This window comes from Miscanthus floridulus, chromosome 10 (assembly GCF_019320115.1).
Source record: "Miscanthus floridulus cultivar M001 chromosome 10, ASM1932011v1, whole genome shotgun sequence".
Lineage (NCBI taxonomy): Eukaryota > Viridiplantae > Streptophyta > Magnoliopsida > Poales > Poaceae > Miscanthus > Miscanthus floridulus.
In genome coordinates this window covers 16080301-16145648 of record NC_089589.1, presented here as the reverse complement: position 1 = coordinate 16145648, position 65348 = coordinate 16080301, and the positions used below count along the sequence as shown (strand labels likewise).

The following is a 65348-nucleotide window of genomic DNA, read 5'->3' as shown; positions in this document are numbered from 1 at the left end:
CCATGGTTAAATCAGGGTTGTCTTCGACTAACTTCATAATGTTCCTTAAATCTTTATTGTGTATTTCTTCGTCTCTTATTGTAGCGTATTTATTTTGTGTTTGCCTTTCGAATTCGGACTTCAACAAAAACAGATGCAGTGAGGCACATAGATTGAAGAAACTAACACAATCTTCCTTCAAGATATGTGCTGTAAATTTGTCTTTCATCAAGGTGGTAACGCTGTCACTGAACGACCTTTTTCTTTTATGTTGGTTCACTTTGGGAGCATTAGCGACCGAATCCAAGGACCTTTTCTGCAACTGCGAGGATGTCCTAGATCTTGTTTTGGACTGAGGTGGAGGAGGAGGATGATGACGAGACTTCTGTTTTCCCGGCACTGATGAAGATGAAGGAGGAGGAGGAGGAGTCTCTTTTCTTGGGGCTGATGAAGATAGAGTTGGACGAGGAGGAATAGAAGGAGATCTCTGTCTTCTTGGGGATGATGGCTCCGGATGAGGAGGAGAGTGATCTCTGTTGGGAGATGGTGAGTGATCATCGCTGGTGGGTGAAGACTCACAGTCGTCCTCATCATAAGAGGACAATTGATAGTCAAGCTTAATGAAGCGCTTGAACCAGGCGACTTGAGAGCCCTTGTTTTGACCAAGTTTCGACCTGTCTTCCGCTACGGGGTACTCAATGGGTATCTTGTTATACTTCTTATCAAGTATTCTGTCAATGGTGATGCGAGCGTACCCCTGTGGAATTGGGCAGCCATTAATTGTCCCATCTCCCGTAGGCCAGGCCTAGCCGACCGCCACCTTGTCCTTTGTCCATTCCTGATAGATGTACAACCTGACAATGACGGGTTTAGTGATGTCGTCCACTAGATGAGGCACATTCGCCTCTTCTTCATCTAGCGGGGTCGATCCGCAGCTGCTACGACCCCTAAACTGTGGGCTAAAGGCACTAGGAGTAGGGTTTTGTGGTACTACTGACCTCTTAGATAGTAAAATTTGCTTGACTCGCACTTCAACGGTCGCCTCAATCCGTGCTTCCATTCTATCTTCTATCTCTTTTAGTCTCCTCAAATACTCTGCCTCATGTTCTGCTCTACCCCTCGAGCGGCTCCGATAAGTGTTAGATTCTTGGGGGAATGCTAGTTTCCAAGGAACAACACTGGTTCCTCTAGTGCGACCAGGGTGCTCCTTGGTTCTGAGTGCTTGGGTGAGCATGTCTTTCTCCCTATTAGAAGTGCGAGTCCCTTGCCTCACTTCCTCAGTTACCTAGGAGATCCTCTGGATGAGTTCGCTCATGGGTTGATTTGAGGAGCTAAAGCTCCTATCCTCGGCGTGCCGTACATTTCTCCCCATACAGTATAATACTGATCTAGGCTCCTAATTGGTGGTCTCAACCTGAACGCCTTCCTTAGCAAGGCGATCCATCTTTTGAAGTTCTGCTTCAAATTCTGGCATCTTTTTGGCATAGCCACGAGAGCCGAGATGATGAGGATTCGTCGCTTTCTGTGAATTCTCCTTATTCTTCCTGCTTAGTTCTAAGTACTCCTTGGATAACCTGTATTCCTTGAAATTCTGCTAGAAGTCCTTCTTCTTGCTAAACTATCTACCATTGAAATCTAGCTCTTTATTTTGGAGGACAAAATTCTTGTACAATGTTCCCTTGAAATTCTTGAAGCATGTCCCCATGATTTCTTTTGCTTTTTTCTTGACTAACTCCCTATCATACTTGGTTGGGAAAGTGAAATACTCTGGGATCTTGACATCCCATATGTAATCCTTCTCGCTTTCGGGAACCCTCCACCGGTCATCATCTTTCCCAATCCACTTCCTATACTTAATTGGGATGAAGTCCCTAACAAGTAACCCGAGGATAGTCTTGTATTTGGTCAAAGCTATAGACGGTGAGAGTGGATCCCCAAATTCATCGAACTCAGTAATGTGCCAGTGTACATTTCTACCAACAGGAATCTTTGACACGCCTCGCTTGGATCTGACCTACCTGCTACCCGAACCCTCTGGCTCCTCGGCTAGCGGAGGCTCCTGCTAGAGACACTAAGTAAGCTATGACCCTCTCAATTGATTAGCATGTGTGACTACATAGTGACATGATACCAAAGTTTCCTGGCCATCTTGGTCATTTTGACCCAGATCGAGCAGGCCGAACGGGGTCCATGGCTGCTCGTTCTCACCGACCTGATTGACACCGTCACCGATTGTTGGATCATGTGGCTCTCCCGTCCTAGCGATATCAGCCGCATCTTATTGCCGATCAGTTCTTCGGCAACGGGGTAACAGGCGACGATGAGTCATGGCTGTGACACGATCATGGTTAGTTTTGGCCGCGGACAACTACTAATAGCATATGTTCATATATATAATATGTTTAATGCAAAGTCTAATAATAAGTCCACATACAACAAAGTCAAATAATAGCATATGTTCACCTAGAACAAATTCATTGTTTGATTGACCACATACAGCAAAGTCCACCTACTATTCTACAAAACTAAGCCTACATCAACTTCTAAATAAGAAAAGCGATGACCATAGCCATAAATAAAAGCATGACATCTTTCCAAGACCAAGGAGCAATTCTCATAATCTTCACATCTCCGGTGGGTGGCTTCTCTTCGATCTCTAGTGCCAGCGGATGGCCATGGTTTGCATTCATTGGACCGTAGTAGGCCGGTTGCCCATGGTTTGCAAGGTAGGCCGGATGACTATAGTAGGCCCTCAAATCTTCAGCTTCTGTGTTGTATTTTTGTGTAAATTACCAGGGTAGCGATTGATTTGAGCATAGCAATCTTTCTAGGTTTGATAAATCCTAGGGATGTGACCAACATGCACTACATACCATGCTATGGTTGCCTATACATTTAAGTAAATTAGGCATGTGGTAAGTGGTAATGGTAACTCACTGAACAAGAGTTATTATTCAAGTTATATGGCCAAACTAAATCTATTTAATATTCTTTATCCTTGACATTCCAAACTAAATCTATTTAAGCAAGAGCAGAAATTTTTATCTAACTCTTACACAAACAGAACACTCCCTATTGTCACAAATAAGACGTCCACAGTCATTAACGTGTACCTTTGACTGCTAGTTTCCATTGCTTGCAATAATTACAAAGTACAGAGATATCATAACATTATGCAACTACAATTCGAGACAGATATGCTCATATCATTGTCACATATTCAATCTAACTATGTCAAGAGGTGTTGATGATCAATGTTTAAATACTTAGACTGCACATAGTGCAAAAGGTCACTTAGCTGTGACTTGAGGGAATAACTTGTTGCGACAACATGCAAATAACACCAATGGTTCTTAAACAGTTTAGGGCCATGATTACTAGGTCCTCAACAAATCAGTAGGTAGCATAATCTCTTTAACCGGTTTATGTAACAGCATGTACATATAAGGATAGCTAAACCAAGGAGTAACAACATGTAACTCAATCGAATAGGAATCGGCTGCTATTGGGAAGACAACAACCGTGGGGCATTTCATCTAACACTTAGCGGGCAGTGAGCCACGCACTCACCGTGGGGGTGGGAAAGCAGCTATCCACGCATGCTCCTGAAGGCCTCGGCGGTGCTCCGACGTTGGGCGGTGGACGGCGTGCGGAGTGCTCCGGCATGGGGTGGTGCACGGGCGTCGGCGTCGAAGAAGAGGAGCGTGGGGCTGGGAACGGCGGCGCGGGGGGTGGTGGACGGTTGCTCCAGCGTGGGGCGATGCATGGGCCTCGACGTCGAAGAAGAGGAGCGTGGAGCTGGGAATGGTGGTGCGGGGGGCGGTGGACGGGTGCTCCGGCGTGAGGCGGTGCACGGGCGTTGGCATCGAAGAAGAGAAGCGCGGGGAACGATTGGCGTGGGGTTGAAATTTGGATAATTTCAACCCGCGGCGGCCTTTTATATCAGACCTCATCACTGTTGGTTCTAATTAGAAACCGACAGTGATGGTGGTACATCACTACCGGTTGTATGTAGGAACTGACAATGATGGTGGTACATCACTGTCGGGCCATTTTTTAAATCGACAGTGATTTTCGTGTAGGGGTTACATAATAAGTAACTTACCTTTTCCACTTCTTTCGAATACCTCCTACTGGCTCAACGGTTAAGACCCTGCAACTTAGCCCCCGATACCCATGTTCAAATCCCGAGCGGCCTATTTTTTTGGGTTTAATTTTATAATTTATTAAGCGGTCTAAAGGTCAAAAAGATAAAATAAATAAACCTTGGCACACATCCTATACTAGCGCAGCGGTTAAGTGTCTGAACTCTGTAGCCCGAGACCCGAGCTCAAACTCGAGGGCTGGCACAATTATTTTTTAATTTTTTATGTATCACTGCCGGTTTTCAAAATAAACCGACAGTGATAACAAGCATCACTATTGGTTTTTTCTCATCACTGTCGTTTTTTTAAACCGACAGTAATGTTTATATATATTAAAAAAAATTTATATACTGAATAAATAGAAGCATATGTATTCCTATGTCGAAATGGCTTGAAATTTTTTTTTGGCAAGCTTGTACACCCAAATTAAGATCCCACACATGATCTTAGGTTTTCTAATCATTTTTTTATTAATTATATTTTTCTATGTGCTGAATGAGATAAAAGAGGGTGAATTTCTTCTTGGACCCAATAGATTTTTTCATCCACCTCTACAAAATTCTTATCCCTAGGGCACATTAGATTATGTGTAAAAGTTCGGCACCATTCTAGATCTTTTCGTGAGTAGACTCAGTCCAACCTATAATTAAACGGTCTCGTCGCGCGGAAATTCAATTAAACCTCAGAAAGTAGCAAACCATCTTCGGAAAATCAAAAACTTAATGCTTCCTTCACACGTGGCACGTGCAAGTCTAAGAAAAAGTTTGAGACTAATACAACACCGGAATACATATGAACCACAGAAACCTTGATAACCTATGTGTATAGTCATGGTTCGATGAAATGGTGCATGTACCTCTGTGAAGCATGTATACTCTGCCTATGTCGAAATGGCTTGAAATTTATTTGGTAAGCTTGTACACCCAAATTAAGATCCCACACAGGATCTTGGGTTTTCTAATCATTTTTTTATTAATTATATTTTTCTGTGTGCTGAATGAGACAAAAAAGAGTGAATTTCATCTTGGACCCAATAGATTTTTTCATCCACCTCCATAAAATTCTTATCCCTAGGGCACATTATATCCTATGTAAAAGTTTGGCACTATTTTGGATCTTTCATGGGTAGACTCAGTTCAACCTATAATTAAACGGTCTCGTCGCGCGGAAATTCAATTAAACCTCAGAAAGTAGCAAAACATTTCTGAAAAATCTAAAACTTGGTGTTTCCTTCACACGTGGCACGTGCAAGCCTAAGAAAAAGTTTGAGACCAACACAACATCGAAAATGCATATGAACCACGGAAACCTTGATAACCTATGTGTATAGTCATGGTTCGATGAAGGGGCACATGTTCCTCTGTGAAGCATGTATACTACACCTATGTCGAAATGACTTGAATTTTTTTTGGCAAGCTTGTACACCCAAATTAAGATCCCACACGGGATCTTAGGTTTTTCTAATCATTTTTTTATTAATTATATTTTTCTGTGTGCTGAATGAGATAAAAGAGGGTGAATTTCATCTTGGACCCGATAGATTTTTTCATCCACCTCTACAAAATTCTTATCCCTAGGACACATTAGATCCTGTGTAAAAGTTTGGCACCATTCTGGATCTTTTCGTAGGTAGACTCAGTTCAACCTATAATTAAACGGTCTCGTCGCGCGGATATTGAATTAAACCTCAGAAAGTAGCAAACCATCTCCAAAAAAATCCAGAACTTAGTGTTTCCTTCACACGTGGCACGTGCAAGCATAAGAAAAAGTTTGAAACCAATACAACACCGGAATGCATATGAACCACAGAAACCTTGATAACCTATGTGTATAGTCATGGTTCGATGAAAGGGCATATGTACCTCTGTGAAGCATGTATACTCCGCCTATGTTGAAATGGCTTGAAATTTTTTTAGCAAGCTTGTACACCTAAATTAAGATCCCACACAGGATCTTAGGTTTTTCTAATCATTTTTTTATTAATTATATTTTTCTCTGTGCTGAATGAGACAAAAGAGGGTGAATTTTATCTTGGACCCAACAGATTTTTTCATCCACCTCTACAAAATTCTTATCTCTAGGGCACATTAGATCCTGTGTAAAAGTTCGGCACCATTCTAGATCTTTTCGTGAGTAGACTCAGTTCAACCTATAATTAAACGGTCTCATCGCGCGGAAATTCAATTAAACATTAGAAAGTAACAAAACATCTCCAAAAAATCTAAAACTTGGTGTTTCCTTCACACGTGGCACGTGCAAGCCTAAGAAAAGTTTGAGACCAACACAACATCAAAAATGCATATGAACCACGGAAACCTTGATAACCTGTGTATAGTCATGGTTCGATGAAGGGGCACATGTACCTCTGTGAAGCATGTATACTTCGCCTATGTCGAAATAACTTAAAATTTTTTTGGCAAGCTTGTACACCCAAATTAAGATCCCATACGGGATCTTAGGTTTTTCTAATCACTTTTTTATTAATTATATTTTTCTGTGTGCTAAATGAGACAAAAGAGGGTGAATTTCATCTTGGACCCGATAGATTTTTTCATCCACCTCTACAAAATTTTGATTCCTAGGACACATTAGATGCTGTGTAAAAGTTTGACACCATTCCGGATCTTTTCGTGGGTAGACTCAGTTCAACCGATAATTAAACGGTCTCATTGCGCGGATATTGAATTAAACCTAAGAAAGTAGCAAACCATCTCCGAAAAATCCAGAACTTGGTGTTTCCTTCACACGTGGCACGTGCAAGCCTAAGAAAAAGTTTGAAACCAATACAATACCGGAATGCATATGAACCACAGAAACCTTGATAACCTATGTGTATAGTCATGGTTCGATGAAAGGGCACATGTACCTCTGTGAAGCATGTATACTCCGCCTATGTCGAAATGGTTTGAAATTTTTTTGGCAAGCTTGTACACCTAAATTAAGATCCCACAGGATCTTAGGTTTTTCTAATCATTTTTTTATTAATTATATTTTTCTGTGTGCTGAATGAGACAAAAGAGGTAGAATTTCAACTTGGACCCAATAGATTTTTTCATCCACCTCCATAAAATTCTTATCCCTAGGGCACATTAGATCCTGTGTAAAAGTTTGGCACCATTCTGGATTTTTTCATGGATAGACTGAGTTCAACCTATAATTAAACGGTCTCGTCGCGTGAAAATTCAATTAAACCTCATAAAGTAGCAAACCATTTTCGGAAAATCCAAAACTTGATGTTTCCTTCACACGTGGTACGTGCAAGCCTAAGAAAAAGTTTGAGACCAATACAACACCGGAATGCATATGAACCACAGAAACCTTGATAACCTATGTGTATAGTCATGGTTCGATGAAATGGCACATGTACCTCTGTGAAGCATGTATACTCCGTCTATGTCGAAATGGCTTGAAATTTTTTTGGCAAGCTTGTACACCCAAATTAAGATCCCACATAGGATCTTGGGTTTTCTAATCATTTTTTATTAATTATATTTTTCTGTGTGTTGAATGAGACAAAAGAGAGTGAATTTCATCTTGGACCTAATAGATTTTTTCATCCACCTCCATAAAATTCTTATCCCTAGGGCACATTAGAGCCTGTGTAAAAGTTTTGCACCATTCCGGATCTTTTCGTGGGTAGACTCAGTTCAACCTATAATTAAACGGTCTCGTCGCGCCGAAATTCAATTAAACCTCAGAAAGTAGCAAACCATCTCCGAAAAATCCTAAACTTGGTGTTTCCTTCACACATGCCACGTGCAAGCCTGAGAATAATTTTGAGACTAATACGACACCAGAATGTATATTTCTAATTACCCAACAAATATTACACGAATTACATGCATGACAATAATTAAACACACAAAGCCGTATATATTAAAATTAGAACCTAATTAATATACGACCTTGAAAACCTAGCTAAGTAAATATTAATTACTATCGGAATTACTGCCGGGATCAATCGGGCCACGCACACTAACATGCCTCTGTAGCCACATATGGTAATTGATGTCACAGATTATGTATCCGCTTGTATCAATGAAATCCAATACCCGTATGATTGCACTCTCTCGTGCCTCACAATACCGAAAGAATGGTCAGCCATAGATGTAACATACTGAACGACCACTGTCCCTGTTAGTAATCCTTATGCAGTACTAGCATCCTTCTATAGTGAGCTGGTCGAGGTTTCAATACAGAAGTCCTAATCAGACCCGAGTTGCTCCGTAGCTTGGTCTAGAATGGCCCACAAGCCACATGCAGCATAGGTAAGGTCCTGTAGCGCAATCTGCATGCAGAGAAAAAAAATTAGAGAATGTTATTACAATAATAAATAACAAATAACCACGACTCAGGTATAAGTGACCATTTTACCACATCCGCATGGTTGTAGCTTGCAAACCATTCGCTTGCTTGCGGGATGGGGATATCACCAACATTCAAAGCAAGTGCCTTGAAGTGCGAGAAATCAGGTACATCATAGCAAATACGTCGAAGTGCCTATAAACAGATGCGCACGACACTTAATTGGGCGCTTATCACGTCCAGACTCTGTATTCCCATCCCATGGATATGGTTCTGATGATTTGAACCCCTCACAGGGATGAAAAAACTGAGTTCACACGTCCATATATTTATTTAGATACTACAGTGGGAAAGTTTTAACAAGAATGATATATTTATTTAGATAGTAATGAAATACATCAAAAAATTACAAAAAATAGAAATAAGTTACATATATGATAACAAAGACCTTACATGTGTGCACCATTTTTGTAGACTGCGATGCATAAAGATATCTGTGGTTTTTTGTGAGTGGAAAACATTGTATCATGGTTGATAAGGTCAGGCTAAAACCAACATACATGGAGAGGCTAGCTCCTGGCCGAGGGCCATTTTATAGGAGCTAGCAGTCATGGTACATTTTTATTTCTGAACTAAAGTTGTCGGGATAGGTGGGAGCAGTGTTCCAATTGTTGTGGTCATGTGAGAACTGTTGGCATATGAGAAGCATCTACACATCACTGTCGGTTTTGGTTTAAAAACCGACAATGATAGAAGCTATCACTATCAGTTTTTAAACCAAAATCGGCAGTGAAGGACCCTGCCGCCATCTTTTAGTAAAAAATATAAAAAACACTGTCGGTTTGGAGCCTGCCATTGTAGCCTTTTTGTAAAAAATATAAAAAGTTTGGCCCACCTGAGATTTGAGTGCGGGTCACGGGGTCGAGAGTGCACAGCCTTAACCGCTGAGTTAGGATAGGGTGTTCGGTTAGAATGGTTTTATTTTTTTCTTTTATCCCATCGTAATGCACTACTAAATAATAAATGCAAAATCAAAAAAGTTTGGTCCGCCTAGGATTCGAGCGAGGATCTCAGAGTACAGAGTGCGCGGCCTTAAACCACTGAGCTAGGATAGGGAGTTCGGTTAGTTTGCTTTTCTTTATTTATTTATTAATAGAAATAGTGCAGTTAGTTTATATTCTAAAATAACACAAAAATTTGTGTCTTGATTATTTAATTCTATGATAATTAATTAATGGTCTATAATTATCAAATAATAGTGTTTGTGAACATTATCTTAATATTTGATTACATAGTCAATAATTAAATTGTAGAGATGCGCACAAAATATAAATTAAATATTCAGTGTGAATTACTGATACAACGTCTGCATAATGATTACATAGTTAACAATAATCTAACTATCTTTAGGTGCATCAATAATGAGGGCCTCATTGTGATCAATTCGCACGTAAGCATGTTCGTCACCATCTTGAAGGATAGGTAGGGGTACGTTCGCCCCAAATGGATGCATTTCCTGATAGCCCCTGTAGTCTTCTTCGTCCGTCACTCCATCGACACCGACAATCTTACTTTTCCCTTCTAGGACTACTTTTAGCCTTCCTTTTGTCTTGTTGTCCCTTGCATAGAAGACTTGCACAACATCTCTTGCAAGGATGAAGGGGTCGTCTCTGTATGCGGTCTTAGTGAGATCAACGGTAGTGAACCCTTCGCTGTCAGTGTTGATTTCCTCGAGCCGGACCCATTGGCAGTGAAAAAGAGCTGCCTTCAACGGACCGTAGGCTAGCTCCCATATCTCCTCTATGAAACCATAGTATGTCACCTGCACGTTGCCGTTCCCATCGTGAGCATCAAAACAAACACCACATTTTTTGGTATGTGCTCTTTCCATCTTGCTTTTTTGTATAAAATGTGAATCCATTGATCTTATACCCTTGGTACTTAAGATATGTACTCAAAGGCCCCTTGGCTAAGGCATCCAGTTGATTACCCAACTTTTTTCCAAGCAAGCGACGTCGCAACCAGCTAATAAATTCCTCCTTGTGTTTTTTATCCAACCAAGCCTATGACCTGCTCGGATACAGAGTTTGTAGCGATTGCCTATGCTCGTCAATGTATGGCATCACACCCTCGGCTTGCTGGAGAACAGAGAACTATGCCTGTCTGAAAGAAACAGGGTCATCTACTATAACAAATTTCTCCCCGATCGTTCATTTGCCACGTAGTCTTCCCTCATGACGAGATTCTGGAACTCCGACCCTTTTGATGTCTAGATAATATGTGCAGAACTCAATGGCCTCCTCTGTTGACCATCCTTCAACCATGCTCCCTTCTGGCCTGAATCTGTTCCTAACATACCTCTTGAAAACTTTCATCAATCTTTCGAAAGGAAACATCTGATGCAGGTACATTAGGCCATGGGCTCTAATTTGGTGAACAAGATGAATGAGCAGATGCAATGAGATATCAAAGTAAGTCAGCGGGAAATGCATCTCAAGCCTAATGAGAGTTTCAGCTATGTCCTGCTGTAGCTGCTCTAGCATGGACACATCAATGACCTTTTTTGAGATTGCGTTGAAGAACGAGCAAAGCTTTATGATTGGAGCGCGGACCTTTGGGGGGAGGATACCACACAGGGCAACAGGGAGCAGCTGAGTCATAATGACATGACAGTCATGGGCCTTCATAGGGCCATAGTTGAACTTGAGTTCTCTCATGTTCACTAGCCTCTTTGGGTTCACACAATAGCCCATTGGGACTTTGAGTTCATTGAAGAAAGAAATAAGCACACACTTTTCTTTCTTCTTCATTGTCCATGATGCAACTGGAAGTTCAAACTGGCCATTCTCTAACTCCATGGGATGCAGCTCCTTCCTGATTCCCAAGTGTTGCATGTCCAGGCGTGTGGCTAGTGAATCCTTCGATGTCCCCCCGGTGTCCATCATGGTGTTAAGAGTGTTAGCGCACACATTTTAGTGATGTGCATGGGACCAAGACAGTGGCATACACTCAGAAATGGCCAGTAAGGTAGTTTCCAAAAAACCGATTTTTTCTTCCAAATGCTCCCATCAGGCGCGGCTACTGCATTGTCCCCCTTCCTAAGGACAACCTCCAGTTTGTTGAGTTCTCAAAGTATCGTAGGCCCATCTCGATATTTTGGAGCTAAGCATTTCTCAATAGCACCGTTGAAATCTTTTCTGTTCCTACGGTAAGGGTGATCCTTAGGTAGAAACCTACGGTGTCCCATATAAACTATCTTTGAGTTATTTGGTAGATTTACCGCATCGGTGTCATCCAAGCACTCGACACATCTAGTATAGCCTTTTGTCTTCTCTTCGGACAACGAACCTCAACTTGGTAGGTCGATGATTGTAGCGATAAGTACTCCCTTGATCGTGACATGTTCCTTTTTGCACTCATCCCAAACATCCGGCACACCCTTTTCAAATATCTCCACTAGTTCATCGATCACTGGTTTCATAAACACATCGATGTCATTCCCAGGCTGTCTTGGCCCTTGGATCAGTAGTGGCATCTGGTTATACGACCATTTCATATAGACCCAAGGTGGAAGGTTGTATATACAGAGCGTCACTAGCTAGGTGCTATGATTGCTTCTAACCTAGTCGAAAGGATTCATCCCATCTGTGCTCAAAGCAAACCAAAGGTGCCTTACCTTTCCACCGATGTCCTTATAGAACATAGTATTAACAGTCCTCCAGTCATGCCCATCGGTGGGGTGCCTCATCATTGTATCTTTCTTGCGCTCTTCGCCGTGCCAGCGTAACAACTTGGCTGACTTTGCACATGCAAATAGCCTATGCACCTAGGGAGCTATAGGCAAATACCAAATGACCTTTACGGGACCTCCTCTGGTCTTGGTACCCTCATCTGATGGCCCTTCCTTGTACCGTGGAGCTTCACACTAGGACACTTGTCCAAGTCTTTGTATTTTTCTTCATGGTACAATATGCAATCATTGGAACATGCATGGATTTTTTCAACCTTGAGGCCGATGGGGCAGATCATTTGCTTGGCCAAGTATGTCTTTTCTAGCAACTCGTTTTTTCTAGGAGCATTTTCCTTATTATACCTAACAACTGATCGAAGCCTTTATTGCTCAATCCGTTTATCGATTTGAACTCTAATAGCATAATGCTGGCTTCCAGTTTGCTCATTGGACAATTCCTATACAATGGTGTTTTGCCATCTTGTCTCATTTTCTCTAGCTTTCTTAGCTGTCTTTCACTAAGACATCCGGTCTCTACATTATGTAGCAGCTGAGAAATGCCATCGTTATCCTCGGTGTCATCAGCTAGCATGTTCCTAAACACATTATTAACTATGGCCATAGGTTCCGTGTTGACACCGAGTTCCTCGTTAGCATCATGGATGGCTACGTCAGGCATGTCCACATCATCATTGTTTTCTTGCAGAACATTCACACCAACCTCGCCATGCATGGTCCATATCGTATAGTTTGGCATGAACCCCCTGGTAATCAAGTGCGATCATATAGACTCAATTTGACGAAAGTTCCTATGATTCTTACAATCTTTGCATGGGCAGAAGACAGGGTTCCCATTCCCAGCATGGACTTTGGCATCGGTGATAAACTGGCTGATGCCATGCATGTACCGTTTGTCCATTTGGGATAGATGCATCCACTCTCGATCCATCTCTGCACAAAAAATACTGAGATAGTAATTACAAAGAATTAATAAGAAATTGAGCTTCATGAACAACAATTGTAGCTCGAAAGTGTCATTTTTGGAAAACATTATTGTACACTAATTATTAAAAAATTGAAATTGGTAGCCCTGGCCCTGTAAATTGAAAATCATAGTAAAAAACAATTATTGCACAATATTGAAGAACTATTCTACTCTACTTCTAAGAACTAATTATAGCATCACATACTAACAATGATGATCTTGACCACCATAGAATAATTAGCTAGGAATTTAAATGTGTTCATAGACACCAACATTTTGGATGATGGATTCACCACAATTTAAGCCTTGCACAAATGTCTAATTGGAAAAGTGCTCTATAGAATGGAGAAAGAACTAGAATGAGAATCAAGTTATGTAGCCATCAAAATGAAGCTAATTAAGCAACAAAATCAAAGGAGTGGATGTTTGTTACTAACCTTAAAGCAAAAAGATCAAGCCATTCTTCAAAATCCAAACACTAGCTTCATGGTGAAGAGCAGCCGTAGCAATGGAGGGAAGGGTCCAAACACGCGCCTCTGTTCTCGGGATGGAAGAGAGGAGGAAGGAACGGATAGCTATAGCCTTTTTGTATTGTAGGCTTATCACCGTCGGTTCTTAGCTAGAACCGACAGTAATAGAGCACAATCACTGTCGGCTCTTGGCTTAAACCGATAGTGATGAGTGGCCGTCAAAACACTGCCGGTTCAAGCCACAAACCGGCAGTGATGCGGTCCTTCACTGCCAGTTTTAGCCCAGCCCCAATCATTTTTTCATTTTCAAGCTCATAACCGACAGTGAAGGTACATCACTACCGGTTCTCACAAATCCAGCAGTGATGATGCCGGCAGTGATGTGCAAATCTGCGTAGTGCAATCTGGTGTAGTGTTAGTGCTAAGTTCTTTGCACCTTTTGTGGTGTTGTACAAAGAATATTTTGGCCCTTATAATGCCTTCGGGCTTTGAAGTTAACACGAACTTTCCCTGTGCAGGTTGCCTTCCGAGGGCATGTGCAGGACGTGATCCCTTTAACCATGATGCGGGACGGTGTTTATGTGGATGGCGATCTGTGGGATTATTGGCGTTCTAGCTTCGCTCGGCCTTCGATTTCTAATATGTGGGATTTTGTTTTGTATAGTATAGATGATGAGCGTGATGAGTTTGTTAGGTCACTTTCCTGGCGAGGACCACATTCCCCCCTAGTACTTAGTCTTATTATTTTGTTAGAGGACTTCGCCTAGCTTCTTGTATGTTGTACTATATCTCGCTCTGTTTATGAGCTTGTTTTTTAATAAACGAAGGCTTATTTATTATTAATTTGTGTATTGGTACATTGTTGTTTAGAATGAAGATAGCTCTGGATTGCTAACGCTAAGTCCCTGCTGCCATCCTCTATTTTTTCATTGTGGACTTCTTGTCAGACACATGCTATCACGTCGGCGTGGAGTACCTAAGGTGCTAGTCTTCGATCTTCCTCTAACTCTAGATGCTCTGGTTCTATTTGTGTGCTTGTTGTAGGCTGTCGAATTCATGCTTGCACGTTGCCTCTGCGCTTCCTTGTGTATAGGCAGCGCATCCTCCGATCTACCAAGTCCAACTATTTTGTACTTTGTGTTTTGCGTTGGTGGACCGAAGGCTCCTCCGCGCCTACTGAGTGGATTAGCTGCTAGGTACTACTAGCTGGTGCCTTCGGCTATGGGGCGATGTTACGAGTCTTCATGTGGTATCCACCCACGGCCTTCAGTTTTTGTTGGTGTCTGGTAGATGGAGGCTATACACCACCCTGTGGTACAGGTGTTCGCACTCTTGTTAGCCTTTGGTTGTTGCCTTGAGCTACAGCTTTTACGAGTCTTCGCATGGTAACACTAGAGATAGTTTTTTAGATTTGTAGGGACACTCCTGCTTCCATGACGTCAGTGTCCTCTTTTGATCTCTATCTCTACTTTTGCATGGCCAAATGCTGAAATGGAATGAGGCGGCTGGGGTTGGTTTCCCTTTTATAGGTTGTAGCGTGCTGGCTACATGAATTTTGGCTGTTGAAGTGGGTAAGCGCCTTAAATGTGTGTGTGATTTGCGATTATGGATGCGGATAACTTTGTACTTTTTGGTATCTTTGGTATTTATGATTTTGTACTTAGTCGTCTGCTGTTTTGTACCTTTTGTTTTCCTAATGCCTGAATGGGACAGGTCTTCGTTAGGTATTGCTCTGATGCCTGTGGCGAAGACAGGGCTTTGTCGGGCGTGTGGCTTTTTAGCCTAAATTCTGCACCTTGATTCCTGAATGATGATAGGTCTTTATCAAGGGTGAAATGCTTTAGAGCTGCAGAGGTCGTTCCATGCCTATTGGCCTTTGGCTATGACGATGGAGGGTCTTCCTTGTCGAGTTTCGATTATCGAATATCGTAGCTCCGTTGCTAGCCGCTTTCGACCTTCGCTTTCACAACCTTTATGAGGGGATTTCCTCTTTTCAGAGGAATTTTACATGGGTCCTGCCTCATTAAAAACCTCACCTCTGCAAGGAGTCCCCCCTATAAGAAAAAGAGTACAAGCCCTTCATTTGTGAGAAAATGAAAGAAGAAAAAATAAGACGGATAACTAGGTGACCTTCGCTTATATTTTCACGAAGGCCGCCTTTACATTTAGATATAGAACCTGCGGAGGTTGTCAATGTTCCAGGTATGAGTGATTGTCCTTCCTTCAATGTCGGTCAGGTGGAATGATCCTGGCCTACCCGCAGCTATTGCTATGTATTGTGCTTCCCATTTTGGTTGAAGCTTGCCAACATTTGCTGCGTTTGGTCTCCTTCTTAGGACTAGGTCTCCTTGTTTGCGTGTATGCCTTTGGGCCCTACTATGCAACCGAGCATCTTTCCTCTGCTTTCTCCAAAAACACATTTCTCTGGGTTTAGTTTGAGCCCTGCCATTCCAAGGTTTGCGAAGGTTTCCTTGAGGTCCTGAATGTGATCTTCCTCTTTTTTGCTCATGACCACGATTTCATCGACATAAGCTATGATGTTCTTCTGTAGCTAAGGCCCAAGAACTACTTTGGTCATTCTTGCAAAAGTTGAGCCTACGTTCTTGAGGCCTTCGGGCATTCTGACAAAACAATATGTGTCGAAGGGGGTTGTGAAACTTCTCTTATCCTCATCTTCCTTGTCTAGCCATATCTGGTGGTATCCTGAGAAACAATCTAACAGGGAGAAACGCCTACAGCCAGCAGCTTTATCGACTGAGGCGTCAATTCTTGGCAATGGAAACATGTCTTTCTTGCAGGCTTTGTTCAGATCTGTAAAGTTTATCCACATCCTCATCTTTCCATTCTTTTTTGGGACTAGTACCACATTCGCTAGCTAATCTGAATACTTGACTTCTCATATTACCTTTGCGTCTAGCAATCTCTGCACTTCAGCTTTTGCTGCCAAGATTCTGTCTTCTGACATCTTCCTTTGCCTTTGCTTTCTTGGTTTCATGTTTGGGTTAATTTCTAAAGAATATTGTATGATGTCTCTACTGACTCCTTGTAGGTCGGAGGCTGACCAAGCGAAGATGTCCTTATTTTTTCCAAGGAGTTCTTGTTCTTGTTTGCTAGAAAGGTTGGTTGTGATGTGACCCTCCTGTCTGGGATTGTGCCTTCGAGGGGGATTGATTTTGTTTCTTCTTGTTCCTTGAGATTGGTTTTCCCTCTTGGCATGTCCGGAGGCTCTGGAGTGGTGCTCGTTGCTTAAACAAAATTGATGTTTGTCTGAGAGTTCTGTATTGCTCTTTCTATGTTTCTTGTTTCTTTCTGGCTGCCATAGACAGTGATGACGCCATGGAGGGCTAGCATTTTCATATAGAGGTACCCTGTATGTATGGCAATGTTGAACTTGTTTGCAAAACCTCTACCGAAGATTGCATTGTATGGGTAGTGGAGGTCGACGACATCGAAGGTTACATATTCTGTTCTCTCATTCTGCAAGTCTCCAAAAGACACAGGTAGGGAGATCTTTCCTAAAGCTTCAATTCTCTTGCCTCCGAAACCAACCAATGGGGAGTCCGAAGGCTGCAATTGGTTTCTATTTAGCTTCATCTGATCGAAGGCATTGACGAAGATGATGTCCGCTGAGCTTCCTGAATCTATTAGTATTCTGCTAATTTCCCACGCAGCGATATTGGCCTTGATCACCATCGCATCGGCATGAGTGTAGCTTTCTAGGTTTAGGTCTTGCTCGGATAATGTCAGCGGTGTCTTCAACTAGTCCGTATGGTGGACCGGGCCTTGAACTGCCATGTTGTTGACTAGTCAGTAGTGATTCTTTTTCTGCTTCTTTGTTTGGAATTCAAGTGATGAGCCTCCGGCAATTTGTAATATCATGCCGATGGTTGGTAGGGCAGTATGTGGGTTGAGTTGGTTTTCTGGGAGGGGTTCACTCTTTGCGGTAGCCATTTGAGTTGTTGGAGGAGGTGGGGATAAGGCTTCCATCTGCCTAGGTGGTGCTTGGACAGGTTGGTTTGTCTCCATATAGGTAATGTGCGGAGGCCTGGGGTTTATATATGCTAAGTTGGCCTCAGCTCAATAGTTACTAGACTGCCCCTGTTGTGGTTATTGCTGAGCATTGGGTCACTAGGCTGGCAGAAAGTTTGGTAGTATGCTGTTGCTAGGGCGGATGGGTGTATTTGGGTAGAGTATAGGCTTGGGTATATGGGGCAATATTGTTGTTGCTGCCAAGGTATGGTGGAGGTGTGGTTGATCTCTCTTGTGGGCTGCTACGGTGGAGGTTGTGGGTTCTGCTTGCTCTTTATCCTCTCTTGTGTTTCCTTGGCATCCAGGCAGTCTCTGGTGATATGTCCTTTATTTTTGCCATGGAAGAAATAGTACTGCCTCCACGGCTTTAGATTCTGGTTTCTGTTCCAGTTTCTGCCTTGGTTATCTCTTTTGTTGTCTTGCTGGTTCTATGACCTGCTGCTTTGGCTGGCCTACGAAGGTTGTTGGTGTTGCTAATTGTTGCCTTGATTGCTTATGTTGAAGATATGCTGGTTTGGCCCTCGCTGTGACTGGTTTTGGCCCTTGTTATCTCTTGGTGCGGATCTGTTGCTGTTTTGAAATCTTCTACGAAGGTCGTTGTCGGATCTGCAGTATTTCTTGAACTCATTGTATAGCTGCTCAATAGTCGAGGGCTTTTCTCTGGCCAGGTGACCTGTGAATGCTCCAACGGAGGCCCTTAATTGCTACTTCGATGGCTACGTCATCTAGGATGTTCGGTGCTCTTGCTTTGAGCTATACAAATTTTTGATAGTACTCTCTCAGGGTTTCTCCTTGTTACTGTCTACATTAGAAGAGGTCTAAGGATGTGAGGGACTTGCTTGAAAATCCTTTGAAGTTTGCCATGATCTTGTCACGAAGGTCCTCCCAAGAATATACTGACTTGGGTCTTAGCATGGAGTACCAAGCGAGGGCATCGCCTTCGGCTGCAATGATGAAGGACTTTGCTAAGACCGTGTCGTTGCCACCGGCAGAGGCTATGGCTACTTCAAAGCTCATGATGAACTGTCTTGGGTCTGTCTTGCCATTGAATTTTGGCAAGGTGATAGGTTTGTAGGAAGGTGGCCAGGGTGAGATTTGGAGTCCTTCGGACAATGGGGATTTGGGATCTATGGATCTTTGAAGTGGTGGGAGGTTGTAGGGGGTGTCAAAGGTCGGCTGAATTACAGGGTTTGACCAAGGGTAGGTTGGCTTTGAGGTGCTGGTTGGGTTTGATTGGAGTTATTGGAAAGGGATTGGTTGGTTTGCAGACTTTGTATTTCAGCCTACAAGATTGCTAGCTATTGACGGACCTCTAACGCTTGCTAGGACATTTGCATCGCTCTCTGGTTTGCATCGAAGGTTGCAGCAAGCATGTTTCTTTCTTGCTGTGCGCGCTGCAGATTGGCTTGTAGCTGATGAAGTAGTTCTTCTAGCGTTGGATTAGGGTTTACTTGGCAACCTTCGCCTATGGGTTGATCAGTTGCCACGGCTTCCTCTTCTTCGCTGCCTTGAGGCTCGGGGTCATTAGCGCTTGCGCCCTGGGTGCTGCGTCTAGGTCTTCCACGTGCCGATGGCTCACCCTGGGCGTCTCTGTCATCGTCTTGAGGCTCTGGTGCGGTCGCATATGCGCTGCGGGCGTTGCGTCTGGGTCTCCCCCGCGCAGGTGTTTCACCTTCGGCTCGAGTAGAGGCCTTCCTTTTTGGTGGCATTTTGGATTTGTGCTTGGCCTAGCACGGTGGGCGCCAATGTTGGGAAACAATTCCTAACAAGTGGAAAGGGCGAACAATGAGCAAGATGGGGTCTGCGCTGATCTGTTCATTCAATGGGGTTCAAGCACCCTTACATGAGGTGCACTCACCCCCTTTTACAGGTTACTGTACATGAAAGAGTTCTTTTATGACTGTACCCTTTGACAGTACATGTATATTCACAAGCTTCCAGGGGTATCCTGGGTCTTCTCCATGTGTCTTGAACGGATGGGCCGCATCTTATGTCTACTGGATGCCCATCCAATCTTCGAGGTATACGCACAATGGTAGTGTCCCTTTGGATGGAGAAGGTCCGCCAACGCCGTCCCGTGGCATGCCTTCGCCCTTCCGTCCGGGCTCCTCGCGGTGTCCTCCGCTGCATGCTTGGAGCCTTCGCCTAGGTCTTCGTTGCCTTCGCCTATTTCACCTCTGCTGCCGAAGGCCCCTACACGATTCCTGCAGTGATTCACGTACACAGACTTTTAATGTTAGCGTTCGCCCGGTGAGGGGGAAGCCCTGCTTTCACGGCTCATATATGTGTCCTCGAGCCTTCGCCCATTGTGAGAGCCCCGGGCGGAGGCGCCTGCCAGCCTGCATATCTCATGAAGTGATTCGTATTATCAAGGTTATCGTTAGTTCATCTTCGATGAGGAGATGATATTGGACCTTCGCATATTCACATATCTGCGTCCCAACAACAGGAACAGTTTTTCTCTCTCCTCTCTCCTCCTCTCACCTGCTCCCACTGGCTCTGTGAAAGGAGGAGAGATAAAAACGGCTCATGTAAATAGTGTATAAACAGTGAATATGTCAGAGAAGCTGGAGCCGATAGGAGCTGTATCAAAGGGGGCTTAATAGTTAATATCGCTCTAGCTTCAACAGCCCTAGCCCTTGGCCTATAAAACAAGGCCTCTATTTCACGGGAGAGGCTAATCACGCCTGGCCAATCGGATCACGAAGAAAGGCAGCCGCCACAAAGGCGCCATCCATCCAGAAGCTCGGAGCGGATCGACGGACGGCCGCACGCCCGCACCTGCACGCCGAGGAGAAGATTAATGCACGTACACAGCCTGGCGGCGCCAGGACCGAGGAGGAGATCCAGAGAAGAGGGCCGCCAGCTCTCAACGGCAGCAGCATCGCTGCGCTGCAGCAGCCTGCCATAAGGTGCTGTGCATCTACGAGAGAGGGAGGCTAATGGACCCCCCGCTAATCAACCGAAGGCAGCCGTAGCAGGTGCCACGCGAAGGTTGCCGGAGACGGGAGGCGCGCATCCTTCTTCTCGATCACCTGCATCACGCGCCGCAGGCCGCCGAGCCGCTAATCCGTTAGCGACAGCGCCCATACAAAGGAAGAGAGGAGGGATCTAGACAGCCAAAGACGGGAGCAGAAGGCGCCGAGGAGCACAGGCACGAGAGAGATGATGATCACGCCCGACTGATCACATCGCGTCGCCGGCCAGAGGGCTGCACCGGGAGGAGATGGCTACACACCTGTTGCATGTACGCCTGTGCCAAGCAACGCAGCGCATCGAGGAGCACTGCATCGATGCAGCCCCTGCTCATCTAGCTACTCCATCCACGAGCAACGCGCTGTACACGGAAGAAGGTGCCCGGGTCACTTATAGCTTGGCCCCACCGGATAGAGAGAGAAAGAAGGGAGTGTACAGGGACACAAGGTTACGAGAGAAGGGTATTTTGGACATCGTCATCCGTTGGGTCCACATGTCAGGGCTGTCAAACGGTAGAAACCTAACAGTAGGTGGACGGAATAGGGTGGACGACAAAAAAGTTCCGGCTAATGGCATCTGTGAGTGCTTGAACTTTTTAGTGGTCTGTAGACAATGACTATCTTTTATAATGGCATACAGATGAAATGGATATAGATAAAAGACTCAAAAAGAAAGAAGCAACATCTGTGATCGAAGCTGCTCTTGGCCAGGATCTGCACTCGGCGACGGGAAGGCAGCTGTGGACCTCGTCTCAAGCTCAAGCACCATCCGGCCCTGCAGCTGCTCGACGGAGCGCACCGCCGCCAGCCTCTCTCTAAATCGTCCTGTGTAAGTGACTAAGCATCATCGCTGTCGCCGGCGTAGACTGCGTGCGGACGGCCCTGAGGCGAACGCGGCGGGCGGAGGCAACATGGACCAACCATGGAGAGGACGGAGTTCGTCATGGAGCCTGCGGACCACGCCATTGCCGATGCTGAGCTCGACGGCGGCGACGGTGGTACTACTGTGCGTCAGCAAGCGATTGGGACGGAGTCGCAGAGGAGAAGGTGGATATATTTTCCTATCACGGGTTGAAACCGTGAACCGTGGGTTCCAAACCGCAAACGTAACATTTCTTACGGATTGGGTTGGGTTTTATCCAGAAACCGGTTTAACCAGACCATGTACAGGCCTAATTCGAGGTATGCAGCTTGTGCTTGCTCTTTATCTAAAAAAACTAGATGCCCCATTATATATGTTTTGTAAAATTTTTTGCCATTTGTAACTTATGGAGATCAACTTCTTAGTGGTGGTCAAGTCATGGGACTAGCTACCACCCCCCAATTATGTGAATTGATTGAAATGACCGTGATGGCTAAGATGGACTGAATTAGACAACTTAAAACTCTATTTCTAACTATGGTCTCTAATTCCAAACCTAAGCAAAACCTATACAATAAATAAACTAACTAAACGTGTAGCTATGGTTTTGCTAGGTGTGTTGCTATTTCTACCGTAAAAGAGTTATACAACCTAAGTTTCAATCCTATCAACTAAGCTAGGAAAGATAAAGCTCACACCCAAGATTGCAATGTAAATGCGGAAGCTAAAGAGCAAGGTAGAGATGCAAACTCTCGTCGACGACTCCGGTATTTTTATCGAGGTATTGAGAAGCGCTCAAGCTTTCCCCTAGTCCTCGTTGGAGCCCCTCGCAAGGAATCCCACGCAAGGGCCAAGCTTTCGGTCGGGTAACTCCGTGGATAGCCTCGAGCCTTCCCCACGCGCAAGTGGGTCTCCGATGTGCCTTCCGGCAAGCCTCTCCCGGACCATTCCCCGCCATCTTCACTATCAAGCTTCCAGCCAAAACATCATGGGCCTTGTTCCCTTTGGTACACGGTGGCGGTCACACCACAAACGCGTTGTTGGTATGGTCTCGCAAGACTACAAGCCCCTCTGAGTACAACAATGGTGCGCGTAAGCACCGAGTGGCAAGAGGTATGCAAACCTCACTAAACACTAGTCCTAAACCTAGAGCAAGTGCATATGAGCGTGGGCTAACTAACCTAAGCACTTCGCAAAACATCTACGCTAATCACCAAGTGTATCACTAAGCACTATGCATGTGGAGAGCACTAGAATGAAGTATCACCTCTCTTGGTATGTTTCTTAGCTTCTCCACACCTTTTTTTGGGCTGGTTTGAGCACCTATATATAGCCCCAATGGAAGATATGGCCATTGGAAGTCATATGTATAGGTTATATATGACATTGGAAGTCATATGTATAGGTTATATATGACTGGATGCGTCCGGTGGCATATATGACTTCAGCGTCCGGTGTCTCACAACGGCTATATGTGACAGAACTAGCCGTTGCCAACCATTGCAGGTTATATAGGTACCGGACGCGTCCAGTCACATATGACTGCGTCCGGTGCAAGTCACCGGACTCATCCTATGCGCTTTGCGTCTCTCTGTAACCTTTCTGGAGTGCACCGGACTCTCATGAACAGTACTACCGTCGCGTCCGGTCGTCATATATGACAGCGTCTGGTTGTTGCTGTGCAGGTTATATATGCATGTCATATATGCATCGGTCGCGTCCAGTCATATATGACAACGTCCGGTCATTGCTGTGCCGGTCATATATGCATCGAATATGTCCGGTCATTGCTGTGCAGGTCATATATGACTTGTTTCTTCATAATCATTGCGTCCGGCTTGGTTGCAACTTCCGTGGCTTGAACTTTGCTTGATCATGTAGGTTTTTAATATAATATGTCTTGTGAGGTGTTGATCTAAATCGCCTTTGTTCAATCCACGTTGCAGCCTATTGGACTACAAAACAAACATTTGCAAACTCATTAGTCCAATTTAGTCTTGTTGATCATCAAACGCCAAAATCCAAACTAAATGGGTCCATGGTCCATTTTCCTTATACTGATATTGAAAATATAATCATTTTAATGGGATTAACGTATTCCAAAATATACAGTAGAAAACTATTGACACATATATATGTTGCGTTCATGGCCCTATATTAGTCCAAAGCTCGATGCAAAATAAGAGAACGGTATAAAACTATTAATATGATAATTTATTTGCTCTAATGGTTAGCATTTGCATCATGCAAAAATTCTCTGGTTCATTCATTATTTAGGCCACGGAAAATATAAGTAATAATATACTTCCATAAAATATTTATACAACTCTAATGAATAAAACAGTTATACGAAGATTGTAGTGTTCGACAGCTTTGTAGTGATTTTCATTTGAAATCATATGTATTTCTAAATAATCATTTGAAGTTTCAGTTCATAGAGGTTAAAAGGAAAAAAAAGAATGTCCAGTTGGTTTTTTTTTTTTTTGAAAATTGAGTTGGTTTGGATTCTGATTGGACAAATCGTTAGGAACCAACGATAGACGTGGTTTATGTAGTGGTATAACCTCTCGAGTCGATTAATCGAGGTAAGTGCTTACTACTACACATACCCCATCACCGCCGGTCCTTAACCCCCCTTCACAGCCGGTTTTGCTAGTCGGTGGTGAAGGGTCGGCGGTGATGGGTACCCCACCACTGTCGGTTTTGGGCCGGCGGTGATACACCCTTCACCGCCGGCCCGTGGTTAGGACCGACGGTGAAAGGGGTATCATCGCCGGTTCTAATCCCCATCCAGCAATTTTCAAAATTCGAGAAAAAAATATCAAATAGCCGAATTATTTTCCCGGGGAAGCAACATTTGTAGGGGTAGTTTTAAATTAAGGCACCCCTAAAAAAAGAGGCGTTGCTACAAATGCTTTTTGTAGTAGTGCTAGTCTCTAAACTCGCAAATCGTGCGTTTAGGTCCTCAAACTTGTTCGTCCATGTCATCCCGGCCCCTAAACTCACAAATCACTCATCATTAAAATTGTTCAATTGTGTCATCCCGATCCCTAAACTCGTAAATCACCTCCTTAGATCGTCAATCTATATTCAGGTCCTCGAGCCAGTGAGACGCGAATAGAGATTGAGTGTTTAAAAAATAGGTGATTAGCGAGTTTAGAGACTTGGATGACATAGACAAACAATGTTGAAAATCTAAACGGGTGATTTGTATGTTTAAGGACCGGGATGACACAACAAACAAATTTGTGGATATAAACTGTCGATTTTAAGGACCGGGACAACGTAGCCGAAAAGTCTTCGGACCACCGGTGAACTTTCAGCCTGTTCGCTTGCTCGTATCTGGCTTATAAGCCATGGCTTATCAGCCAACGAACAGTATTTTTCTCTCACACTAAAGCAGTCAACAGTACTTTTAGCCATGGCTTATAAGTCAAACCCAAACGAACAGGGCGTTTACTCGCATGCTGCAGAATTATTGGCAGTGCCAACACGGCGCACCATTGGTGCCGAGGACACCACAACACTCACCACTCCACCATTGGCAACAGCTACTACCACTGGGCCAACAGGCAATAGCCACTCTTTTGCGTCCGGCGCACGTGACTCCAGCATCGATACTGTTCGAGACTGGACATCTGACCGACCCACCTACAGTTGCTGAATAAGCGTCACAAGACTAGCAGCAGAAGGCAGAGAGGCTCAGTTAAGCTCAGTTGCGCCTTCCTTGCGCAGATCCGGTTCGGATTTGCTTGCACGCACACCTCGCTGAGGGGAGAAGGAGCACGGCATTTGGAGATGTCAGAGGCAAAAGCAGCAGCATATCTCGTCTGAGATCCAGGTATTTTTACACTATCATATTCTACTTGTAACCAATTAAGATTGATTTATGACATCCAGTTTGTTTTATGACATCCAGTTTGCACTCCAGCGCCTTCCACTCTTTCTGCTTACACCTAATTTCAGACTCTTCGCAGGTAGTACTGAAGACAGCCTACAAAGACGCCGTTGATTCTTCTGTACTTGGCGCTCTGGTTGGTATTTATGTTCATCTTTACCCGTGTTAACTTAACTCGTTCACCTCTCCTTTCCCTACTTGATTGATGCAAGGCGGGGCTAGTTTATGTTTCTTCATTCATTGCCTAGAAGAAAACCCCATCTGATCTCAGGCTCTCTCGTTTTGGAGCACTCGCTGGGCTCCTTGTGATGGCAGGGACAACAAGGCTTTAAAGGACTGCCTGCAAATTAAGAAGCCCCACTTCAGAAGCATTCATCTATCAAGAGGTTAAAGTGCTGGCTACACTTGTTTGCGCAGGTCAGATATGGGAAAAGGATAATTGCACAAGAAAGTGCTAGCATTATATGACTCTTTTGCTTCACACAATGCCTGCTTATTTCTTTTTAATAAGATCTATAGGAAATCTGGGCGAAAGAAGGCGCTTACTGAAACATGGTTGGTATGGAAGCTGCTGCAGTCTCTGCAGCAGTGTGAGACCCCACTAATGGGCCTTGGGCCGGTTTGATGATGGGCTGGGCCGGTGGATACTGTAGACGTGAATGGTTGTCGGTACTGTAGCCGCAGAAACTACTGTAGCAGCCGGTCTTAGTACCCCCTCGAAACCAGAGGGTGGGTCGAGCCAACTTAAAAACCCAGCTCCGGGAAAGCTAACGAACTTCGGTTCAAACCTTTTGCGCGAAGCGAGGAACGTGTAGAGCGGATCATAGCCGTTTTCCCGGGCTGGGGCGTTACAAGCAGTATCTGCAATGTTGAAGCTTGTGGGCAACAAGTTAGCTCCACTGGTCTTCAAAGAGTACAGCTCTATAGTGGGTGTGAAAGAGGACCTCCGGGAACTACAAGATCTAGCTCAGGAGATCAACAGCCGATTGGAAGCAGCAGGAGACAGAGCTATAGGGGATGCTCCATTTCTCAAAAAGTTGAAAGAAGCTGTTTATGAGGTTGATGATGTTGTGGATGAGTTCCAACTGAAGGCTGAAAAATATGAAGCTGATGGTGATGGTGGTTTTGTGTCCAGATGCCTGCACACAAAACCAAAATCATTTATATTTCAATGCCAGGCTGCCAAAAAGATCAAGAAAATTAAGAAGATGTTTGATGTCTTTGTGAAGCAAAGAAGTATTTTGAATTCAGTGGTTGGCAATGATCCTGTTAGCCATATAGAAGACACAGCTATGAATCTGCAAACACTGCCCTTCGTGGATGAGGCAGCAGTAATCGGAAGAGACCAAGAGATGAATGATATTGTATCTGAGCTGCTACAGGATGTTGACCAACAGAGAATCAAGATAGTTTCAATAGTTGGACTTGGTGGCTCTGGGAAAACTACCCTGGCCCAGCTGGTTTTCAGCGAAGTAAAAAAATAAAAACCATAATCATTTCCCAGTTAAACTATGGGTTCATGTGTCAGAGGAGAAATTTCAACTTGAAAAAATTCTCAAGAAGCTATTTGATGCTATTTCAAACGAGAGGTCCAATGGCCTTTCCTTGAGGTATATGGCCAATAAAATCTCAGACGAGTTGACCAACAAAAGGTTCCTGCTTGTATTGGATGATGTTTGGACTCAAGACCGTATTAAATGGGCAGAGTTCATGGTACATCTAAAGAATGGCTCACCAGGAAGCAGGATTCTACTCACTACTCGTAGTAGAAATGTTGCTGAAGCAGTGGAATGTACAACTTTAATCGACTTGCCACTGTTATCTAAGGATTACAGCTGGCAAGTGTTTCAGCAAAGCTTCGGAAATGCTGTGAAAGATTTGGGCTCTGAATTTCAAGAAGTTGGGAAAGATATTGTGAACAAGTGCGGTGGGGTGCCACTAGCAATTAAAGTTCTTGCAGGCATCCTCCGTGACAAGAAACGTGTAGAACAATGGCATGCCATAAAAGACAACAATTTATTAGATGTCGATGATAAAGAATGTCAGGTATCTGCTTGCTTTTGGTTGAGCTATTTTAACTTGCCATCTCATCTAAAGCAGTGTTTCACGCTATGTTCAATGTTTCCTAAAGGTCACTTGATTGATAAAGACCAATGGATTGCTCATGACATGGTCGCCAAAGATGGTGTTAACTACTTGGAATATGTTGGCGATGACTACTTTAGTCATCTTGTGCAAATGTACTTCAAACAAGATGTGGAGGAAGCAGGGGGTGGAATAGTAAAGTGCAAGATGCATGATTTGGTGCATGATCTTGCCCGATCCATTTTGGGTGATGAGATTTCACTTGTCATGCCCAAGAAGACAACCAATTTCACAAAGATCTGCAGGTATTTTTCTATAATGGAAAATACAAGACATATTCTGCCCAAAAATACATTTCAAAAGACACGTGCTATGTACATTGTTGAAGGTGATGATTTCATATCTGGCAAGGCATCGAAGAATGCAAAACACTTGCGCAGTATCACTGTGGAATATGTGCATACATCAGCACTCACAGCCATACTACACACCAAAAATTGAAGGTACCTTAACATTTCAAGACTGAAATATGAAACACTTCCTGAGCTTATTTCAGAAACTGGGAGTCTGCAAGCTCTTCATGTAACGTCAAGTGATATTGTCAAGTTACCTGAATCCATTGGAAATCTGAAGAAGTTGAGAGTGGTCAACTTGTCATGGTGTAGGAGTCTAACAAGTTTGCCAGAATCTATTGGCAATTGTGTCATGATTTCTACAATAAACCTTTTTTGTTGTTTTAAGGTTGCAACTTTACCAAACTCTGTCAGCAAGCATAAAAGGCTAAGGGTATTGAGGCTAGGTTATACCATAATTGAAAGCCTACCATCAAGTATCACGACACTGGAGAACCTGGAGTGCTTGGACCTTTATAGCTGTTCTGAGTTGGTAGAGTTGCCTGAAGGCATAGGGAACTTGAAGAAGCTTGTTGTTTTGGACCTGAGAGAATGTGAAATGTTACGAGCCATTCCAAAATGGATTGCACAGCTTACTCGACTTGAAACGCTGGGACTATTTGTTATCGGAGAGGATAATGAAAATGATGCACAAACCTCTGAGCTTGAAAACATTAATAAGATTAGAGGGGAACTAACTATCCATGGTATTGGACATTGTATAGACCCAGATGTTGCACACAAGGAATGGTTGAAGCAGAAGACAAACTTGCAGAGCCTGACACTAACTTGTGCAAGTGATGTGGGGGCGAAGTCTAAAAATCAACTGGAAGGGTTGGAACCACCGCCTGGAATTGAAAACCTCAAAATTGTCGGGTATTCAGGTCAGGAATCCATGCAGTGGATGTTGAAGCACAGAGGTGCAGAAGTAGCAGGGCTTCCTCGCTTCCGACTGTTGAGCGAGATGGAACTATCAGATTTCCCAAAATTGGAGCGTCTGGAGGGGCTAACAGAGTTGCCTTGTCTGGAGAAGCTTGTGCTGATGACTGCTCTTAGAAGCATAGGCGGAGGTCCATTTCCTTCATTGTTGGAGTTATATATGAATGGAATGCCAAGTTTGGGCGTGGTTTGGATGGTAACAGAAGAAAGCTTGGCTGATGTAGAAGGGGGGCAACTGCAGATTGAGATTGGTAATCGTCTATCATTTCTAACTATATCGGAGTGTCCCAAACTGATGGTGATGCCATACTTTCCTTCATCGCTGAAGGACTTGCATTTGGTTCAGAGCAACGTGCAGCTGTTGGGACTGCCAGGCGTAGACCAAAGGTCCTCATTGCCTTCAAGTAGTGCAGGATTGCCTTCTTTTAGTTTTAGCCGCCTAAAGGAGCTTGTACTGGAAGGCATGGCACCACCAGCAGGAGCAGCATCGTATGGATCTGGATGTCGATGGGAGCTGCTGCAACACTTGATAGCACTGGAGTCCTTGAGAATTGATAGTTGTAATGGCCTAACCGAGCTGCCGGAGAGCATGCGGAGCCTCGCATCCCTCCGAACCCTGCGGATTATAAGATGCCGACCTCTGTGTATGGCTGTATGCTTCCCGAGTGGCTTGGGGAGCTCTGTTATCAGGAAAAGATGTACGTTTCGGGGTGCAGTAGTTTGAACCTTTGCTCCATCAATGCAGCCGCTCAGGGCCCTCAAAGCACTGCATATTTTCAAGAGTGGGTGGGTGGGGGACCTCTGCTCTCCGTCTATGCAGACTCCACGGATTCATGGTCAACCGATCCCCAAATCAGCGACCTATACCCGGATTTGAGTTCAGCACAGTAAAAAGGCCAGCTACCCAAAACATTCCTTCTCCAACAGCCCGCCTCCGTCCCCGCCTCGCCGTCGTCGTCGGGCCTGCATCGCCGGCGAGCTCCCTCCCCTGCACGGCCTCCCTCCCGCCCTGCGCGCAGATCCGGCGAGCGCCGTCCGCCTCCCTCCCCGCCAAGCTCCGCCCACTTCCCTCCCCGGCGAGCTCTGCCCGCCTCCCTCCCCGCCTCGCCGTCGTCGTTGGGCCCACCTCGCCGGCGAGCTCCCTCCCTGCGTGCAGATCCGGTGAGCGCCGCCCCCCGCGCGTCGCAGCAGCGGCCACGCCTCCGCCGCCGCGTCGCGGTACTTGGCCCGGTGGACGGCCACCGCGTCGGCGGACCGAGCCCCAGCCCCAAGCCCGGAGAGGAGCGCGCGTCGTCGGTGCCTGCTGGCGCTCACCTCGCTGCCGCGGAAGACTTTGCATCTTCGAGAAAGAGGACGCAAATAAGCGTCCCGGATAGCGTCGTACCCAAAATGCATGCTCCGTCTGCGTCTTCTATTGGAGCCGACTAAAACACTGTGCATCACCGTTTTTGGGTATGCGTCGCCCTTACGACAGCGTTAGTAGCCTCCCTCAATCATTCAGCCAGCTCACCTCACTCACGAATCTCGTAATAAGCCATTGTGAGTTTCACCAGCTGCCAATGCTGCACATCCAGGCATTATGTAGGCTGAGCAGCCTTCCACAATCATTGGGGTACCTCACCTCCCTCCAGGAGCTCAAAATAGGAGTCTGCGATGCACTTGGCCAACTTCCCGAATGTGTTGGGGAACTTCGATGTCTACACGTATCCAAGATTAAGGAGTTGCCGAGCCTAACGTGCCTTCCCCAATCATTGGTGCGCCTCACCTCCCTCCAGGAGCTCGAAATAGGAATGTGCCAAGCACTTGGCCAACTGCCCGAATCGCTGGGGGAACTCCGCTCTCTAAGTAAATTCTACATATGGTGCTTGCCGGACCGGATTTCTGCTCCTGAATCGATGTGCTGCCTCACCTCCCTCGAAGAGCTTATTATCGCGGACTGCAAGGGTATTAGATCCTTGTCAGAGTGGATTAGAGGCCTTACTGCTCTGCAGACACTGGAGATCTCTGGCTGCAGGGGCGGATCTGCCAGGGGGGACTGCCGGGGCTCAAGCCCCCCCTACCCTGGCAGCTCCATTAGAGCCCCCCTTAGCCCCCTATGAATTTTTCAGCCATTAATAACAGGGAAGAAAGGTGCTGAGAAGAAGGTACTGGAGTGCTCCCGACGGAAATTGAAGATGAGTTTCGAGTTGAAGATGAGTTCCTAGCCCCCCCCTAAATGTATTTTCTAGATCCGCCACTGTCTGGCTGCCCTGGTATGGAGAAGCGCTGCGAGAGAAGGATGGGGAAGCTGGCACCTCATCTCCCACATCCCTCATCTGAGGATTGGGGAAGCAGAAACCCCATTATTACCATTATTTCTTCGGGTGGTGAGTTCATTAGACTCTGATGTATTATATATTTCTCAACGCCATTGCTGTTAGTACTCGAGATACCAACACCGTCAACTGATTGCAGCAAGCAAAAGCACATTTCAAAAAGGTAATTCTCCCTTTGTGCCTTCCTTTTTCTAACACACAAAAGGGTCCAAGCACAACCTGACAAACATGAAACTCACAGCAGAAGCACGTGCGAGGTTAATTTGAACTCTGATTTCAGGTACACCAGGCGTATTTGTATTGATTCATTTGACTGTGGATGTGTGCAGTACGATAGTTCAAGCTCATTGTGCTTTTGCAAAGTACATGCCTTGGTCACATCATGTTGTGCGGTGTCTTCAAGATAGAGTGTCTGGCCTTTTCTAATGATGCAAGGTACATGAATGGAGATAAATTCGAACTCCTAAAGTGCTGTGGAAATGTTTTGTTGGGAAATTTCTGCTGCTATTAATATGCTTCAGTTCATCAGATGTGTACTACTAGTTGTTAGAGTCATTGTTATTTTGTACAAAGCTAAGCACCCAAAATTGACATAGAAAAGCACTACACCACAACACCAAGATTAGCGATGGACGGTCTGACGCTAAAAGCGGCTACAGCGACAGACAATCTGACGCTAAAAAGTTATAGCGTCAGACTTCTGCAGACGCTGTAAGTCCTGTCGCTAAAAATCTTTAGCGTCAGACAGTACTTTTAGCGTCAGACAGTCCGTTGGCCTGAATTTTTTTAGCGACAGACAGTCCATTGCTACCTTTTGGCGACAGATGCTCTGTTACAAGACATATACCGACAGATCATCCAACAGTCCTTGAATTTATAGCGACAGATTGTCCTACAGGACAATATAAATATATAAAAAAAATAAATACAATGAGAAAATATGTAGCACATATCATACCCAGATTCAAGCTTAAGGTCCATCACAAAAAGATATAAAACACATACATCACATGGAGATCAATACATATATAACATACAATCTTGCACAGTACATCATCCAGATCGAAGATGTTCTAAACCCTGAACAGTTATGATCAAAAGGACACGTGTCATAAGAGCACAAGAATGTGTAACAGACAAACTTGCTTCCAATTATAACTTAGAATGCAAGTGACTGGAAGCCTAGAAAAGGTGAAGAACTAACTGTAAGAGGCCACCCTTTCAAGGTCAAATTGTTCCCCGCCTGATTAGAGCCTGCCAAGCATGAAAACAAAGATGGAAAAGTATGTTACAAACATAACAGTGCAGCCCTTGCGTTGTTCGAGAAAAAAAAACAGTGCAGCCCTTAAAATCTCCATTAGACATGTAGACTGAAGAATATCCCAAAGTTATATTTTTATTTTGAATTCTACACTCAGAAGGGCTTTAGTTGTGAAAAAAACAAGTGACTGTACTAAACAGAAGCATCAAATAACAGGAGAGTTCGATGTCAGACACCTGATGCTCCAAATAGTGATCCATCTGCACCTGCAGCTCTCAGGTTCAAAGCTACATTTGTTTCTGCCTTCATATCCTTATAGAAACTTCCCCATCAATTACGGCCTGCCAAAAGCAACACTAGAGCCAAAAGCAACACTAGAGCCAAAAGCAACACTAAAGCTACATTTGTTTCTGCCTTTATACAATCATTTCTAGGAACTCAAAAACCAAAAGCAATGGCTTGCCAACACTGAGCCTCCACCAGGTTATCTGCAGAACCATTTTCCAGAAACTCAAGCCAAAGACTGCCCAACACTTCCTGAAAAATATAACAAACATGTAATTAGGTTGCATTGAGCATGGTCTATGGCAGTAAGAAATGAGAAATGAAATCCAGTACTTGAGCATTTATTTTATAAGTGTCACTATTTTTTACTGATACTGTTATTGTGCCAGACCTGAATTACAGACATCAAAATGCCCAGATGGCAAGCAGAGCATCAGTGGAACTTCACACCCACATATATTTCAAGGATGGTGGCAAAAAGTAACGACATCAAGTCTGTTCAAGCCTTAAGGATTGTGTACATTGTTTTCTGACTGCCTAACTCTTTACCGTGCAGGCTAACTGACACTGAAGCTTGGATAGTAAAAATCAAGGCAAATGGTTTCATAGTATTTCTCTAATCAGGTTTGGCATAGAAGGGCCCATCTACCTTACTCCAAAGGGAGACAAAGGTGGTGATTGGGTAGTCGACGAGGTGCACCAGAGAGTAACCAAGCCCGGAACAAACATCAGCTTGCATGTTCATTTTTTTGTGGGAAAATGTGATAGGATTCTGGGAACACAGTCAAACATTTCCAGAAGTCATTCAGACGGCATTTCCATCTTCTCTGTGTGGGGTCAGGACGTGGTATCAATTTCAAGGAACAAAATTGCACTAACTTCCCTATCGAGACCAGCAAGTGAAGTAAGACTTTCCTTTTTGTAACAGGCAACATTGTTCAATCTTGAAAGAATTTACTGCTTCCATGTTCCAGCAGTAGTGTAACTCCCATTTAGCAATTTTTATAAACTATATGAGATGGAAATCTAATTGGCTCTCATGAAAGTGATTTCCATTTATTTTTAAGCAGATTGGACATCAGCAGCTTGCACTTCAGAACTTGTATTCGGCTGACAGAGGGGTGAAACACAAAAACCTATCTGTCCTTTCAACTATTGTTGTGCTTCCTTTGTTAAGGTTGTTTGTGGTTGGAACTGAAGATGGATTCCTCAAAATGTCCCACTAGGTGCTTCACTAGTACTATTAAAACAGAGAGAAACAAAAAAACATATGCTACCATACATACTCCATACACCTATCACCCAGGACAATACAAATATTCCTAAGGAACCCCAGGAGCACTAAACATTTCTATAAGTGATTCCTGATTGTCACTTATCACCAATCATTTGTTTCCTAGTGTTCATGAGGCAAAACAAGAAATTCACAACACATACAGTGTGACGCCCTGTATAGCCAGAAAGTGAAGCCAAGGATCCCTAAGCGAAATCATTCTAAATACCATCTTCCAGAAATCCTCTCACTACTTGCTTATAAGCATTGATAATATTCTGATTGGGCAAAAAGGAACATCTTCATAAGAAAGCAACACACCTCGACGCTATTTCATAATTCATATAGACTAGTTCTTTAGTTCCCACAACAAGGCTTAGGATTGATTCCAAATTTACAGGATTGCAACTTGATGAAAAGGAATACTCAATATTGGAACACCGTTCCAATCACCTATAGAAGTCAATAAGCACTTGATTATCGGCAAAATATTGCATCTAAGCATTCACATGGCACCAACTAATGCTGCCTACCCATGCTTTTGTTGGAACAAAATCTCACTCTACCATTGTGCTCTAAATAGGTAGTAATCCTTTGAAGACTAATTGAGGGGCACCTTTAATTCTAGCTTTACTCTGCCTGATTCGAACACCAATTGAAGATAGATAGTGAGCAAACTTTCTGCAAAGGTCAATTTTATCATCTTACCATTGCAAGAGAATCTAAACATATGGTGTGAAGTGAAACAGATTACTTACTCCAAGTAAGGCCCTATATTTGCATGGTTGAACAAAACATATCTATGTGCTTGCAGCCAAGTCTTGTGGTCTAAACTCATTGTGCACTTCATAGCTAAACCCCGACCAATGCTAGCAAAGAAAGGGGTTATGGAATTTTCAGCTTGCAGTTCTTCAACATTTCTAAGTGCTTGGCTGTGTAAATAGTGTCCACATAGTGTAAGGCTCTCATAAAACATAGAACCCTCCATAATTGATCCCTCCGGATGGCTTTTTGTACGAACATCACCTTTCAATCTCATCAAAAACCTATACAAATATAATAGGCTCATTATGTTGTAAAATAGTATGTATTTTTTATACGTATGCTGCAATACGCTCACAGAAATTACCTCTCAACAGGCCACATGCTACGGAAATGTACTGGACCAGCCAGTCTTGCTTGTGCAGGAAGATGGACCATCAGATGTACCATAATGTCAAAAAAGGAGGGCAGGAATATAGTCTCTAGAAGGCTTAATGTTTCAGCTATTTCAGCCTCTAAACTATCCATATCACTTTTGCGGAAAATAGAAGCACAAATTTTCTTGAAGAAATGACTAACACGAATCACTGCAGCACTAACTACTTTTGGCAATACTTTCCTCACAGCAAGCGGTAGTAAGTGTTGTAGAACGATGTGGCATTCATGACTCTTAAGGCCAAACACCTTTCTCTCATTGACATGAACATTGTGACGTATATCAGATGCATAACCAGCAGGAAACTTTACCCCTTTCAGTACTTCACAAAATATTTTTTTTCTCATCAGGACTCATTGTATATGGTGCAGGTGGTAAATAAAATTGGTCTTCAACATCAACAGGGTGGAGATCACTTCTAATACCTAAAGTTTGAAGGTCTAAGCAAGAATTCAGATTATCCTTAGATTTTCCATCGGTACCCAAGAATGTATTAACAAAGTTCTCATACACATTTTTCCCTATGTGCATGACATCAAAATTATGTCACAGCATCAGTTCTTTCCAATAGGGAAGTTTAAACCAAATAGACCTCCTTTTAAAAATGACTAATGGCTCCCCTTCCTTGCGTTTCTTCCTTGGTGGCTTCTTTCCATATGGATCCTTGCCAAAAACTGTAACAATATCTTTAGTACACTCCAACACTTCCTCCCCAGAGAGTGGAGTAGGTGCCTGCCTAAATTCAGTTGAACCAAACTTATCTACATCAAACCTAAATGGGTGATTTTCATCCAAAAACCTACGATGACCCATATAGCAAGTCTTGCTGCCATTACCAAGTCTATGTGAACAAGTATATGAGTGGCAATCAGGACATGCCGCTTCACCAGCAGTGACACAACTAGAAGCATAGCCTAGACCCGGGAAATCTATAATAGTCCACAACACTGCTGCCCATAATTGGAAGTACTCACCCTTCAATGCATCATAAGTTCTAACCCCCTTAACAAACATATCTAACAAATCATCCACAAGTGGCTGGAGAAAAACATCCATATCACTACCAGGAGCATGTTTTCCAGGAATTAGCAAAGAGAGTATGAAATTTGATTGCTTCATGCACATTGATGGTGGAAAATTGTAGGGAATACATATACCAGGCCAAATGCTATAGCTAATACTTTGGGTTCTATAAGGATTAAAACCATCGGTGGCAAATGCAAGACGTATATTTCTGCTATCCTTAGCAAACTCAGGATGTTTAAGATCAAAGTCTTTCCATAGAGGAGAATCTGCAGGATGCCTAAGAACATCATCTCTTGTTCTCTCCTCATCATGCCATCTTGTTAGACTTGCTGTTTTAGAACATAGAAACAATCTTTGGAGCCTTTTCTTTATCGGAAAGTACCGAAGAACCTTCTTAGGAACCTTGTACACATGTTTCCCATCTAGACTCTTCCTAGCTGATTTCCAACGTGAAACCTCACACTTTGGACATGATTCAGATTTTTCATATTCCTTCCAATATAGAATGCAATTATTGTCACAAGCATGAATACTATGTACCCAAGTCCTATGGACTTAATCAATTTCTTAGTTTCATAGTAGTTTTTGGGTAGTGTTGAACCCTCAGGTAAGACATCATTAAATAGATCTAGTATAAGGTCAAAACTTTTGTCAGTCCATCCTCCAAGGAGCTTGATGTGAAGTAGCCTAATCAAGAAACGCAATTTACTGTACTTCTTGCAATTAGGAAATAATTCTTGACTATTGGCTTCTACCAACTTTTGGAGGTCAACTAGTTCTTTAGGAACCTCAACAGAACTGTTGTCTTCGAAATCCCCTCTATCATCTAAACCACAAGCTAGGTCTCTAAGCAATGCAGATATGTCATCCTCTTCACTAGACTCTTCCACAAGATTAGCACCATCACCATTGTCGGTATTCACAAAAGAGGAACTAGCTTCCCCATGTAAGTTCCAAGTTGTGTACCCTTTTAGAAACCCATCACATATCAAGTGCTCTCGTATATCACTTGAGTCTCTCCAAAATGAGTTAACACACTTTCTGCAAGGGCATAGTATCTTGTCCCCTATTGCTGAATTTCTAAATGCAAAAGCTAGGAAACTGTTGACCCCTTGTAAGTATGCCTTTGTGTGCCTAGCATCACTATTGGTCCATGATTTTTCCTTGAGTCTTTGTGGGGACTGAGCGTGTACCTGCAGTACTTGAATCTGTTGGCTGCAAGCAATGCGAAGAGGACGACGTCGATGCAGCAGATCTACAACTCGTAGGGTTTAGTGAGCCAGCTCCACAGTACTTTCACCTAGGGAGCTGAAATGAATAGGAAAGAATAAATCAATTATGCCTGCTTGTAACACTGGAAAACAACAATCTCTTAATATTACTAAATATATCAAGGCCTTGGTAATTGTAGGATGATCTCTTGAACTTAGACATGCTGGATGTACTCAACTATAAGTGAAACGAAGCATGTTCAGAAAGCATGGAAATTAATTTCTTCAGTAGCTAGCAAAAAATTTTGATGCACAAAGCTGCACGTGTGCTGCAGCCTCAAAACTTTTATCACACATACATACATACATTCAGAACTCATAGTTAATTTAGGTCACAAAATTCTCAGGATGGTTGTTCAGTAAGAAACAAATATAGAAGCCCCAGAAATTTCCCAAAATAGTTTTGGGCTTACAGTAAGAACAAGTACATAGACCCACAATAATTTTCCGAATGGTTTCAGTAAGAAGGAAACATGGGATTCAATACATTAACCTTTGACTCTTGTTGATGGTAAGATTACAACAAAAAAACAAGAGCACAATTTACCCTTATAATTCATCTTCTTCATGCTAGTTGGACAAGGCATAGGGCATAAGGTATGAGGATTCGACGGGTAGTGTAAATGCTGGCCCGTCATAGCTCCAGTTTTTTCTAGATAGATATATACTAGAGCAACTCCAACCTAAGAGCTGAATATCCCCAACCTAAGAGCAACTCCAAGAGATGCCTAACCACAGCCCAAAACAAAATTTTAGAAACTGAGGTATAAATTCCGCCTCCAACAGCTCCCCTTTGTTTCTCCCAAAATTACCACACCTCTAAATTTCTCCCCTGCACCCTGCATATCTACAACACGCTGAAGTTCCCCCAATCCTCTCCCGTGCTTGTTTGCTAGCCCTTTGCCTGCTCTATGTAGGTCTCTCGTGAGTGCAGCGGTGGCACCCCTCGATCAGCGATTGCTGCCGGCAATGATGCAGATAAAAAAAGGAAATATCACCAGCGCCAATATTTAATTGCAATGTGGCTTATTTTTGTTGAATTGTGATCCAAATTTAGTTATATACAAGATAAAGGCTAATTTCTGCCGGAGCAAAGCGAGGCCCGTCGCCGGGAGGCTTGGGCCGAAGCAAAGGGGAGCTGGATTTGAGTGCGGCCGCGCGCTGAGAGGGAGAGGGCGACCGACGCGATTTGGGACGGCGCGGCAGGCGGGAGTAAGGCAGCGGCGGCAGGATTTGGGATTGGAGTGGGGGTGAGAAGCATTAGGGTTTGTCAATTGTCACTGTATTTGTGGGTCCACATTAATATTTTGCGTGCGAACTGAAAGCAAGCAGGCGCGCGAGCTCAATGTAAGCCCGGCGGGCGAGCTGGGTGGGGGCCACTTCTTTTTAGCATCAGATAGATTGACGCTATATATTCTTTTAGGGACAGACGGATTGACGGTATACATGATTATCTATAGCGTCAGATAGTGGATCACTAAATCAGGATTTAGCGACAGATCATCTGTGAGATATCTTTAGCGTCAGATCGTCCATCGAGAAACAAAATTTTTAGCGTCAGATGTCTGACGGCATTGCGGTGTTGTGGTGTAGTGAAGAGCATGCTGTGAAGCTACTTTTTTTTTTCAAAGGAAGCTGAAGCTACTTAATGAAAAGCAATTTTAATCAGTTATCATGTTCAGGCAAAGATTATTATGCAGTTTGAATCTTCAAGTACCACGAGCAGTTACAATTGTTTTGCTTTAGTAATTGCACTGCTGCGGATGGAGATGTAAAAAAAGAAGGAAAACAAATCTGAATAATTTGAGTATGGTTTAACTTAAAATAATTGCATACTATTGGAGACCCAATGAAATCTTCGGGGCATCATTAAGCTGTCATAAAATGGTGAGCCTATGGATGTAAGAAAGATCAGTCGTATCTTTTAGAGCTACTAATTTGTTCTTGTGGAGACAAGTCAACAGATTTATATGTAAAGTGAGCAACCCAAAAGCTATATGGAGCATCAACCTTGGCCTCTGTTTTAGTGTTTTGCCATGAAGAAATGCATTAATGAAGATGATCCTAACTTTCTAAGTCAAATAGAGTATATCAACATGATGGATATATCCAGAATAACTCTGAACTTGGTTTGCCATTTAGTAAATCACATCAAGAATATTTGTTAATGTCATTGTTGTGTTTTTTACTTTTCCTTGAAAGGTTTAACACTAATAATGCCGAAGTTGGCACATACGTATACGATGAACTGTTGTACAGTGTTTCTAAAATTGACAGCTAAAACAATTTAGGCAAAATTGGCTACATGACACTAAAAGTGGTCTATCTTTGTTAGCGGTTATGCAAAATAGAGCAGTTTGCCGGTGGACACTCTGTTTATTGTTAAATTTGCTAGTGGACATCGGACCTAATAAAATATTTATTTTTGGTTTTGGAGGAGAAAGAAGAGTGATGAAATGTCATTTTTGCCCTTGACTCTTTCTTCTTCCCCTGTCCCTTTTCTTTTTTTCCTGGGGAGGCTGCGCGCATGGGACAGGTAGGAGTCGTGGTGCTCGTCCGCGTTCAGGTAGCACGCCAGCAGCCGCTCCAAGTCCTCCGGCCTTCGAGGCGCGTCGGGCCCGCCACCGCTCGCGATCATCTCTACCATCGACTCGCGGAACGCGCGCTGTGGGTCCCGCGTCCGCCGCACTACTGCGAGGGGCTCTCCAGCCCCGGCGGTGCGCCGGGCGACCGTATGACGCGTACCCGCAGGGCAGCATCATCCTCCCAGAGAAGGAAGGCCTTCGGCCGCCGCTCAAGCTGAGGCTGCGGCTGGTTCGGCGGCACCGGTACCGCCTCGCCCCGGCGGCAGCGGCCGTGTCTGACGGTGCCACGGGGAGCCGGCGAGGGAGAAGGGGATCAAGCGTCCCAGCGGCGGGAGCTCACGGGCCGAGCACCCGTAGATTTGCGCGCCCCAGCGCTCATTGGGCTGTTGCACGACGTCCTTGAACCGCAAATACCCCTGCGCCATGTCCGCCGCCGCCGACTGCTGCGTTGGCTCTCCCGACAGAGACAGTGAGCGGAGGAGAGAAGAAAAGGGACAGGCGAAGAAGAAAGAGGCAGGGGCAAAAATAATATTTAATCACTCTTCTCTTTCTTCTAGATTCAAAAATAAATATTTTATTGGGTCCAATGTCTACCAGCAAATTTGACAAGACAGAGTGTCCACTAGCAAACTATTTCATTTTACATGTCCACTAACAAGGAGAGGCCACTTTCAGCGTCCTGTAGCCAATTTTGCCAACAATTTATAACAACCTAACAGGAAAGTTTCAAAACTCAAATTTAACTGAGTATCAAGCGTGAAACCAGAGAAGAACTGTGACCTGCAAAATGGTGTACGATAAAATGCCATATCATGTTTCTAAAATAGACAGCAAAAACAATTTTAATAGCTTGACAGGAAAGTTATGAGACTAAACTTTAACATAGCATTAAGCACTAAAGTAGAGCAGCCCGCATCTTTACGAAGTACGTAACTGCTGGGTCAATAATAAAGAGTTCTTTCCTCATAACAAATTCTCGAAAATAATAAGGGCTACCCATGAAGCACAAAGTACTAGGTTTTTTTGTGGGGTGGGGGCGCTATTCACCTTTGTTCTGTCAACGTGCACCAGCTTGAAAGCCAAATATCATGTCTTGGGATATCATAAACATCCCTAAATGATCTCATTGCTCTGTTCCCCAAAATTTGAACCCCCTTTACATTGGCATCATCTGGCTGAAATGTCAAGCAAATATCATCATCTGAATTCGCATAGAACACATTCTCTCATAGCACCACAGCATACATTTCAAATTTCATCTGTACTGTTGGTAAGTCATTCCAGTCTGTCAGTTCACCAGTTGTAACAGAGCAAATCTTGTCCTTGGCGCTTCCCCCATGCATATCCTTTAGCTAGCATTGTAGTTCTCACTGCCTTGTCAAGTGCATGAAATACTGAGATAAAATAAATGCATCTGTAGGAATCAACTATTGTCATTGTTGTACTATAGATACAAAGATCAACTTCAAGCCATATCCAATTGACTGTCTTGTCAAGCTGTTGAATAGCATAGAACGGTAAATGGCCATAACTGATCAATCTAGTCAACATAAGTTTTTCATCTCGAATATATGTTCCAAATGGCAGAAACCCTCCATTCTGATGTTTGCTGATTGGATAGATGAAGGCACCAATGCATGATCTCTATGGAACACAGGGAATCGTAAGGCTCCATCAGTATTCAAAATAGCACCTATAAGGAAAAGGTTTATTAGGTAATAAAAAATCAGAAATTGGATATTTGAATTAGCAACAAAAACAAACATATCAAGTGGAGAAAATAGAACAAAATGGAAGCTATAAATGATGATATTACAAACCACTACCACTACTGTTGTATGATGACATAATTTAGAACTGGTGGAAGTGGGTGATAACATTGTACCTAAAACTGGACTTGCACTGTCTGACAGGCCGAAATAAGAAAGCAAGTGCTGAAACGGTATACCTTTTGCTGCCCATTTGAGAAAAAAAAAACTATCCAAGAGGCACATTCTCAAATAGCCAATTATACGTTCTTTTTTAGAGTTGTAGTTTCGTATGGTTGAAATGGTATATCTAGTGTACAGCTGAGTTGCAGCAAAAATCCCCATTATAGCTGAACTGAATTCAGAAGGGAATCCATCAGTTTTACTTCTCAGGTTGGGCATAATACCTGAATGACACCAATGAGCACTTGACTCCTAAACAGATTTGTATAATTTCACTAGTTCCCAATCAGTGGTCCAGCAATGTGTACTTAATTCCGATAACATATATAACGGCCACATAATGACAGATTATATAGCGCTTTAGCGGAGTTCAAAGACTAGCCACAACAGAACCTCCACTTAAACATCAACTGGCTTAAGGAATCGACACCTAGATCAAAGAACATTTACCACGGCTCGTGAGTCGACTGGACAGTGGAGACAGCACCACGTCCACAGATCCGGCCAGTTCTTGGGGAAATCAAACTGTCCCGGTGCCCAGATGTTTAGCCTGACCCCTCGTCACCGTCGGTTTGGCTCTCGGCAGTGAAAGTCATTGGTGATAAAAATAGTCATCACCGCCGGTTAGTCTATCACCACCGGTTCGTGTTACTAGCCAGCGGTGATTAGGATTTCTAGAAATTCTAAAATTGAGTAAAAAAATAGCTAAAGTTTTTTAATTAATCCCAAGAAGGCCCCACTAGCCTGCCGCACAGTCACGCATCACTAATCACAAGTCCTGCACTTTTTCGCATGTAAAATCCACAAGTTTCGCAGAAATCAAACTGTCCGGGTGCCTGCGTAGATGTTTAACCTGACCGTCATCACCGCCGGTTTGGCCCTCGGTAGTGAAAGTCATTGGTGATAAAAATAGTCATCACCGCCGGCTGGTCTATCACCACCGGTTTTAGTTACCAGCCGGCGGTGATTAAGATTCCCAGAAATTCCAAAATTGAGTCAAAAAATAGCTAATTTTTTATTTAATCACGATTAGGCCCCGCCAGCCTGCCGACACGGTCACGCGTCGCTAATCACAAGTCCTGCACTTTTTCGCGTGTAAATCCATAAGTTTCGCGGTGGTGGGATTCGAACCTGAGACCTCTATCCTCGCGAGTAGCTGCTTTAACCACTCCACCCGTCCCTTTGTCTATATGGCATATTCAGTCTTCTAGTATTCACTTCTCAGGATTTTGAAATGAATATTTAGAACCCTAAATGACTTCAGATGACAAAGTCATCAACTAAAAAATTATTCTTATCGAGATCTACAACTTTGATGTTGGTCGTTTCGCGATCTGAGGTCGTCTAAACAATTTGAATTTAAAAGTGTGAGAACTTCAGCTATACTTTTGAGACCTCAAATGATTTCAAATGAAAAAGTCATCAACTACAAAATTGTAGTTCTCATCGAGATCTACAACTTTGGTCCTGGTCGATTTTCTATTCGAGGTCGTTTGAAAATTTTGAATTTCAAAATTTTAAAACTTCAGATACAAATTTGAGACTCTAAATGATTTCAAATGAAAAAGTCATCATCTATAAAGTTGTAGATCACATCGAAATCTGCAACTTTGCTTCTGATCATTTTTTCAACTGAGGTTGTTTGTACAATTCAAAAAATTTAAATTTTAAAATATGAGAGCTTCAAACAGAATTCTGGGACCGTAGATTTCTAATAAAAGAGTCATGATATAAAATTTGTTTTCATCCGACATTGTTTGAAAAAGTTATGAATTGAATTTTATTGTACTATAGCATAAGACCAACCGTTGGTGCTGGGGACCAATAGCATGGTACCCGAAGAGGAGGAGCTAATGATCATCAGCATTGATTTATCCAAGCGGTCAAGCGCTCGACTGCAGCTCCAACCAACCACTGGGGGGCAGGCTCCGCCTTGCCCGACCTCTGGGACAGGAGCTCCGCCTGGCCCGACTGCCGGGGCACGGGCTCCGCCCTGCCCGACCTCTGGGTCGGAGACTTCGCTTCACCCGACCGCCGGGGCACGGGCTCCGCCTCGGACTCTGACTCTGACTCTGACTCCAGTAGGGGAAGCCACCACCCCTCACAGGAGTGCTTCATGGCGGAGACTCCCAAAGGGCGCACTGAGAGTGTCCACGAGGGGTTGATCCGCTGCACAGCGACGACGACGACGATGGCGTGGGGGCTTTGCTGCACATACAGGAGGAGTAGTTGCGTGCGTGGTGCTAGGAGCTCAAGGAGGCACGGCTCCAACTCGAGCAGGAGCATACGAAGCTCGAGCAGGAGATCGTGTGATGAGGAGACGATGAACGCGCACGCGCCAGGGCCCGCGAGGTGAACCAGAAGATTGTTGAGGACGACGAGGGCCATCCGCGATTCGCCCGCGCGAGCCAGAACAAAGCAGCCGCGGTAGCCTTGCTCCAAGGGCTTCCTGAGCCCGTGACGCCAGACAACCGTCGAGCTCACCGAGAGATCCGCATGTTACTCGAGCGCGCCACGGTACAGCAAGCGGAGAGCTCATTCTCCCGACGACGCAAGCTTGACGTTGGTCCCCACGCCCCCTCAGGGCAACACGACAACGACATCTCCGTCCACCAGGCACCACGCAACAACGGACAGAGGGTTGCGGCCCCGGTGTGCGACACTCTGAACGCCCACAGATGTGCCCACGGCAGCGAAAGGGATGGGGCCAGCCATGGCTACCACCCCCGTCGCGGTGGGCGCTATGACAACGTTGAGGACCAGAGCCCGAGCCCTAACTTACCAAGGCCTTAGGCTTTTGGTCGCCACATCCTCAATGCGCCCTTTTCGCCATGATACCGGCTGCCGACCAACATCCCAAAGTACTCCAGGGAAATGAACCCCGGACTGTGGCTTGAGGATTATCGGCTTGCTTGCCAGGCCAGTGGCGCGGATAATGACACCTTCAGTATCCACAATCTCCCCCTATTCCTCGCTGACTCGGCACGAACATGGCTGGAGCACCTTCCGCCCAACCGCATCCACAGTTGGGTGAACCTGAAGGAGATTTTTATGGGAAACTTCCAGGGCACCTACGCATGCCCTAGAAACCCGTGGGACCTCAAGAACTGCCGACAGAAGTCCGGAGAAACTCTTTGCGAGAAACTCTTTGCTTCTCCCGGCAGTGCAACGAGCTGTCCGGACATCGCCGACGCCGACATCACCGGGGCCTTCCTGTCTGGGACCACCTACGAGTCCCCGATCCACAAGTTGGGCCATAAGGGTCCGAGGACCACCAAGGAGCTCCTCAACATCGCCACTAGCCTCGGGCGAAGGGGCGGTCGGAGCTATTTTCGACCGCTCCAAGGGCAAGGCAAAGCGGGACGACAACGCTAGTGAGGGCGCCTCCAACCGTCCCCACAAGAAGAAGAACAAACAGCGGCGCGAGAGCTCACTCATGGCCGCTGCTAATCGTAAGGGGGGTCAGAAGCCCACCAAGGGCACCCCCGACCACTTCGAGAAGCTGCTTGAAGGACCGTGCCCGAACCACGCCTTCCCCATCAAGCACTTGTACAAGGACTATGCCCACATGAAGCAGTTCTTGTCTGGCGGCGCTAGCAAAGGAGAGCCAAAGAAGGACCCCAAGCCGACGGCGAACGCCGCTGATGGGAAGGATGATGGTTTCCCAACCCCTGACGGATGCCTCATGATCTTCGAGGGGTTGGCAGCCTACGACTCCAAACGTTGGCAAAAGCTAGCATGCCGTGAGGTCTACACGACCAAGCCCGCCACTCCCGCCTTCCTCCGATGGTCGGAGTACACCATCACCTTCGATTGGACCAACCACCCCGACAACATCCCCCAGCCAGGGAGGTACCCGCTCGTCGTCAACCCAATCGTCGGTAAGAAGTGACTCACCAAGGTACTGATGGATGGCGGCAGCGGCCTCAACATCTTGTACGCCGAGACGCTCGACGCTATGGGCATTGACCGATCGCGCGTCCGACCGACCTGGGTGCCTTTCCACGACATCATGCTGGGGAACCAAGCCATGCCGCTCGGGCAGATTGATCCGCCCGTTACCTTTGGGAATCCGACCAACTATAGGACGAAGACCCTTACGTTCGAAGTGGTCAGGTTCCACGGGACCTACCACGTGATCCTCGGGCGGCCATGTTACGCGAAGTTCATGTCCGTGCCCAACTACACCTACTTGAAACTGAACATGCTGGGCCCGTGAGGGGTCATCACCATCAGCACTTCTTTCCAATGTGCCTATCAGTGTGAGGTGGAGTGCTGCGAGCACGCTGCCGCAATCGTTGCCTCTGCCGAGCTCGTAGTAATCTAGGAGGCGACCGTTGGGGAGCCCTTGGACTCCAAGCGGTCGGCTAGATCCTTTGAGCCTGCTAAAGGTGTCAAGGAGATCCCCGTGGACCCTAGCAGTCCTGACGGTAAGGTGCTCCAGATCGGCACCACGCTTTCCTCCAAATAGGAACGCGCGCTCATCGACTTCCTCCGTGTCAACCGAGATATCTTTGCGTGGAAACCCTCGGACTTGCCAGGCATTTCGAGGAAAGTCGCCTAGCATGCCTTAAAGATCAAGCCAGACTCCAAGTCGTTGAAGCAACGACTGCGCCGCTTCGACCAAGAGAAGCATGGAGCCATCGGTGAGGAGATTGCGAAGCTCTTGGTGGCTGGATTCATCAAGGAGGTGTATCATCCTGAGTGGTTAGCCAATCCCATTCTTATAAAGAAAAAGAGTGGGAAATGGAGAATGTGTGTTGACTACATGGGTCTCAACAAAGCATGCCCAAAGGATCTATTTCCTTTGCCGCTCATAGATCAAGTAGTCGACTCAACCTTAGGGTGCGAAACCCTCTGCTTCCTTGATGCGTACTCCGGGTACCATCAGATCGTGATGAAGGAGTCCGACCTGCTCACAACCTCTTTCATCACCCCCTTTGGATCATACTGCTATATCACGATGCCATTTGGTCTAAAAAACACGGTGGCTACATATCAGCGTTGCATGCTCAGGTGTTTCGGTAACCTCATCGGTCAAACCGTTGAGGCTTACATGGATGACACCATAGTCAAATCCAAATGCACCGACAAGGTTGTAACCAACCTTGAGTTAACCTTCGCAAAACTCCAAGCGAATGGCATCAAACTCAACCCCAAAAATGCGTCTTCGGCGTTCCAAGGGGTATGCTTCTTGGGTTCATCGTTTCCAAGCACAGCATCGAAGCCAACCCGGAAAAAATCTTGGCCATCACGAGAATGGGCCTGATACAGAACATAAAGGGGGTGCAGCGGATCACGAGGTGCCTCATCGCACTCAGCCGCTTCATCTCACACCTCGGCGAATGGGGACTCCCTCTTTATCGGCTCCTAAAGAAAGCCAACCGCTTCGAATGGATGCCCGAGGCTCAAGAGGCGCTCGACAAGCTCAAGGAGCACCTGACGAGGGCCCCAATCCTGGTTCCCCCGACCATCCGGGAGCCACTCCTACTCTACATTGCGGCCACCACGTAGGTGGTCAGCGCCACGCTGGTGGTGGAGTGAGAAGAGGAGGGGCATGCCCTCAAGGTACAACATCCTGTGTACTTCATCGGGGAGGTCTGGTCTGACTCCAAGATTCGCTACCCCCAGATCCAAAAGCTCATTTACACCGTCCTCATCACCAAGTGAAAATTGCGCCACTACTTTGAGTCGGACCCCGTGATGGTGGTGACATCCTTTCCTCTTGGCGAGGTCATCTAGAACTAGGATGCAACAGGAAGAATCGCCAAGTGGGCTCTCGAATTGATGGGACAAGGCGTCTCATATGTCCCATGGACCGCCATTAAGTCCTAGGCGCTGTCCAACTTCATAGCAGAATAGACCAAGATCCAAATGCCACCAGCGGCCATCGATCAAGAGTACTAGACTATGTATTCCGATGGTTCGCTGATGAAGAAGGGCGTCGGTGTTGGACTAGTTTTTGCCTCACCCCTTGGGGTGCGCATAAAGTACATGGTTCGCCTCCACTTTGCCACGTCAAACAACGTGGCAGAGTACGAGGATCTTGTCAACGGTCTATGTATCATGATAGAGTTGGGCATCTGATGGCTCAACATCTAGGGTGACTCCCAGCTTGTCTTCGATCAGGTCATGAAGGAGTCAAGCTGCCACAACCTAAAAATGGCCGCGTACTACCAGGAGGTCCACAAACTGGAGGACGGGTTCGACGGTCTCGAGGTCAACCACATCCCCCGATGGCTCAACGAGGCGGCCGACGAGCTGGCAAAAATGGCGTCCAATCGAGAGCCAGTCTCGGTCGGTGTCTTTTCCAGCGACCAACACAAACCCTCGGTCTAGTATGAAGAGCCGAGGCGAGCTGGTCGCAAGCCGCTCGTCCTAGACCCAGGGGCTGGGCAACCGATAGTTTCGCCCGACCCCTCAGCCCAACGCTAGGGGGTTGGGCAACCGACAACCTCTTCCGACCCTTCTGGCTCAAGCTTGGGGGCTGGGGCCAACAATGTGTTGCCCGCCCTAGGCTCGGGAACCGGCCCTCCATCAGCCCCATGCGACCTTGGAGCTATGGAGGTCCGTGAAGGTTTGTTGATGGAGATTGACGTCGACCTAGCAACGGAGCTAGACCCTCCTGCTGATTGGAGAATGCCTTACCTCGACTACCTCCTTCAGGAGGTGTTGCTAGCAGAAAAGATGGAAGCTCGGCGACTCGCGCACTGCGCCAAATTATTTGTCATCATTGAGGAAGAGCTCTACAAACGCAGCCACGTCGGGAACCTACAGCGCTGTATCCCGATCGAACAAGGGAAGCAGCTGCTGGAAGACATCCACGGCGGGGTAGCTGAGCCTAGAACCCTGGTCGGGAACATGTTCCGACAAGGCTTATACTGGCCGACGGTAGTAGCCGACGCTGAGCAAGTTATACGTACCTACGAAGGGTGCTAGTACTATGCTCGGCAGACCCACCTGCATGCTCAAGCGCTCCAGACCATCCCCATTACATGGTCGTTCGTGGTCTAGGGGCTTGATATGGTTGGACCTCTTAAAAAAGCCCCCAGGGGCTACACGCACCTACTTGTCACCGTAGACAAGTTCACGAAATGGATAGAGGCTCGGACGATCTTCGTGATCAAATCCGAGCAAGCTGTGTTGTTTTTCCTCGACGTTGTCCATCGTTTTGGAGTCCCAAACTCTATCATCACGGACAACGGCACATAGTTCACCGGGAATAAGTTTATCCAGTTCACCGACGAGCATCATATCCGCGTCGATTGGGCCACCGTGGTGCACCGCCGTACAAATGGGCAAGTCGAGCGCGCGAACGGTATGGTCCTACAAGGTCTCAAGCCTAGGATTTTCAACTGGCTGAACAAGTTCAGTGGCCGCTGGGTCATGGAGCTCCCCATGGTGCTCTAGAGCCTAAGGACAACCCCTAGTCGGGCCACCGGCTACGCTCCATTCTTCATGGTCTATGGCTCCGAGGCCATCCTCCCGATTGACCTCGAGTACGGGGCATCGAGGGTCAGGGCATACAACGAGCAGGGAGCCAAGGCGTCCCGCGAAGATGCCATGGACTAGCTCGATGAAGCACGTGACGTAGCCCTCCTTCGCTCGGCTAAGTACCAGCAAGCGTGACACCGATACCATAGCTGTTGGGTATGGGTTCGGGCCTTTAACATTGGAGACTTGGTACTCTGCCTCATCCAGAGCAACAAGGATCGCCACAAGCTATCACCGCCATGGGAAGGACCGTATGTCGTCGCAAAAGTGCTCTGACCGGGCACCTACAAGCTCAAAACCATTGATGGCCAAATCTTCACCAACGCGTGGAACATTGAGCACCTACATCGCTTTTACCCTTAGCTCTTTTCCAAGTTGTTGACATACTTGTGTAAAACCATGTTTTTGAAATAAAAAGTACTCTTCCTTATCAGTTTTAAATTTGCTTCCCCGTTTCTTAGTGACACCCAACCCCTGCAAATGACCAGGGGTCAGACCTCACTCGGGGGCTGATAGGGGGATACTCTCACTCAGAAACTCGCACCCGACCTCTTCCTACGTTAAGGCCTAAAAGGTAAGAGTCGTGGAATCAAACTATGAGTAAAACTGGGTGGACTGCTAAAGGACCTATGCCCCAGTGGCTACGGCTATTTTGCTCCCCAGCATAATCAAAGTTTTTTCACTGGCTTGAGCTAAACAGAATCAACAACGGAAGGGGTCGGGTCATGCCTACTCGTTTTACATTCGAAATAAAAACTTGTTCTTCACGAGTTCGCATCACACTCCTTTTTCACCGTTGGAAAAGGACAGAAGTTTAAGAACAACAAAAAATAATTGTTCATTACAAAACTGTTGGCTCCATGGCCCAAATTCATCTAACTAACTAGCCCCTCCGGGGGAGTACAATGTCTTCAATCTTGCCCGCCAGGTTCTGCGAAAGGGGAGCCACCGCCGATTCCATCTCCTCCAGCTCATGGGCCTCATAGCTGGGCGCATAGCCATGGCTCATCACCTCCAGATTGATGTTTTCTCCATAATGAGAACGAGCACTCGTGAAGGACTGATTGATGCCGGCATGAAGGGTGTCTCTCTCGAGCTGGTGCACCTGAGCCGTGATTACACCACTTGAAGGTCATCACAGACCACTCCAAGGGCAGCGCTTAGGATACCGAGCTCATCACTCTCCGCCTAAAGGTTTCTTCTCACCTTGGCGAGATTCACCGCTAGCCCGTCAGAGACGCTCTCGGCCTCTAGCTTCCATTTCATCTCCCTTTCGAGCTCGGACTGAAGGGAGCCGACCTTCTGCTGCACATCCTCACGCTCTTGACAGGCCAGGTCATGCTCTCAGAAAGCTTGATCGCACTCTTCACGAGCCGCACCGTGCTCCGAGCGGAGCCTCTCTACGGTCTAGATCAGCTCGTCCTGCTCCTTGCGCAGCCGCTCGATCGTTGCGGCATCTAGGCTTGCCTTCTCCGCCAAGGCTGTGAGTTTCTCTTCGGCCCCAAGCTTCAGCTCCCTCTCCCTTTCAACCTCACCTAGGAAGTCGAGGATCCATTGGCAGGTCTTGGCATCCTTTTGAAGCAGCTCATCCTGCTCCTTCCTCACCCGGGCGGCTTCTTCATCGTCCCTCCGCGACCTTGCCACAAGGGCCTCGAACGCCTGCTCTACCTGGTCTGCGTCTCGGTGGGCCTCAACCACCCATGATCGAAGATAGGCTACCTCCTCAGCGAGGGGAGTCAGCTCAGCCACCCTCTACTGGGCGGTGGCGAGCTGTGCCATCACGTCCCCATGCAACTGCGCCTCCTCGATGATGCGGTCCAAGGCTTCCTTTTGTCGACGGAGGAACTAGGATTTCCCTCGGCTATGGGCTATGAGGGACCGTAGGGAAACGATGGTCAGAAAACAAAAAATAAAAGAAGAGGAAAACAAGAAGCAAGACCAAGCAAATACCTGGCCAGAGGGAATGAAGACCACGCGCAGTGCGCCCATGGCATGTTCCAAGGCCTCGAGCATGATCGTGACTCCAAAGTCAAGACTCTCCTGCTCCATGCTCTCTGCGGTGTCGTCAAGAGTAAAGGACACCGACACCAGATCCTGTGGATCCATCCACTGAAGTAGAGGCACACCCTGTGTGGGCGAGCTGCTGCTCGCTGAGGTCAGGGCTAGGGATGACTCCTTGCCGGCCTCAAGCGCTGCCGACCCCTCTCGGCGAGATGCCTCCGCCAGAACGTCCTTGCCGACAGTGGAAGAGGTCAGCGGTGCGAGTGTGAGCCTCTCCCTTAGCACCGTGACTTCAGGGGATCCCTCGGCGGTGTCCCCCTCCATTCAACCCACGTCCAGCACCTCCGCTTGGGCTGCCGATGGTTCGGGTCGGGCTAATACCTCGGCCGACGCTGCGGCCGCCCTCGATTGTGACCCTTCCACCATGGGCGCCACCGCCTCCACCTACGTTGGTGGAGTCACAACTGGCTACACCATGCCCACCACGGTCGACGCCATGAGCGTGGTCGGTAGCTCCGTCTGTCCTGTCGTTAGCAGCGGTATTGCGGCCATCACTGGCTGCTCCGTGACCGCTGAAGGCACCCCTCGTGCGCCCACATCCACCTATCCTACTGAGGGCACCAGCAACACCACGGGCGGCGCCTGACTGACCAGCGACGTGGCCTCACCGGTGCCTCACTGAAGGGCAAGGCTCTTCTTTGGCGCCATCGCCAAAGGATTCCGCTCCTTGCCAACTCTGCAAGGGGCGAAGAACATAGGTTAAAGTGAAATCTGACTGAAACAGAAAGAAAAACAGAGCAATTTATAAGCTCACCTTAGCGACGTCGGGCGGCAGGCGTGTTTGGGGGACGAATCTCTTGACTCTTGCTTCGCCTCATCGGTGCGAGGTCGTTTTGAGCCCGCCCCCTGCTCCTGGGTAGAGGGGCTCGCCCCTGACGACTCCTAGGGCACGATGGCGGGATGCCCCGCTCCCCTCGGCTCTTGGGGCACAACGGTGGAGCCGCTTGCTTTTCACTAGCTCCTATGGCGCGACGGCAGAGCCACCCGCCTCTGTTAACTCCTGGGGTGGGTCGACGGTGCGCCCCGTTTCCGCCAGCTCCCCAGACATGCCCTCCCTCCCCAGACGGTGCGAGGACAAATCAATACCTGTCAGCGCGTCCTCACTCTCCAGGTTGTCCCAATCAATTTCGTCAGCTACCGTTGCTCTCTCTTCCACCTTCCTCGCCGACGTTGTCCTCATCATCATCGTCGATGTCCTCCCCTCGGTCCCATGCCCGCTGCCTCTTTTGCTACTTCCTCTTCTTGTCCTCCTTGGCCTTCTTCCACCGTTCGGCCTTGGTGCGGTTCACCGCCTTCAATGCAGATCTCTCGGTAGTGGCGCCAGATGATCCATAAGGATGAGGTCCCTCGACTGGTCCCGCCCCTTTCCAATGTCAGTCTTATGGGGTCGGGAAATCAATTGAAAAAAGAAGCCGAAGAGAGGGAAACTTACAAAGATGATGTAGCCTAGTTCTGGCCGCATCAGAGGATGCCTCGGCATCGGGTAAACATAGTCAAGGGCGTCACCCGTCCCGTCCCATAGAGGCTCCATCGCCTCCTTGATGCGTTGCACGATCTCAGAGTTGGGGAGTGCTCCCTCGGCGAGCGTCGTTCCATCGCACAACGCCTCGGGCGCCATCGCATATAGCGGGAGCGCGTGCGTCATCAACGGCGCCACCCTCCTCACATGGTAAGCCCCGATGATGCCCAACCCCTTCAGACCGCTCTCCTTCAAAATGCGGATGGCGGCGATACGGTCCTAGATTTTCTTCTTATCCTTCTCCGAGATGCCCCACTTCCTCCATGGCTCTAGGGCCTCCTCGATCAGGTGCCTGGTGAACTCCGGGAAAGGGGCGGCAGCGTCGTTCTTAAGGTAGAACCACTGTGAGTGCTACCCCTTGTTGGACGTCGAGAGCCACATCGGTGGGTACTCGTCGACCCGGTTGTTCCGATGCTAGATGCCGACGCACCCCATTGGCATGTGCAGATCCAGCTTACCGCCCTTCTCCCTCTTCTTCTGGAGGCTGACGGCGAAGAAGTACCTCCATAGATTGAAGTGAGCGCTGATCCCCAGGAATCCTTCACACAGCGCGACAAACACCGCCATGTGCTAGATCCCGTTGGGATTGAGGTGCTGTAGCTCGATCTGCTAGTAGTGCAGCAGCCCCGAAGAAATTTGTGGGCGGGGGTCACGAGCTCACGCTCGTGGAAGTGGGCGAACGACACCACGTAGCCGTCGGGCGGCGATAGCGCATCCTCATTGCCTGGCAGCAACCACTCTTGAGCCATGGTCTACGCACGAAGGAGGCCACGGTGGACGGCGCCCTCCATACGCGCGAAGGTGATGTCGAAGCGGCACCACGGATCCATCAGAAGAAGGGGGAGATGAATGCGAGGGTGGTGGCGGCAAAGATGCGAGGACAAGGAACCTAGGAGATTGGCGGCGGCGGCGTGGCTGCGGAGGTAAGGATGTAGGCATGTGTATGAAACATGGGGGGGCTAACCCTTTGGTTTTATAGAGGTGATGGGTGTGAGGAAACCAACCGCCCGTCTAGATCTCCACGCCCGCTAGGACCTGTCACCACGTCTCGTCGTGGACGCAACCTTTGGCCATCCCCATGCAAAACGCGCTAGACTTTTTGCCTCCCTGAACGGGCCACGACCCATCACAGGTAAAAGGGATACGGAACTAAAAACGCTCTTACGGCCCATCCAGGCCTAGGGGTTCGAAGGTTGGCCCAACGATGGGTTCGACAACCACCCCGGGCACCTTTAGAGTGAGGGGTGGAAAGGGATGGGCCCACTAGCGGCCAGCACCCGGGCGCATGAGCGCCGCGGGCATCCTGGCCCGCGTTCGAGTCTCGGTTGGATACGGTCCATGGTTTTTCCTCGAAAAAAGGCAGAGAGCCCTCTGGACTAGTCGAACGGATCCGAGAACTATATGGATTAACCACTGAGAATCTAGAGTCAGTCACCAGCTGACCCAAGCTGGACCCCCACGAACGGGATATCGGGGCCCCACTCGGACTAGCCCGTTAACAACTCACCGAACACCATGATTTGTCCATAGAGGAAAAACATGGCATGGCTCAGCCCCTCCATTTTTTTTCAAAAAGAACGCTTGAGGGAAGACGGTCGTAAAGATGAGTCGACCCCCGACCGGACCCCCGCTACGCGTAGGGGCTCGGGGCAAGTTGGACTCACAAATAGGCTGAATGCTCGGTCGCAGAACGACGGAAGGTCGGTTAGGCTCCCGTAGGGGTCAGAATCTACACCCACTGGGTGCGCTTGACTGACAAGACAAAACATCCCCTGAGCGATTCATCCCGAGTCACCCGGGGGCTCGGGGGCAACTGTCGGGGACCAATAGCAGGGTACCCGAAGAGGAGCTAATGATCATCAGCATTGATTTATCCAAGCAGTCAAGCGCTCAACTGTAGCTCCAACCGACCACTAGGGGGCAGACTCTGCCTCGCTTGACCTCTGGGACAAGGGCTCCACCTCGCTCGACCGCTAGGGCATGGGCTCCGCCCCGCCCGACACCTGGGTCGGAGACTCCACTTCGCCCGACCGCCGGGGCAGGGGCTCCGCCCCCGCCCGACCTCTAGTTCAGAGACTCCGCGTTGCCTGACCGTTGGGGCAGGGGCTTCGCCTCGCCCGACCGCCGAGGCACGGGCTCCGCCCCACTCGACCTCTGGGTCGAAGACTCTACTTCGCCCGACCGCCGGGGCAGGGGCTCCGTCTCACCCGACCGCTGATGCGCGGGCTCCACCTCGCCCGACCGCTGATACGAGGGCTCCGCCTCGCCCGACCTCTGGGACAGGGGCTCCGCCTCGCCAGACCATCGGGTCGGGGGCTCCGCCTCGCCTGACCTCGCAGGCGTGGCTCCCAATGTGAGCCCACACCGCCGCCAACCACTACGAGCCAAAAAGTACGACCCAAGGTCAAACTTCTGGCACCGTGCAGGGAGCGTGCGCATCTCATCATGACCCATGCCCGCGATATGTCACACCAGAAAACTCACACCACCAACAGCGACGGACGCGTGGTCACTATGCTGCCTACTCCCTGCACGGTCGCTGACCAGAACGCCGCTCCGCCAGGACAGGATGGGACGCCACGACCCGCTGATGACGCCAGGGCGTGGCATCAGCGGCAATCAGACACCTAGTGCGGAGCCGTCCTTGTCACCCTCTACAATACCGGTAGGGCCCGCGTGAAGTAAAAGAAAGGCCCGGTGGTTCGAGAGGCCGTCTTCCCCTTAACATTTACCCCTCTACCTCTCTCTCTGTAACTTGCTCATCCCCTTGGACTATAAAAGGGGAGGCAGGACGCCCTATGGAGGACACGGCGTGATACGACTGAACACGGCTTGATACGCCCCAGCAGCATACGCACGCACCAGAGACTTAGGATCCTTTTCCTCTCTCGCCCGTTTGTAACCCCTACTACAAACATTCAGTGCTAGTAACACGAGCACCAGCGATGAACTGGACGTAGAGACTTTTTGTCCGAACCAGTATAAACCTTGTGTCCTCTAAGCACACGCGCAAATACAAATTTACTAATTGGTGACTCGAAACACCGACAGTTGGTAAAAGTGATTTTTACCGCCGGTTCGTAACACAAAGCGACAATGAAAAATGGGTCGCCATCACCGCCGGTTGGTAAGTCAAACCGGCTGTAACGATAGGTTATCACAGCCAGTTCGTATTACCAACCAACGGTGATAATCGCTTCCATTTTCACCGACGGTTCATAACACGAAGCGGTGAAGAATCATTTCACTAACGGTTCGTAATACGAACAGTGAAAGTGGCAGCGGTGATTATCAATTCTGTAGTAGTGGGTGGCTACACTTGAGCGCAGTGAAGGGTAGGCGCTGGCCATGGCCGGCCATCTCCCAGAAGACGGACAACGCTCTAGGCGACGCCGGCGAGGAGCCGAGGAGGGAACGCGATGCCAGAGGGCCGTCGTGGGCGGCCTGATAATCGTCTACATTTTTTTTGGGACTTTGATAATCGTCTATAGTTGGGACTTGGGAGTGGGACGGTTCGAGCGCATGGGCTGACATGTGCCCAGATGGAATGTTGTCAAGGTAAGAGGCTCTGGGCCTTTCGGCCCACGGCTGCTCATAAATTTTGTGATCACATTATCCAAAGAGAATTTTCATGTCAAGAAATGCTAGTGTCTCCGGTTGGAAATATCGCTGGTAATGTAAATCCTGGCCTGAACGCATGCGCTCTCGACGTCCCTTCTCATCGTTGCTCTGCCTTGCGGGTTTGGTGGCTGTCACTAATCACTAGCTGTACCTCTTGGCTCTTATTTCGGTGTCATGCGTCGTCATCGAATTAATGACTTCCTCTATGCTTTCATTTGATTTTTGCCAAGTCTAAGAGATGCAATAATGTGTGCCCTCACAGTAAAACATCCATTATTGAGTCTGATCTCCTCCCACGCCAAGATCCTGCTTGCGTCCTTGGTATTGCATTTGTTTATTTCATCACTGTTATGGTGTTGACATTGATTCAAACAAGTGGCGGGGAAAACTTGGAAGGGTGCCGTATCAGCTTAATGACGCAAGAGAAAGGTATTCAGAATGGGTCAGACTAGCATTTTGCATGAACTTATTAATAGCATAATAAGTACTCTTTCAACATATTTTCTTAAATAAATAGGGGGTCATGGTCACCTTGGTCATGAGGACCATTGCTTAGCGATTTCACAAAGGAAGCGCCATAAACAAACAGGAGGCAGTAGAGGAAGCCTGACCATTTAGATCCAGAGGTTCATCAAGTAATAGTTAATCTCAGTTGCGCCTTCCTTGTGCATATCCAGCTCTGATTTGCTTGCACACACGCCTTGCTCAGGAGGGAAGGAGCGGCAATCGGGAGTTCGGGACATCGTCAGCTCAGAGGGAAAAGCAGCTAGCAGCACATCTCGTCTAAGATCAGGGATGAAAACGGTACGGATATTTTCCGACCGTATTCGAGACCGAATCCGTTTAGAGGGGTTCAGATCTGTCCGTATCCGAGTCCGGATATTCAACATCCGATACCGTATCCATATCCGAATACTGAAATCGCGTATTTATAATGTCGATATCCAATTATATCATATCCGGCATGTTTGATACTATCCGTATTTAAATCCAAATCCAAACTGAAATATAAAAACAAATATAATATCAGTGATATTCATTCGTATCCGATCCATTTTCATCCCTGTCTAAGATCCATGCATGTATTTACACTGTTCTACTGCTTGTAACCAAGAATATGCATGCATCCAGTTTGCACTCCAGCACCTTCTACACTTTCTGCTTTACACAAGTAATTTTCTACTCTCCACAAGGCGCCGAAGCACTCTCAAGTCTCAACTCGTCCATCGTACTGTAGCAACCACACAAGGACGCTGTTGGTTCTTCTGTACTTGACGCTCCGGTACACTAGCTCATCATATCTTGTGTTACCTTCCCTTTGTCTATTCGATGTAAGGGTGAGCCAAGTTTTTGCTGTGCACTGGCTTCTTACACGGATACTCTGTTATCAGATTCTCATTTTGGAACATTCGCTGGGTTCTCCTCTTTCTCTAGTCCTACCGAGTTATCGTGAGTCGTGACAATCCAATTGATGGCAGGGACAACCGAACAAGAAGGCTGTAAAGGCTCTCCTGCGAGCACTTCAGCAGCAGCATTCAAGAGGCTAAAGAGCTAGAGCTACTATACTTGTTTAGGGCCTCTTTGGCCGGGCTCCCGCTGGCTCCGGCTCCTTCACTGTAGCCAGGTGTCGGCCGCTGGACGGCCGACTGGTGCCTACAGGAGCCGGAGCCGCGGGGCCAGAAAAACGAGCTTCTCCGGCTCCGGTTGTGTCAATGAGAAAGGAAAGGAGAGAGAAAAACGGCTCCGGTGAACAGTAACCGGGTGTCGGCCACTGGGCGGCCGACAGGCCGAAGCCGGAGCCGCCGGAGCCCTGCCAAAGAGGCCCTAAGCAGGTCAGATGTCGGAGTTAGAAAGGTCATTGCACAAGAAAGCAATACTAGGACTATGCATACACTATCGGAGACGGCTTCTTTGTCGAGTGTTCCAGGCTTTGTCGAGTGCTTTATATCGGGCACTCGGTAAAGAGGCCGTTTGCCGAGTGCCAGAGATAAAGCACTTGGCAAACAACTCGCACTCGGCAAAAAGGTGGTTTGCCGAGTGCCGAACACTTGGCAAAGACAAGGTTTGCCGAGTGTCAAACAATAACACTCGGCAAAGGGCCGCCGCCGTTAACGGCCGGCAGCCACCGTTAATCCTTTGCCGAGTGCCTTCTCCTCACACTCGGCAAAGAGGCACCTTTGCCGAGTGTCATTTTTTGACACTCGGCAAACCAATTTTTTTTCACTTTTGACCTTCAAACTTTTTCTGCAGTCCTCAGACAATACCTGGTACTCCATGTTCCAATGTGGCACATTTCTCGGACTTTTTCTATATTTCTTTAATTTATTTCATTTAATTGAATTTTCTTGGATAATTCAAATTATAACTGCTAGTCATTCGAATAATGAAAAAAATAGAAAAATGATATTCATGTTATTTAGTATAATGTGAGGCCGTATCCAGGAACAGACCACCAATTTCTAACATCTTGTTCTCGAAACATGACCACGAACTTGCGGTCGAGTTGTTTTTAAATTCTATAAAAAGCAAACGAAGCCCGAAAATCATGAAACTTGTCAAGATGTCAATATATCATATGTGGAGGCTGTGATAAAAAATTGAGGAGGTCTCGCGCAAGTTGTGACGTACGATGCTTGCAAACCGAAGTCGGCCTCTTTACGTACGTATCAAGCTCCCAGCAGTATCGAAGTTTTGCGGGCGCTGAACGAGGACAATTGCTTTAATATCATAACGTAAGCCATCTACGAAGCGAGTAGTGAAGAAGAGTGGGTCAGAATTGGGAGAATAGGATTTCAACTGATCCACCAACTCTGAAAAGGCAGTGACATAGGCGGAAACAGTAGTTTGTTGCCTGATGTTGAACATTTGGCGCAGCAGGTACTCATGTTGATCACGATTGAAATGGTTGTGCAGCAGGCGACAGAAGGAATCCCAAGTTGCCGTGGGCAACTCGATCGAGATGGATTGGTACCAGATAGCGACAGGGCCTTCCATGTAGTGTTCAACTAGCCCAATCCAAAGGGAGGGGTCGACGGCGTACATGGCAAAGTACTTTTCGCAGCGAGAACGCCAACGCTTGGGGTTGACGCCGTCAAACGTGGGGAATGGAAATTTGGGAAGTCGGCCCGCCAAGGGATTGGGACGATGAGGATCAGGGTAGGGAGGAGGAGGCGCATGTGGTGGCGGCTAAGGTGGGTTGGGTGGTGGGCGGGGATGCAAAAACATAGGCAGTGGAGGTGGTGGAGGTGGGCGGAGGGTGATGAACGGGTTTAGGAGGAGGACGCGATGGAATAATCACCGGTGGTGGCCTGAAATCCAATGGATAAACACGAGAGGAATTGTCAGGAAACGTACCATTGGCCAGGATATGGGTTCAAGTCATAACGACTCTAGACCCAACATCCCGTGGATTCATGTCGACGTGGTGCCTATTGGGCGATGTGACGGACGAACCTGCCGTAGCAGCAGCAGTCGCAGTCGCAGTCGCCATCATTGGTGAAGCGTACTTAGGAAAAAAAAACTAGAATTGCTTTTTAGGGTCGAAGTACAGTATCTTATGGGTATTTGTAGTCAAGTACGAAGTCCGAAAGTCTAAGCCGTAAGTATTTTGTAAAGAGGAGATGAATACTTTAATTAGCATATAGGGGGTGTTTGATTTGGGCTGCTAAACTTTAGTCCCTCCTAAATGGTTTAGTCACATTTAGTCACTTCAGAGTTGCTAGAGAGGACGAAAGCTCTTTTAGTCCCTTTTAGTCATAGTGTTTGGGTAAAAAGTGACTAAATAGGACTAGATTTAGAAGCTCCTGGCTGAACCAAACACCCCATATAAATTCCTAGGTTCTCTAACAAGCCTACTCATTCTAGAAACTGGCTGGGAAGAAGTTTCCGTCGTCTCCTGTGCTTTTCCTGAGAAAACAAAAAAAAAGCACAACTAGGTGACCCGAGAACATACTAAAAATACACTCCGACAACTTCTTTAATTGATTATCCAAACATATCTTATATTCTTGATTTCTCGCTAGAGATAGAAAACGAGAATGGATCTCTAGAGTGCAAATGAGATGTACAAAAACTATTGGAAAATGAAAAGACAGAAAATGTTTTTTATGCAAATATCTCTCCATGTAATGATTTAGAAAGTGTGGGGTACTCTAAAAACCGACGATGCACATGTATTTTTTCTATATTCTAAAATGATTAAGGTACTCTCCTAAGATAATTTATAGGGCAGCTCTTATAATCTTAAACTATAATCAAGGGATCCAAACCTACACATTTTTCTTATCCATAATCCATGATCTATAATCCCTAGCCAGAATCGAGATTCCTACAATATAATCCCTATCAAATCCTGAGAGCAATTAAGTACAACAACGGGCATATAGCCAAGCTAATGCTGATGTGGAGGAGAGAAGAGAGATGAGAGCTTGGCTCTGATACAAGCAACAAGCTACGCACAGAAGCATATGCATTAGTATGCCCAAGTAACAAGTGTTGTGATGAGGAATAGTAAAGAGAAACTTTTTAAAGACAAGTAGAAGACACCTATTGTATTATTGATCTTGCTCTAACAAGTTCCTATAATCCCTATCAAATCCTAACGGGTCCATTGCATTTAATGACTTTTGGGAAGGATGTGTGTAGTTCAAACCTCACAGCTGCATGCATCATCGATCTAAAAGGCTTCTAGAAGATCTTGAAAATCAGGCTTCTAGAAGTGGCCCATGATTGGTGTGCGGACTATGAAGGCGGACACTGCTCTGTTTGCTAGGTACTCTTCCTTAGTTTGCAAATAATTGACAATTTGAGTTATCTTTCTAACGTGTTGGTCAAATAATCGCCCTCACAAACAAATGACCAAACGATTTTCTGAAGTACGTTGATTACAAGAAAATGTGGTGACAAATTAGTATTTGAACTCATATAAATATATATTAGTGAATTATTTGTAGTCAAATCTTAAGTCTGAAAGTCTAATTTGTAATTCCGAGGCTCTCTGACAAGTAGAAATCCTCTGAACAAACAGAAATTTCAAGGTTCTCTGACAAGCCTTGTGGTTCTAGAAACTCTGGAGAGTATCGTAACGTAGCAATTAAAAGATTACAAAACGAAGTTTTGTATCGCGAAGAAGCTTCTATGCTTTTTGGCTTCCATTTGTCTTGCGTACCGATGGAGTCCTTTTTTAAGTGATGCATGATGATACTCTGAAATTCTCTTTTGCTTTGATTCTTCATGCGTGTAGAAAAATTTGGCCTTTTCCCTGTGTGTGTGTGTTCTTTATTGGGGCGGCAGGCGGCTGCTGCTATAAAGGCCAAAAGAAAAGGATGACCGACCCGTTGACGACCATACCAAAACAAAACCAGCTAGCAGCTGGGTAGGAACCGAAGGAGGATTTGCTTTGTTTGAATCGCCAGGGAATGGAATTCAGCTTACTTTTTCAAATCAGGCCTGCTGCTGTGTGCTGCTGTCATGTCTTACGCGCTACTCATGCATACTAGTAGCCATATCTTTTTCCCCTCCAAATTCAAAACTAATTGTAGTGATATATCGGATTAACAATTGCAGCTTGTCTCTGAAAATTAAAGGATACGGACGGAAAAATTCAGTGTCAGCGAATGTTCAAATCATGAGAAACCGAGTTGCAGACTGCAGAGCGACCGACAGGAGGTGAATCCGTGAATGTGACGACCCAAAAGTCAAACTAGGCAAGCTTTCACTTTCAGGTTTAGGAACAAGTCACGGAAGCCTTCTGTGGACACTCAAGGTTGCAGTGGGACTGTGCTGGCTGATCCCGGATTGTTACAGTCCTTTCTAATCGTGTTCCTTCCTTCAGACACATGATACAAGAGCAAGAGCAGAGGGAGATGTGATGATGTGTACGAACACATGGTTGATATGTAGTCATGTGTGAGTGATGAGTGATTATCAATGAGGTGATCGGAGCTTTAGTTAAGTGTGTGTGAGACTAACCATAGCGTGAGTGAGTTGTATGTGCAACATGTCTCTTGATTTTGTGATGTGTAGGTGTTGAGCGTGAGACGGTCGATAGCAAAGAAGGTCAAGTGAGGAGTCTGTGCATGATGATGGGCCAGGAGCAGTGCAGGGCGGACGCGAAGGATTGGACCTAGAGCCAAAGGATGGACCGTGGACAGCTAGCACTTGGACATATTGACAAGCAAGTGTACATGCGAGGATGGTGATGGAGATGGTGTTGATCGAAGACAAGTGAAAGTGCATCTAGCCCTTTAGTGGGTTTTGGATGGTTGAATGACAACGTGATTAAAGGTCTAACCTGTTTGCTAAATGTGGACAGGTAATAAGTTATCTCACATGTATTTAATGAAAGCCAAAATGATGCGTTGTTGTATAAAACAATCTAGTTCAAGCACAAGACAACAATGCAAATGGAATTCATGCAAAGGCTTATTTGTTGTGGGATTTTCATGTTCTATGTGAAAGCAAGCTCGTAAGAATTAATTAATGTAAGAGATTGCATATGAAATGGTCTCATATTTGAAGCTTGCTAAATTGAAATGAAAAAGATAACAATACAAATGAATGGTTGATTCAACACAAGATGTGACTTGATGGCTCGAGATGGTGAAGATAGCAAGAAAAGGCTTTGAGGTACTAAGCAAGGGTGAAGGGCAAGCGACGGCTTGGCGGCCGAAGAACCTAGCTAGGGTGAAGAAGGAAGTACTTGCATTTAGTTCAGGTACTAATCAAGCTATGATGGTCATATTGATGTGGAGGATCAAATCTATATTGGACAAAGTGTTTGAAGTGACTTGATGCATTTAGAGTTACTCATATTTGATGAATGGAATCAAGTCATGTGCTCAAGATGGCACCCTTACTTGATGAAGATTGAAAGAGACGGCATTAATTCAAAAGATGTCAACTCAAGCGGTATAAAATCATTTTTCCTTTAATCTTGAGTTTAATAGATATGACAAACTATTAAGAGGGATGTATCATGTTGATAGATAATGTTTCATAAGTGCTCAAGTCAACCCATGTGAGTTTCGAGTATTTGAGAGACAAAAGAGCTAACTGATTTGTTGCTGGTCTGGCAATACCGGACGTGTCCGGTATTTGCCTAGCAATGGTAAAATTGTTGTTCTCGGGTTGGTTCGTCGGGAGTTCCGACATAAGTCGGGAGTTTCGACGGTCGGGAGTTTCGGCAATGGTGGGGAGTTCCGACGTCTTGCCCTTTAACTGACTTAGAGAGTTCACTGTGGTGGTCATACCGGACGTGTCCCGTATGGACGACCAGAGGCCAACGGCTAGTTTTCAAATGCCTTGAGAGTTGGGAGTTCCGACGTAAGTCGGAAGTTCCAGCATGAGTCGGGAGTTCCGACAACTCACAAACTTCAACTTAGTTACTTAGTTTTTAAATATGTTGAGGGTCGGGAGTTCCGACGTGAGTCGGGAGTTCCAACTGTCGGGAGTTCTGGCATTCATCGGGAGTTCCGATGCCTCACATTGACACTGTAACTTAGTTACCGTTGGCGCAGTGTAAGTCATACCGGCTATGGCAACAGCTATAAAATGGCTAGTTTTTCCAAGGGGTTATAAATACTCCCAAGCCTCCACCTTTGGAGGCTGCCGATTCTGCTGATACACATACACGTTTTGAGCCTTGACAACTCTCCCAAACCCTCTCTTAGTAAGTGTATGATCCAAATAGCAAAATCCATTTGTGGGTTAAGAGAGAATTTGAAAAAGAGAGCAAGCCACTACTTGAGCACTTGTGCATATTGTCTATTTCGTGATTCACATTTGTTACTCTTGGACTCTTTGGTCCTAGACGGTTAGGCGTCGCCGGAGAGCACCCGAGAGATTATTGTGTGCATCGAAAAGTTTGTAACGGTCGATTCCGCCACCTCGGAATCAACTAGTGGAAGGAGGAAAAGGAGTTGGAAAAGACTCCGGCTAGAGTGACCTTTGTGGTATCCTCTAGGGCCGACCTTCGCTGGGTCGCCCTCAACCCCCTCAACGGAGAGTAGGACTTGAACGAGTCCGAACTTCGGTAAAATAAATATTGTGTCTCAATTTGTATTTCATTCGATATTTGTGTTGCTCTTGCTCTTGTGTAGGTTATCTGTGTATATTGTCATATCTAGTAGGTACCTACAATTTGATTTGAAGTTAGAAATCAAAAGAAGCAAGTTTAGGGCTGTTCCACTGAAACCGTGTATACCGGACACGTCCGGTATTGATCACTGTGACAGGCTGTTCTACATAACACGTGCATACCGGACACGTCCGGTATACCTACCGGACATGTTCGGTATTTCCTGCCTATGCTAAATATATTTATTTTCTGTTCTAACTTTGTATTGTAGGGTTGTAACTTCTATATATATTCTTTATACCTTGTTTACTCTGTGGCAAACTTGTGAGGGGTGGTACTACACTTAATTTGGAGTTTCCATTTTGGAAACTCTCTTTACTAATTGTTTCCGTATTTAAAGGTGTTAATTTTCAGAAATGCCTATTCACCCCCCTTCTAGGCAGCATCCTAGGTCCTTTCAATTGGTATCAGAGCAAGGTTCTCACCTAAAGCTTCACCGCCATGAGAAAAGAATGTTGACGTCTATCGAGTTGGAGCCGGTGCTTCTCCAAAATGATGGTTCAAACTTTCTACCTTGGTCAATTCATGTACTCATTGCTTTTAGGGATATTAGTCCTCTTGTTGAGCATATTGTGGA

General features: G+C 46.2%; 5 protein-coding genes, 2 long non-coding RNA genes and 1 pseudogene across 14 annotated transcripts; 5 read left to right on the top strand and 3 right to left on the bottom strand.

The window, feature by feature from the left end:
- Positions 1-16860: 16860 nt before the first annotated feature.
- LOC136488076 (uncharacterized) lies at positions 16861-17307 on the bottom strand. The gene has a single exon (XM_066485117.1). It carries the CDS (start codon positions 17305-17307, stop codon positions 16861-16863), a length of 447 nt encoding a protein of 148 aa, XP_066341214.1.
- Positions 17308-25187: 7880 nt separating this feature from the next.
- LOC136487744 (putative disease resistance protein RGA3) lies at positions 25188-29848 on the top strand. Of its 8 annotated transcripts, none has more exons than XM_066484841.1 (4): positions 25188-25321; positions 25447-25514; positions 25667-25795; positions 25898-29848. In XM_066484841.1, the coding sequence occupies exon 4, from the start codon at positions 28169-28171 to the stop codon at positions 29516-29518; it is 1350 nt and encodes a 449-aa protein (XP_066340938.1). In that variant the 5' UTR covers positions 25188-25321; positions 25447-25514; positions 25667-25795; positions 25898-28168; the 3' UTR covers positions 29519-29848. The 8 variants fall into 8 exon arrangements, with proteins under 8 accessions (XP_066340938.1, XP_066340943.1, XP_066340944.1 ...); XM_066484846.1 differs by having other exon boundaries at positions 25667-27424; positions 27510-29848; XM_066484847.1 differs by having other exon boundaries at positions 25667-27768; positions 27852-29848.
- Positions 26245-26862, top strand: LOC136488075 (disease resistance protein RGA2-like). Its single transcript, XM_066485116.1, has one exon. It carries the CDS (start codon positions 26245-26247, stop codon positions 26860-26862), a length of 618 nt encoding a protein of 205 aa, XP_066341213.1.
- A 2318-nt stretch (positions 29849-32166) lies between the features above and the next one.
- LOC136486654 (uncharacterized) lies at positions 32167-32762 on the bottom strand. Its single transcript, XR_010766907.1, has 3 exons — positions 32607-32762; positions 32314-32363; positions 32167-32189 (listed from the first exon to the last, which is right to left on the bottom strand). It is a non-coding gene; the product is annotated as an uncharacterized lncRNA (long non-coding RNA).
- A 280-nt stretch (positions 32763-33042) lies between these two features.
- On the top strand, positions 33043-33859 carry LOC136487745 (uncharacterized). Its single transcript, XR_010767341.1, has 3 exons — positions 33043-33135; positions 33212-33559; positions 33726-33859. It is a non-coding gene; the product is annotated as an uncharacterized lncRNA (long non-coding RNA).
- Positions 33860-34682: 823 nt separating this feature from the next.
- LOC136488073 (uncharacterized) lies at positions 34683-40433 on the bottom strand (annotated as a pseudogene).
- A 5413-nt stretch (positions 40434-45846) lies between these two features.
- Positions 45847-46158, top strand: LOC136488072 (uncharacterized). The gene has a single exon (XM_066485115.1). It carries the CDS (start codon positions 45847-45849, stop codon positions 46156-46158), a length of 312 nt encoding a protein of 103 aa, XP_066341212.1.
- Positions 46159-48500: 2342 nt separating this feature from the next.
- LOC136488071 (uncharacterized) lies at positions 48501-48878 on the top strand. The gene has a single exon (XM_066485114.1). It carries the CDS (start codon positions 48501-48503, stop codon positions 48876-48878), a length of 378 nt encoding a protein of 125 aa, XP_066341211.1.
- Positions 48879-65348: the final 16470 nt, after the last annotated feature.

What these genes read in the sequence shown, in the direction of transcription:
- LOC136488076 (XM_066485117.1), bottom strand. Translation starts at nt 17,307, where the DNA reads ATGGTGATCAAGGCCAATATCGCTGCGTGGGAAATTAGCAGAATACTA.
- LOC136488075 (XM_066485116.1), top strand. Translation starts at nt 26,245, where the DNA reads ATGTTGAAGCTTGTGGGCAACAAGTTAGCTCCACTGGTCTTCAAAGAG.
- LOC136487744 (XM_066484842.1), top strand. Translation starts at nt 28,169, where the DNA reads ATGATTTCTACAATAAACCTTTTTTGTTGTTTTAAGGTTGCAACTTTA.
- LOC136488072 (XM_066485115.1), top strand. Translation starts at nt 45,847, where the DNA reads ATGGATGGCGGCAGCGGCCTCAACATCTTGTACGCCGAGACGCTCGAC.
- LOC136488071 (XM_066485114.1), top strand. Translation starts at nt 48,501, where the DNA reads ATGGAGGTCCGTGAAGGTTTGTTGATGGAGATTGACGTCGACCTAGCA.